Here is a 72089-nt window from a genome sequence, read left to right on the forward strand (position 1 = left end):
GGATCGAACCTATGTCCCAAGCATTGGCAGGCAGATTCTTAACCACTGGACAACCAGGGAAGTAGCCTGTGAGATTTCTTAGATAAGACTAAGATTCCAGACAGTTGTGCCTTTCTCCCTCATTCTCAATCCCTCCCAGCAATAGCAGGGAACACAAATCAAGCTGTTTGGGTCATCGGACTGAAATCTCTAAAACTAGCTTTTGGATTAGGAGATAACATTCCTCTCTCCTTTGGTGGAGCTAGAGAGAATAAATCACAGTTCAGCTATTTTCAAAAAAAAATCTCCTGACAAAGATCTCTCTAGTTTCCCAAATTTTGTGCCCTCAAAGTGGATGAAAACTTTAAAAGTTATCAATTTATTGCTTTTTACCTTTGTAAATTACTTCCTGTGAAATATAGAATGTAGAGTCTGATCATCTTGCAGCTTGAGATGAAACTTAAGTAGCGTTAAACTTAAATCTTAAGTAATGTTGCATTTTAATAGGAAAAACATTCATTTCCTCTCTATTCTAAGTTATAGCTATAGAGGTCAATTTAATATTCACTGACAATATTTTCTCATAGTATTTGTTATTGCTGTTCAACCACTCAGTCGTGTCTAACTCTTTGCAATCCCATGGACTGCAGCACACCAGGCTTCCCTGTCCATCACCAACTCCCGGAGCTTGCTCAAACTCATGTCCATTGAGTTAGTGATGCCATCCAACCATCTCATCCTCTGTCATCCCCTTCTCCTCTTGACTTAAATGTTTCCCAGCATCAGGGTCTTTTCTAATGAGTCAGCTCTTCGCATCAGATGGCCAAAGTATTGGAGGTTCAGCTTCAGCATCAGTCTTTCCAATGAATATTCAGGACTGATTTCCTTTAGGACTGACTGGTTTGATCAATAGTATATCCTTTCTTATTCTCATAGTATATCTTTTCTTATTCCCAATCTTGTGGTTCTTTTTCTTTTTATATTAGGTTTGACAGAGACTTACCCATTTTATTGATTCTCTTCAAATATTAAATTTTGAGAGTTTACTTATATTTTTCAATAATCTTAACCTTTCCTTTTTAAAAATTCATTATTTTCAATTGAAGGATAATTGCTTTACAATATCATATTGGTTTCTGCCGTATATCAACATGAATCAGTCATAGGTATACATATGTCCCCTCCCTCTTGAACTTCCCTCTCACCTTCTACCCCATCTCATCCCTCTATATTGTCACAGATTACTGATTTGAGCTCCTTGAGTCATATAGCAAATTCCCACTGGCTAGCTATTTTACATATGGTAGCATATGTTTCCATACAACTCTCTCCATTAGTCCCACCCTCTCCTTCTCCCCGCTGTGTTCACAAATCTATTCTCTATGTCTGAGTCTCCAGGGCTCCCTTGCTAATAGGTTCATCAGTACCATCTTTCTAGATTCCATACATATGAGTTAATAAACAATATTTGTTTTTCTCTTTCTGATTTACTTCACTCTGTATAATAGGCTGTAGGTTCATCCACCTGGTTAGAACTGACTCCTTTTTATGGCTGAGTAATATACACACACCACAGCTGCTTTATCCATTCATCTGTTGATGGACATCTAGGCTGCTTCTATGTCCTAGCTATCGTAAATAGTGCTGCAGTGAACATTGGGGTACATGTGTCCTTTTCAGTTGTGGCTTTCTGAGGATCCATGCCCGTAGTGGAGTTGTTGGGTCATATGGTAGTTTTTATCCGTGGTTGTTTTTTTTCTTAAGGTATCTCCATTGTTGTTGTTCAGTTGCTTAGTCATGTCTGACTGTTAGCAACACCATGGACTAAAGGCTTCCCTGTCCTTCACTATCTCCTGGAGTTAGCTCAAACTTATGCCCATTGAGTTGGTGATGCCATCCAATCCTCTGTCACCCCCTTCTCCTCCTGCCCTTAATCTTTCCCAGGATCAGAATGTTTTCTAATGAGTCAGCTCTTCATACTGTCCTCCATAGTGGCTGTATCAATTTACATTCCTACCAACAGTACAAGAGGGTTTCCTTTTCTTCACACTCTCTCCAGGATTTATTGTTTGTAGCTTTTTGATGATGGCCATTCTGACCAGCGTGAGGTGATATCTCATTGTAGGTTTGATTTGCATTTCTCTAATAATGAGCAATGTTGAGCATCTGTTCATGTGTTTATAAGCCATCTGTATGTCTTCTTTGGAGAAGTGTCTGTTCAGGTCTTTTTCCTATTTTTTGATTGGGTTGTTTGTTTTTATGGTAATGAGTTGCATGAGATGCTTGTATATTTTTGGAAATTATTCCTTTGTCAGTTGTTTCATTTGCTATTATTTCCTCCAATTATGAGGGTTGTCTTTTCACCTTGTTTATAGTCCCTTTGCAAAAGCTTTTAACTAGGTCCTACTTGTTTATTTTTATTTCCATTACTCTAGGAGATGGGTCGTAGAGTATCTTGCTGTGATATATGTCACAGAGTGTTCTGCCTATGTTTTTCTCTAAGAGTTTTATAATTTTTGGTCTTTATATTTAGGTCTTTAATCCATTTTGAGTTTATCTTTATGTATTGTGTTAGGAAGTGTTCTAATTTCATTCTTTTACACTTAGCTGTCCCATTTCCCCAGCACCACTTATTGAAGAGACTATCTTTTCTCCATTGTATATTCTTGCTACCTTTGTCAAAGATAAGGTACCCGTAGGTGCATGGATTTATCTCTGGGATTTCTATCTTGTTCCATTGGTCTATATTTCTGTTTGTGCCAGTATTATACCATCTTGATGACTATAGCTTTGTAGTATAGTCTGAAATCAAGAACCAACATTTTTTTTATTAATTACTTTTTATTGTTTTCTTTTGGTTTCCTGGTTGTTCTTTTACTACTTTTTAAAAAGTAAATCCATTTATAGAGCTACTTTGTGATCCTAAAACCCCACTCTTAGGCATATACCCAATGAAAAAATGGTCCAAAAGTGTACATGCACCCCAATGTTCATTGCAGTGCTGTTGACAATAGCCAAGACATGAAAGCAACCTAAATGCCCATCAACAGAGGAGTGGATAAAGCAAATGTGGTACATATATACAATGGGATATTACTCAGCCATTAAAATGAATGAAATAATGCCATTTGCAGCAACATGAATAGACCTAGAGATTGTCATGCTGAGTGAAGTAAGTCAGACAGAGAAGGAGGAATATTATATGATATCATTTATATGTGGAATCTAAACAGAAATAATACAAATAAACTTATTTACAAAACAGAAATAGACTCACAGACTTAGACAATGGACATATAGTTGCCGGGGGAAAAATAGGGGAAGAGATAATTACGGAGTTTGGGATTAACATGCACATACTGCTATTATTTAAAATGGATAACCGGTAGGGTCCTCCTGTATAGCACAGGGAACTCTGCTCAATAGTATGTGGCAGCCTGGATGGGAGGGGAGCTTGGGGGAGAATTGTTACTGTTGTTTAGTTGCTAAGTCCTGTTCAACTCTTTGCCATCCCATGGACTGTAGCCCACCAGGCTCTTCTTTCCATGGGATTTCTCAGGCAAGAATACTGGAGTGGGTTGCAATTTCCTCCTCCAGGGGATCTTCCTGACCCAGGAATGCAACCTGCGTCTCCTGCATTGGCAGGCAGATTCATTACTGCTGAGCCCCCAGGGGAGATTGGATACAAGTATATCCAATCTGAGTCCCTTTGCTATCCACCTGAAATTAGCATTGTAAATCAGCTATAGTTCAATATAAAATAGAAAGTTTAAAAAAGTAAATCCATTTATTTTAGTTCCTCAGGCTATATATTTTCCTCAGAGTACAGTTTTAGCTGTGACCCATTGGTTTTCTTATAAAGTAACCTTTTAAAAAATATTTTCTATATAATTTGTAGTTTCAGATTTAATTTCCTCTTTGATCAATAAAATTTTATATAAAATTAATGGAATATGAAATAATAGTCATGGAGACAAGCAAAGACAACAAGAAGTGAATTTGAACCCCCAAATTTTATATCATACCTGAAATAATAATTCCGTAAAAGGAAGAGATAAATTTTGAAGAGAAGAAATAAACTTTTGGATTGTTTATCAATTCAATTAATGAAGATGAGGAAATTAAACAAACATACAGCAAAAGAGTTTATATTACTTTGTGATTTGGCAGAAAATACTGGACAGAAAATAATCACCTAAATCCACATAAGGTTTACAATGATAGTACCGATGACAAATGGGTTAATGATCATCATCAATTCAAATAGAATGTAACGTTAGCCATTGAACAAGAAAACTCAAATGACCTGAAATCTCTATAGAGATTTCCTTAAATTTGACAACAATTTTACAAAATAACATGACAATATTACTAACATATTTAATGCTGATGGAAATTTTTTAAGTCATCATTAATAAAAAACAAGTTTTGATCAACCAGGATAGAAGAAGAACTGAGTTATCTCTCTATTTTCTCTATGGAAAATAATATTATAAAATTATTGTCATACGAAGAGGCAATCAAAGAATATGCAGCTGAATTATTATAGAGAAATGTCAGAACTTAAATATATTATTATAACAATTTTCTGAATTATTTGAAGTTTGTAGACTGTATTCATTTTTAAACATTTCTCCTATTCTAAATAAATATTGATGTTCTATCTAATTTTATATTTATAATGTAAAATTATAATATATTTTAAATATATATATACATTTAAAGAATATCCTTTGCCCTCCCCTCCACAAATTCATATGCTTTAGGACTCCCAAAACTCATTTGCTCAAACTGGACTAATTTCAGTTGTCTGGCTTCTCATTCTGGAGAAGGAAATGGCAACCCAGATCAGTGTTCTTGCCTGGAGAATCGCAGGGACGGGGGAGCCTGGTGGGCTGCAGTCTATGGGGTCACACAGAGTTGGACACGACTGAAGCGACTTAGCAGCAGCAGCAGGCTTCTCATTCAGACACATTCTACTTATGCCAGCTGATTTCTTAAGAGTAATAGTGATTGTGCTGTCCATGTACCATGTAGGGTGGGTTTTCTAAGGAATCTAAGGCTGAAAGTAACACCAATTCCCAGGTTTCTTATTGCGCCCCCAAACATAATTTAGAAAAGATGAAATGCAAAATTGTTTGAGGGCCATTTGGAACACTGCAATCAAATTGAATCACTGCCTTGCTCTTTGCATGAAATACACTCCAGACGGATCAAAGATTGAAATATAAAAAGCAAAGTTATAAAATACGTAGGAGAATTATTATACAATGTCAATGTGGAAGAGACTTTTTAAGTTTGATACAAATCCCAGAGACTGTAGAGGAAAGAACTGATAAATTTTAGTGAATAAAAATGAAAACAAAAACTGCTTGCAAAGAACTAACAAAGTGAAAAAACAATTGACAAATTGAGGAAAAAAGCTGTTTATAACACATATCCCATAGAGTTTATTTTCTTAATATAAAAAGAGTTCCTACACATTAATAAGTAAAAGAATCAATAGGCTAACAGAAAAATAGGCAAAGTGTGTTAACAGATAGTTTATAGAAAAAGAAATATAAATGATTTGTGAACATACAAAAAGTTGTTCAGTCAGCCTTAAATAAGGCTTAAATAAGAGAAACACAAATTAAAACTGGAAAGATTGGCAAAGATCCAAAAGTTTGTAACACATTGTGTAGGTGAAGATATTAGGAAGTAGGAAATTGTTGGTGCAAGAGTAAATCAGTACACCTTCCAGAAAGGACGGATTAAATTAGACAGAGCAGAGACTTCCCTGTGCTCTGGTGGTTAAAAGACTCCACATTTCCACTGTGGAGGAGGCAGGGGATTCCATCCCTGGTCACAGAACTAAGATCCCACATGCCATAGGGTACCACACACAAAAAAGTTAGACACAGAAATGTCATTTCTAAAAATTAATTGCATAGATAGGTCTACATTTGTAAATTGCTACAAGTAGAAAAGTACATATTAGCAAAGTAATGCTCAAAATTCTCCAAGCTGGGCTTTAACAGTACATGAACTGTGAACTTCCAGATGTTCAAACTGGATATAGAAAAGGCAGAGGAACCAGAGATCAAACTGCCAATGTCCATTGGATCATCGAAAAAGCAAGAGAGTTCCAGAAAAACATATACTTCTACTTTAGTGACTATGCCAAAGCTTTTGACTGTGTGGACCACAATAAACTGTGGAAAATTCTTCAAGAGACAGGAATACCAGACCGCTTTACCTGCCTCCTGAGAAATCTTTATGCTCAAAAAGTAATAGTTAGAGCTGGGCATGAAACAATGGACTGGTTCCAAACTGGGAAAGGAGTACATCAAGGCTGTATATTGCCACTCTGCTTATTTAACTTATATGCAGAGTGAAGAATGTGAAAGTGAAAGTCACTCCGTCATGTCTGACTCTTTGTGACCCCATGGACTATACAGTCCATGGAATTCTCCAGGCCAGAATACTGGAGTGGGTAGCATTTCGCTTCTCCAGGGCATCTTCCTAACCCAGGGATAGAACCCAGGTCTCCCACATGGCAGGCAGACTCTTTACCAGCTGAGCCATGAGGGAAACCCTATATGCAGAGTACGTCTTGTGAAATGCGGGGCTGGATGAAGCACAAGCTGGAATCAAGACTGCTGGGAGAAATATCAATGACCTCAGATACGCAGGTGACACCACCCTTATGGCAGAAAGCAAAGAGGAACCGAAGAGCCTCTTGATTAAAATGAAAGGACAGTGAAAAACCTGGCTTAAAACTCAACATTCAGAAAACTAAGATCATGGCTTCCGGTCCCATCACTTCATGGCAAATAAATGGGGAAAAAATGGAAAAAGTGACAGATTTTATTTTCTTGGGCTCCAAAATCACTGCACATGGTGACGCTTGCTCCTTGGAAGAAAAATTATGACAAACCTAGATAGCATATTAAAAAGCAGAGACAATGCTGACAAAGTTTCATCTAGTCAAAGCTATGGTTTTCCCAGTGGTCATGTATGGATGTGAGAGCTGGTCTATAAAGAAAGCTGAGAGCCAAATAATTGATGCTTTTGAACTGTGGTTTTAGGGAAGACTCCTGAGAGTCCCTTGGACTGCAAGGAGATCAAACCAGTCCATCCTAAAGGAAATCAGTCCTGAATATTCATTAGAAGGACTGATGCTGAAGCTGAAGCTCCAATACTTTGGCCACCTAATGTGAAGAACTGACTCATTGGAAAAGACCCTGATGCTGGGAAAGATTGAAGGCGGGATGGGAAGGAGATGGCAGAGGATGAGATGGTTGAATGGCGTCACCGACTCGATGGACACGAGTTTGAGCAGGCTTTGGGAGCTGGTGATGGGCAGGGAAGACTGGCGTGCTGCAGTCCATGGGATCACAAAGAGTCAGACATGACTGAGCGACTGAAGACTGAGTGACTGAACTGAGCTGACAAGTGGAAAGGCATTCATTGTACATTGTTTCTAGTAACAAAATGTTGGAAGCAACCTGTCTATCAAAAGGGATTGGCTAAACACTATGTAGCCATTAACAAGAAGAAAGCAGCTCCAGGTGGATATGAAACCATCTTAAAAACACATCATTAAAAGGGTAATATTCAGGGACGACACTGACTTTTAAATGGATATAGTCAATGCTTGGGCTTCCCTGATGGTTTAGATAGTAAAGAATCTACATATAATGCAGAAGACCCAGGTTTGATCCCTGAGTTGGGAAGATCCCCTGGAGAAGGGAATGGCAGCCCACTCCAGGATTCTTGCCTGGAGATTTCCATGGACAGAGGAGCCTGGCTGGCTACAGTCCACGGGGTCGCAAAGAGTCAGACATGACTGAGCGACTAACACACATCTGTTTAATGCTTATGTTTTCATGGCATATCTCTTAAAGAGTGGTTGCCTTTAAGTAGAGAACTAGAATGTGGGTGGGAAGACTTATTTTTATTACAAATCCTTTTGCCACTTTTGAATATTCTTACCTCTTAAAATTCTACATTTATTTATTAAAAATAAGAGATGTCTTATAGCTAGGCTAGTGAATATTGGAGAATTGGTAGTTCTTTCTCTAAAAGGCATGTTATTGGGTATACGGAGGAAAAGCAAGGTGGTTCAAGGCTTAAATATAAGATTATCCTCTGGTAATAAGATTCTCACTCTAACAGTGATCTATGAATGGTTGCAGAAAAGTTTCCAAACTATTCAAATCCCACTCAGGGTCTAACCTCAGGAGAACACAAAAATCTAAAATCAAAGCCTAGTTAGCTGTATTGCAGTTATCTATCCAAAAGAAGACTAAGCTGATGGATGGTACCCGTGGGACCTGGCCAGCATTAGCTCTCAAAAAGGGAGGCCAAAGAGTAGAATTTGATAAAATTCATCTAGTACTGGTTAAAGAAGATGATGTTCTGTCTTAGTTTTCCTATAAAACTAATAACTGCCATGATCTCCAAGTTGTGGTTAAAAACATGGCTTTTGAATATAAACAGACCTGGGTTCAAATATGGTCCTTTTTTACATCTAGATGATCTTAGGCGAATGCCGATTCTCTGAGCCTCAGTTTACACACTCCCTAGTGGCTCACTAGTAAAAACTCTGCCTGCAGTACAGGAGATCTGGGTTTGATCCCTGAGTTGGGAAGATGTCCTGGAGAAGGGAATGGCTATCCATTCCAGTATTCTTGCCTGGAGAATTCTTTGGACAGAGGAGTCTGGTGGGCTATAGTCCATGGGGTCTCAAAGAGTCAGATACAACTGAGCAACTAACATTAACTACATTAAAATGGTGATAATAATTTTTTACCTAAATGCTGCTGTGGATTAAAGAAAATAACAGAAAAAGCCCAGGATAGAGGCGAGTATATAGTTGGCACTCACTGAATAATAATATTATTTTCATTTACCTGCTTTTATTATCTCTGAAACTTAAGGTCCTAACGATCAATTAACAATGGAAACAAAATTGAGTCGAATGTATAGCATAGTGTTATTAACAAGACCCAGCCTTCTAGGTAGGGTCTCTCAAAAGTTGAGAGAGGCTCCAGACCATTTTCACTCTCTCCTTTATTTATTTATTTTTGAGGTTTTCTCTCTCTCATACACACACACACACACACACACACACACACACACACACACACACACACACATCTCCAAAACTAGGTTTTAGAAAATTGTTTTAAATGCTGTTTATGTCAAGCGTCATGAAGTATGTTTGTGTTATTCACATAAAAATAACATTTGAAAAACTAATGTATGGTGCAACACAGGCAGACCTGTGGTAGATGAAAGTTTTACAGTGAATGTCTTCCTCTTTTAGTCGCTATGCATCTCTGGGACTGTATGGATGACCTCCTGAGATAAGAACATCAAACGTCTATAGCTGAAGCTCTTCATGAATGTGAGAACCAGTCAAATGGCTGTCCTGAATCCCCAGCTCAGTGAAAGGCCCTGTTCTAAAGAGTTAGGCCCAATAAGCAGGCAAACCCCTCTGCGGGGTTGCGAAAGACAGATACATTTCTCTCTTCCAATTGCTCAGCATTTCTAACTTGCCAATGACAAAAGCTAGCATTTGTGTCTTGTGTCTTCATCTCAGTTGGCGTGACAGTCTTTAGTGCTAATCTGGGCAGGCTGCCCCTTGGAGGCCCGGATAATACCCTTGTAACTCAGGGAAAACTCAATTCATCCACATCTCCCTGTATAATGGAGAGTTGTTTCAGTCCAGTTAAAATCAAGAAACGATACAGTTAAAAGACTTTTCAAGAAGCAGGAAATAACTCCTAAGTGGGGTCTTCAGTTGGATACCAAAGAGAAATGGCCCATTTTCTCCCTGGTTGAGTGAGTTTTTGCTGCTGACCTGTAAATTCAACCCTATTTCAAATTTGCTGGCTGAGAAATTAATGGAAACTGAGCTGGGAATTTTTTCTTTCTTACTCTTATGTGTGATGCCTTATTTAAAATAATTCAGACTCAAAGTGAATTTCTAGCAAATGGTGCTCTGGCTGCTATTAAATTTATTGATGGTGAAACCATCATCCCTGCTTTTTATGTATGATGTTGCTGATGTGGTGTTTTTTTTTAAACACTATGGTGAGATTTTCTTAAAATTCACCTCTTCCATCTGCCCCATAGTGCTAAAAGGGACTTCAGGCTAAGATACTATTTAGCAAATTAATTTACCATGGTGAGATTTTATAGCAAAGTTTTGCAAAACCATTAAGTAAAGAACACTTATTTCTAATATACATGGATTTTTTGATGTGCTAAGATTTTATATAAATTTGTTATTTATCTTGATGAAAGCCAGATAAATAAATGCTCCTATGGTGCCTAATAACTCAACTCTTTGCTTTCACAAGGCCAGAGCAAGGCTGAAAGGAAATTCATCTCAAAGCTATTAAGAAAAACCAGATAGAAAAGGAGCATAAAAATAAAATGCACTATGGTGAAAGGGCCAGACCCTCTTCCAGACTGCTCTACATCATCTCAGCTATGTAGAAGGAACAAAGATTTAGAGTTCTAAACAGAAATCAAGAATAGAAAGAAATGATGTGGGATGGCCTGAGAAGGAGATCAATCTATCCTGTGTTCAGAGGAGACACAGGGAGAAAAAGAAATCATTTAGCAAAAAAAGTCTCAACAGCCTAAACCAGAAATAACATATCCTACCCCCAAACTGCCACCATGGTCCCCATTTGAATACACCTCAAAAGCAGCCCTTGTTTCCATTGCTCAGTTTCCTGCCCAGGCTTGCAAGGAACTAAACAAAGGAAGTGAAGAAACCACCTGGGTGCCTAGGGAATTGGTTGGTTCTAACTTTTAAGTTGTCACTGAAGCCCTTGGTGGCCAGACTACAAAGAAATTCTGACCAGTGATTCAGACCTTGAGGGTTTCCTCTAATAACCCACCTTGAGTGACTTTTCTTTTAAAGTTCCTGCAACCGCATAGCCCAGAGCTTGATGTCTCTCTGTTTCCTTGTCTCATCTTTTAGATGCCTGCATGTCTTAACTTTCCATCAAGTTGGAAGACCTTGTGAATTCCTGAAAAACCTAGATTTTTAAATCCTATCTACCTAATGTAATTTCCTCAGCTGCAATGTTTTTCTCATTTTTTCTGGGTCCAAATCCTGTCTATCCCTCAAAGACTGGCTAAAGCTATTTCCAATTTGAGAAACTTTCTGTAGCAACATCCGTCATTCTTAGTGGCCACCTTCTTCCTATGTTTGGAGAATCACCCTGTTAAGGCACTGTCCACTGTCCACCGGGTGCTCACTTTCCTGGCCTCCTTTGTACCTGTGGTATGGCTATGGGACCTAGGCTGTCCCAGTGAAATGCCCCTTACCCCAAACTATCCATGAGGAGAAGCGGCGAGCGTGCAGAATACATTCTGACTGCCAGTGGGGGCTGTAGCAGTGGTAGATAACCTGGATTTCAAAAGCAGGAACGGCTGCGCTTCCTGTAGCTGGATTCTGTGTTGGTCATGACTTCTGGGCAAGCAACACAGTCTGTGCCCAACAGCAATGACCATGATGCATTTGACATTACAGTTGCCTGAATAATTTGGAGCATTTTTTTCCCACCTCTACAAACTTAAGCCTAATTCTTCAATCTCCCAGAGATTCTGTAAGCTACCCACTAGTTTTTTCTTAATTAAAAAAATATTTTTGTGTGTATTTATTTTTGGTGGCACCGTGCAGCCTGCAGGATCTCAGTTCCCCCACCACAGACTGAACTTAGGCCATGGCAGTGAAAGCCCAGAGTCTTAACCATGAGGCCACTAAGGACCACCCCCCGCCAACTACTTTTTTTAAACAGTTTTATTGAGATATAATTCACCCATTTAAAGTGTACAATTCAATGTTTTAAAGTAAAATCACAGGACTGCGCAATGATTACCACAACGCTCATACCCATTATCAGTCACTTTCCATTCCTCCCCCTACTTCGAGAGGTAGGCAACTACTAATCTGTTTTATTTGTTTATAGATTTCCCTATTCTGGGCATTTCATATAGATGGAATGATACACCATGGTTTTTGAGGATTGGCTTTTTTTTACTTGGTATTACATTTTCAAGATTCATCCATGTTGTAGCAGGTATTGGTACTTCATTCCTTTTTACTGTTGAACACATTGTATGGATATCCCACATTTTATTTGTATATTAATGGATACTTAATGGATTAATGGATATTTGGATTGTTTCTACTTTCTGGGTGTTATGAATGATGTCTTTGTAAACATTTATGTGCAAGTTTTTGTGTAGATGTTATATCTTCATTTCTCTTGGGTATAAACCTGGGAGTGGAATTGCAGGTACAGTAACTATGGTAACTATGATTAAGCTTTTGAGGAAATGCTAAACTGTTTTCTAGAGTGCCTGCACCATTTTGCAATACGTGAAAGTTCCAATTGCTCCACATTTTTGTCAAATAATATTTGTTATTATCTGTCTTTTTGATTATAGCCATTCTATTAAATGTAAAATGATACCTCACTGTGGCTTTCTGACCCAGGGATTGAAACTGTGTCTCTTATGTCTCCTTCACTGGTGATCGTGCTCCTTACCACTAGCACCACTCAGAAGCCAGTTTTGCCCACTAGCTATTAACTAAATTCTTTTGCTTAAATCTGGTTTCTTGCAAGTAGAACCCCGAGTGATCCATTTCTTATTCAGCCCATACTGGCCTGTCGTATCTCTGAACTGTACTACACAGTTGAGCATTTGTCCATTTTCTGGACAGATCCTGTTCTTCTCTCCTAGGTTGTAATCTCCTGGGGGTCAGAGTCTATCACCCACTTCTGTGTCTTTCCTGTAGTGACTGTCCTGGAGCTCAGCCCTTGTGATGCTTTAAGCATATACTTGTTAACTGGAAGACTGTCGATTGGTTCATTAAAAGTTCCTTGTTTGGGAGAGAGAACAAGATGGTAGAAGAGTAGGTGGACGTGGAGTACATCTCTCTCCACGGATGCATCAGGAATACACCTTCAGACACAGAAGTGCATGCAGAACACCAGCTGAGAGAGGACAGGAGTACCTGACCAGTGGAAAAGAATATATAGAACCATGCAAGACTCGGTAGGATGGAGGAACTAGGGGAAAGAACAGTAGTGTTAGTAGGATGGGACCTGCCCTTGGCAGGTGGGGGAACTGAAGCAGAGGTCTGATCCCCACACTGGGGCAATTGTCTGAGTCAGAGGAGAAACATTTAAGGCTCAGAGTGAAACAGCTGATCTGTGGAAGCCTAAACAGAATGAGAATCAGACAGTCCTTGCGCAGCCATACATACCCCGGACAGGAGTGCTGGTCCCCTGGAAGGTGCAGTGGCTGGGAGCTGGGGTTTAGGGATTGTGGAGCAATCCCAGGGCGAGGGCTGCTGTTGACTGCAGAGAGACGGATCAAGGTGATGTGAGGGAGGAGACTGTGATGGGAAAGGCCTGTGGAGGAAAGCTGGGCAGCCACGGAAGCAAGGCGATATACTGCTGAGTCACGCGTAGTGGGTGGAGCCATCACCATAGCCTGTCTCTCCCCACATGCCAGCATTGGCAGCTGAAAATAGAGAGGCTGGCCCATCAAATGCCTGACACACTGAATTACAGAGTAGGGCCCCACCCAGGGTGCTCCTTCAAGTGCCTGGCACACTGAACAACAGAGAAAGACCCCAGGCAAGCAAACCCTCTAAGTGCCTGAATGGGCAGAGCTCCTGAGAAAGACTGGCCAAAGAGGCCTTCTGATCGCCAGCTACAAGAGGCTTGAAAAAAGACTCTGATAGGGCCATACCTCCTAGTGGAGGATGTCCCTGCACTTGGCACTGCCAGGGTCCCAGTAAGCCAAGCAGCTTTGCAACCTTCATACTCAAGTCTCACTGGAGCAGAGCTGCTACAGGCAAAAAAAAGTCTTGCATCTATGTGTGGGGGGTTGCTTCGGTCATGTCCATCTCATTGTGACCCTGTAGACTGTGGCCTGCCAGACTTCTCTGTCAGGAAGAGGGTTTCTCCAGACAAGAGTACTGGAGTGTATTGGCTAATACTAGTTGCCATACCCTTCTAGAGCTCTATACTTCCTGCTTTCCTAGCCGCCAACTCCCCTGAGTACCTGGTGCTGCCAGAACCCCTGCAACCCAAGCACCTGCAGCACCTCAACACCTGGCCCTCACAAGGGCAAACCCAAGTCCTCCAGGGCAGCTTCAGGAACAGACCCCAGGAGACAACCCACATGCAGAGGTGGTAATAAAACCATAATTGAAACCCAGGGGCAGTGTGGCTAAGGAAGAAGACCCCAAACCTTCCCACCAGCTGTACAAACTGCAGATTAAATCCACATGATCAACTAGGAGACTCTGTGTCTATGAAATATATAAAAGGTCACTGAGAGCTCCCACAAAAGAAAACACACTAGTTCTGATAGCTGTGGACATTGGAGGCAAGAACACACAGGTGTAGGACTAGATTAGAATCTGAGCTGCCCCCACAGCAGGTCCAGAGATCAGCACAGGGTTGGAGGACATCCTAGGGGGGTAAGGTGGACTGTGACTCCCAGTGATGGAAAGGACTATGACAGCAGTGACTCAAGAAAAACATGTATTATTCTTATTTTTTAGCTGTTCCGTAAAATCTTTTGAATGTTCTCCCCCTCCCTTTTCCCCCGCTCTGTTGTAGTTGTTCATTTTACTGGCACTATGATATCCAATTAAGCTTTTGACCTTTTTTTTTCCCTCAGTCACATTTTTTATTGTTGTTATAAACCTCTGCCTCTACATTGGGGTTTTGCAAGTCTGTGGAGTTTTCTATTTTTTTTCCTATGCTCTTTTTTTAATTTTAATTTTTTAAACCTATTATTATTTTTCTACATGTATTACTTTGTTTGCTTTTCTTGCTGTTCTTTTCCCCTTGCAGTTAATCTTTAATGTATATAAATCTTCTTTATCTGCCTCTATTTAACTTGCATATCTATTCTTTCTTTTCTTTTTCTCCTTTCCTCTCAACATATTTGTTAGTCTTATTTTCACTGCTTTATTCCCCAATTGGCACCTTGCTTTAGTTTTATTTTCCAGTTTTTGCTTTACTTAGGTTTGTTCTGGTATATATAATTTTTGGTTTCCTTTGTTCACCAGGTCACTCTATTGTACTTTATTTTTGTTGGACTGTTTTGATGTTCCTTCTGGGTGTACATGTATATGTGTATATTCAGTCACATTTTTTATTGTTGTTATAAACCTCTGCCTCTACGTTGGGCGTTTACAGTCCTGTGGGGTTTTCCTTTTTTTTTTCTTCTTCCATTTTTTTTTCTTTTTTATAATTTTAATTTTTTAAACCTATTATATTTTTTCTACATTTATTCCTTTGTTTGCCTTTCCTACTGTTATTTTTCCCTTGCAGTTAATCTTTAATGTATATAAATCTTTTTCATCTATCTCTATTTAACTTTGCAAATCTATTCTTTCTTTCTTTTCTTTCCTCTCAACATATTTGTTAGTTTTATTTTCATTGTTCTATTCTGCACTTGGCACCTTGCTTTCATTTTGTTTTCCAGTTTGTGCTTTAGTTAGTTTTGTTCTTAACTGATAAATATAATTTTTGATTTCCTTTGTTCACCAGGTCAGTCTACTGTATTTTTGTTGGACTGTTTTGATTTTGCTTATGGGTGTATTCCATTATTTTAATTATCATTTGTCTGATTTTGTAACTGCCATTTTTCTGGGGTTCATCTTTGGTTTCTCATTTTTGGATATTTGTTTTAATCTCACTTAACGCCATAACAAACTGCTTGTGGAGTCTCTGTTCCTGACCAGAGATCAAGCCCTGAGCTTTGGAGTGGGAGCACTGACTCCAAGACCCTAGACTACCAGAGCACTAACCCTCAGTTCAGTTCAGTTCAGTCACTCAGTCATGTCCCACTCCTTGGGACTCCATGGACTGCAGCACACCAGGCCTCCCTGTCCATCACCAACTCCTGGAGTCTACCCAAATTCATGTCCACTGAGTCAATGATGCCATCCAACCATCTCGTCCTCTGTCATCCCCTTCTCCTCCTGCCCTCAATCTTTCCAAGCATCAGGGTCTTTTCAACCCTAGGGAGTATCAAATAGTGAGAACCCACACAAATGAAACCACTTGAATACAAGACCCACCATCACTGAACCACCAGTAGCACCCTGTGCAGGACACCTCATCTAAACAACAAACAAAACAGAACTATAAACCCAGTTATCATCAGAAAGGATTACCACCTCACTCAGCCTTGCCCATCAGAGGGAAAACAAACAAACAAAAACTCAGCACAAATCTCACCCTATACAAAGCTCACACAATCCACTGGACCAACCTTAGGAGGGCAGAAACCAAAAAGAAGAAAGAATTCAACCTTCTTCAAGGAAAGAATTAAACTTTCCTTGAAGCCTGAGAAAAGGAGACCTCAAACACAATAAGTTAAAAAAAATAATAAAAAGGCATAGAAATACTACATAAATGAAGGAACAAACTAGAAACACAGAAGTCCAAATAAATGAAGAGGAAATAGGCAAACTACCTGAAAAAGAATTCAGAATAATGATAGGAAAGATGATCAAAAACCTTAAAAACAAAATGGAGAAAATGCAAGTATCAATTAACAAAGACCTACAAGAATTAAAGAATAAACATACAGAGACTAACAACACAATTACTGAAATTAAAAGTACTCTGGAAGGAATCAATAGCAGAATATCTGAAGCAGAAGAATGAATCAGTGAGCTGGAAGATAAAATGGTGGAAATAACTTCTGAAGAGCAGAATAAAGTAAAAAGAATGAAAAGAACTGAGGACAGTCTCAGAGACCTCTGGGACAATATCAAATGCACCAACATTCGAATTATAAGGATCCCAGAAGAAGAGGGGAAAAAAGGGTGTGAGAAAATTTTTGAAAAGATTATAGTTGAAAATTTCCCCAACATGGAAAAGGAAATAGTCAATCAGATTCAAGAGGCATAAAGAGTCCCATAAAGGATAAACCCAAGGAGAAACACGCCAACATACATACCAATCAAACTAACAAAGACTAAACGCAAAGAAAGAATATTAAAAGCAGCAAGGGAGAAGCAACAAGTAACATACAAGGGAAACCCCATAGGCTTAACAGCTGATCTTTCAGCAGAAATTCTGAAGGCCAGAAAGGAATGGCAGGATATATTTAAAGTACTGAAAGGGAAAAATCTACAACCAAGATTACTGTACCCAGCAAGGATCTCATTCAAAATTTGGTGGAGAAATAAAAAGCTTTTCAGACAAGCAAAAGTGAAGAGAATTCAGCACCATCAAACCAGCTTTACAACAAACGTTAAAGGGACTTAAATAGTCAAGAAATACAAAAGAAGGAAAAAGATCTACAGAATCAACGCCAAACAATTAAGAAAATGGCAATAAGAACATACATATCAATAATTGCTTTAAATGTAAATGAATTAAATGCTCCAACCAAAAGACACAGACTGGCTGAATGGATACAAAAGCAAAACCAATATATGTGCTGTCTGTGAGAAACCCACTTCAGACCTAAAGACACATATGGACTGAAAGTGAGAGGATGGAAAAACATATTCCATGCAAATGGAAAGCAAAAGAAAGCTGGAGTAGCAACCCTCATATCAGACAAGATAGACCTTAAAATAAAGAAGATTACAAGGGATAAGAAGGACACTACATAATGATCAAGGGATCAATCCAAGAGGAAGACATAACAATTGTAAATATCTACGCACCCAACATAGGAGCACCTCAATACATAAGACAAACACTGACATAAAAGGAGAAATTGACAGTAACACAATAATAGTAGGAAACTTTAACACCCCACTCACACCAATGGCTGCTGCTGCTGCTAAGTCACTGCAGTCATGTCCGACTCTGTGAGACCCTATGGACAGCAGCCCACCAAGCTCCTCTGTCCATGGGATTCTCTAGGCAAGAATACTGGAGTGGGTTGCCATCTCCTTCCCCTCACACCAATGCAGAGATCATCAAAACAGAAAGTTAACAAGGAAACACATCTTAAATGATACATTAGATGAGATGGATCTCATTGATATCTTCAGGACATTCCAAATGCAGAAGAATACATCTTCTTCTTTAGTGCACATGGAACATTCTCTAGGGTAGACCACATCTTGGGTCACAAATCAAACCTCAGCAAATTTAAGAAAATTGAAATCATATCAAGCATCTTCTTCAACCACAATGCTATGAGACTAAATATCAATTATAAGAAAAAACTGTAAGAAACACAAACATATGGAGATTAAGCAACACGTTTCTAAATAACCAACAGGTTACTGAAGAAATCAAAAGGGAAATCAAAAAATTTCTAGAAAAAAATGACAATGAAACATGAAAACTCAAAACTTATAGGATTCAGCAAAAGCAGTTCTAAGAAGGAAGTTTATAGCAAGACAATCCTGCCTTAGAAAACAAGAAAAACATCAAATAGACAACCTAACTATACACCTAAAACAACTGGAAAAAGAAGGGAAAAACCACCAAAATTAATAGAAAGAAAGAAATCATAAAGATCCGAGCAGAAATACATGAAAAAGAAGTAAAGAAACAATAGTAAAGATTAACAAAACTAAAAGCTTGTTTTTTGAAAAGGTGAACAAAATGGACAACCTTTGGCCAGACTCATCAAGAAAAAGAGAGAGAAGAATAAACTCAACAAAATTAGAAATGAAACAGGAGCAGTTACAACAGACAGTGCAAAAATACAAAAGATTATAAGAGACTATTATGAACAACTATATGGCAATAAAATAGATAACCTGGAAGAAATGGACAGATCCTTAGAATAGTTCAATCTTCTAAGACTGAACCAGAAAGAAACGGAAATTACGAACAACCCAACTACAGGCACTGAAATTGAAGCTGTGATCAAAAATCTCCCAAAACACAAAAGCCCAGGACCAGATGGCTTCACAGGAGAATTCTATCAAACATTTAAAGAAGAGCTAATGCCCATCCTTCTAAGACGCTTCCAAAAAATTTCAGAAGAAGGAACTCATTCTACAAGGCCACCATCAATCTGATACCAAAACCAGACAAAGACAACACAAAAAAAGAAAACTACAGACCAATATCACTGATGAACATAGATTCAAAAATCCTCAACAAAATTTTAGTAAACAGAATTCATCAACAGATCAAAAAGCTCATACAGGGAGAGGGAAAGATGGCGGAGGAATAGGACGGGAAGACCACTTTCTCCCTCACAAATTCCTCAAAAGAACATTCCAACGCCGAGCAAACTCCACAAAACAACTTCTGTAGGCTGGCAGAGGACATCAGGCAACCAGAAAAGCAGACCATTGTCTTCAAAAACAGGTAGGAAAAAATATAAAAGACGAAAAAGGAGACAAAGGAGGTGGGGAGGGAGCTCCGTCCCGGGAAGGGAAGCCCGTCCCGGGAAGGGAATTTTAAGAAGAGAGGTTTCCAAACACCAGGAAACACTCTCCCTGCTGAGTCTGTGGCGAGCCTTGGAAACACAGAGGGCAACATAACAGGAAGGAAAAATAGATAAATAATTAAAACCAAGAGATTAAAAGCCCAACAGTAACTCCCCCAGTGGAAAGGCAGCACAGACGCCTGCATCCGCCATTGGGAAGTGGGGGCAGGGCAGGGACGCGCGGGAGGCGCGGGCTGCAGAGCTTTGTAAGAATCGGGCAGGAACGCCCCACGCGCAACCAGAACGATCTAACTTGGGCTAGCAAACCAGACTGTGGGATAGCTACCACGCGAAAAGCTCGAACATAAGACACCGCGAGGACCGAGCACAGAACAAAGGACGGAACGGAAAAAGCCGGCTGCAGACCATCCCCCGCCGGGGACAGGCAGCCAGAGCCCAGCCAGAGCCGTAAGGACTGGAAAGGGGCAATTGCAGACCTGGAGAGACTTTACTTACCTAACTGCAAGCAGGCTCCTTTGCTAAGACTTCTGGGGGTGCTGGACAGTCACAGTCTGCCTCACGGGGTGCACCAGCGGTCCACCCAGAGAGCTGAGCGGCAGCGGCAGAAAAGGTGACAAGCCGCGGTGATTGCGCTCGCCAAACTCCTGAGCTACTCGGACCTGGGAAGGGCACAAAGTGCAGTCCCAGCTGAATCTGTGCCTCTGAGGGCTGCCTGAGCGCCGAACCTGAGTGGCTTGGACCGGGGAAGTGCACGCAGCCTAGGGCCGGCCCCAGACGGTTCCCGGCTGAGCATCGTAGAGCCGGAGCGGTTTGTGCGCCACGAGAAAGGACAGGTCAAGTGGGGCTGAGATGCGGTGTGCACACGACAGTGCTGTTTGTTTGCAGCATCCCCCCCCCCCCCCCCCACAGCGTGACTGAACTAGTGAGCCTAAAAAACCAGCAAACAGAAGAAGTTAAATAGAGGGAACCACCTTGGAAGTGAGCCCACATGGCCCATAACATCAGAGAAGGGCTAGATATATATTTAATATTTTTAAAATCATTCCTGTTTTTTTTTTTTTGCTTTTTGCTTTTTTGTTTTTTTTCTTTTTTTTTCTAGCTTTTTTTTAATTGTTAAGTCTTCTATTTCTCCTCTAATTTTTATTTCTATAACCTATTATTACTATTTATTAATTTTTTTTTAAGGCAAACACCATATATACTCTTTGGATGGTTGTTGGTGTTTTTTTTTTTTTTTCTTTTGTTTGTTTGTTTGATTTTTAATAATTTTTTTTCTTTCTTCCTTTTTCCTTCTGCTTTTCTTTAATATTGTATCTTTGAAAATCCAACCTCTACTCTAGATTTTTAATCTTTGCTCTTAGGTTTTTGTTGTCAATTTTGTACATTTAAAAACCCAAACTTCACTACCCAAGTTTACCCGAGAGCGAGATTACTGGCTTGACCACTCTCTCCTCCTCTGGACTCTCCTTTTTCTCCACCAGGTGGCCTCTGTCTCTTTTCTCCCCCATCTCTTCTCTATCCAACTCTGTGAACCTCTGTGTGTTCCAGACGGTAGAGAACACCTAAGGAACTGGTTACTGGCAGGATTTGTCTCTCTCCTACTCATTCCTCTCTCTTATCCTCCTGGTCACCTCTGTCTACTTCCTCCCTCTCTTCTTCCCCGTATAACTCTGTAAATACCTCTGAGTGGTCCAGACTATAGAGCGCACATAAGGAAGTGACTACTGACTAGCTTGCTCTCTCCTCTCTTGATCTCACCGCATCTCATTCCAGTTACCTCTAACTACCCCCTCCATCTTCTCTTCTCCTTGTAACTCAGTGAACCTCTCTGAGTGTCCCTCAATGTGGAGAAACTTTTCATCTTTAACCTAGATGTTTTATCATCGGTGCTGTATAGATGGAGAAGTCTAGAGGCTACTATAAAAATAAAACTGAAAACCAGAAGCAGGAGGCTTAAATCCAAAGCCTGAAAACATTAGAGAACTCTTGAATTCAGGGAACATTAAGCAATAGGAGCTCATCAAATGCCTTCATACCTACACCAAAACCAAGCTCCACCCAAGGGCCAACAAGTTCCAAAACAAGACATACCACGCAAATTCTCCAGCAACACAGGAACACTCCCCTGAGCTTCAATATACAGGCAGCTCAAAATTATCCCAAAACTTTTGATGTCTCATAACCCATTACGGGCCACTCCACTGCACTCCAGAGAGAAGAAACCCAGCTCCACCCACCAAAACTCCAACACAAGCCTCCCTAACCAGGAAACCTTGACAAGCCACTGATAGAACCTCACCCAAAGTGAGGAAGCTCCATAATAAAGAGAACTCCACAAATTACCAGAATATAAAAAGGCCACCCCAAACGCAGCAATATAACCAAGATGAAGAGACAGAGGAATACTCAGCAGGTAAAGGAACAGGAGAGTTGCCCACCAAACCAAACCAAAGAGGAAGAAGTAGGGAATCTACCGGAGAAGGAATTCCGAATATTGATAGTGAAAATGATCCAAAATCTTGAAATCAAAATGGAAACACAGATAAATAGCCTAGAGACAAGGATTGAGAAGATGCAAGAAAGGTTTAACAAGGACCTAGAAGAAATAAAAAAGAATCAAAATATAATGAATAACGCAATAAATGAGATCAGAAACACTCTGGAGGCAACAAATAGTAGAATAACGGAGGCAGAAGATAGGATTAGTGAAATAGAAGATAGAATGGTAGAAATAAATGAATCAGAGAGGAAACAAGAAAAACGAATTAAAAGAAACGAGGACAATCTCAGAGACCTCCAGGACAATATGAAACGCTCCAACATTTGAATTATAGGAGTCCCAGAAGAAGAAGACAGAAAGAAAGATCATGAGAAAATCCTTGAGGAGATAATAGTTGAAAACTTCCCTAAAATGGGGAAGGAAATAATCACCCAAGTCCAAGAAACACAGAGAGTTCCAAATAGGATAAACCCAAGGTGAAACACCCCAAGACACATATTAATCAAATTAACAAAGATCAAACACAAAGAACAAATATTAAAAGCAGCAAGGGAAAAACAACAAATAACACACAAGGGGATTCCCATAAGGATAACAGCTGATCTTTCAATAGAAACTCTTCAGGCCAGGAGGGAATGGCAAGACATACTTAAAGTGATGAAAGACAATAACCTACAGCCCAGATTACTGTATCCAGCAAGGATCTCATTCAAATACGAAGGAGAAATCAAAAGCTTTACAGACAAGCAAAAGCTGAGAGAATTCAGCACCACCAAACCAGCTCTCCAACAAATTCTAAAGGCTATCCTCTAGACAGGAAACATGAAAAGGGTGTATAAACCCGAACCCAAAACAATAAAGTAAATGGTAACGGGATCATACTTATCAATAATCACCTTAAACGTAAATGGGTTGAACGCCCCAACCAAAAGACAAAGACTGGCCGAATGGATACAAAAACAAGACCCCTCTATATGCTGCTTACAAGAGACCCACCTCAAAACAAGGGACACATACAGACTGAAAGTGAAGGGCTGGAAAAAGATATACCACGCAAACAGAGACCAAAAGAAAGCAGGAGTGGCAATACTCATATCCGATAAAATAGACTTTAAAACAAAGGCTGTGAAAAGAGACAAAGAAGGCCACTACATAATGATCAAAGGAACAATCCAAGAAGAAGATATAACAATTATAAATATATATGCCCCCAATATAGGAGCACCGCAATATGTAAGAGAAATGATAACAAGTATGAAAGGGGAAATCAACAATAACTCAATAATAGTGGGAGACTTTAATACCCCACTCACACCTATGGACAGATCAACTAAACAGAAAATTAACAAAGAAACGCAAACTTTAAATGATACATTAGATCAGTTAGACCTAATTGATATCTATAGGACATTTCACCCCAAAACAATGAATTTCACCTTTTTTTCAAGTGCTCATGGAACCTTCTCCAGGATAGATCACATCCTGGGCCATAAATCTAAACTTGATAAATTCAAAAAAATCGAAATCATTCCAAGCATCTTTTCTGACCATAATGCATTAAGATTAGATCTCAATTACAGGAGAAAAACTATTAAAAATTCCAACATATGGAGGTTGAACAACACACTTCTGAATAACCAACAAATCACAGAAGAAATCAAAAAAGAAATCAAAATATGCATAGAAACTAATGAAAATGAAAACACAACAACCCAAAACCTGTGGGACACTATAAAAGCAGTGCTAAGAGGAAAGTTCATAGCAATACAGGCATACCTCAAGAAACAAGAAAAAAGTCAAATAAATAACCTAACTCTACAACTAAAGCAACTAGAAAAGGAAGAGTTGGAGAACCCCAGAGTTAGTAGAAGGAAAGAAATCTTAAAAATTAGGGCAGAAATAAATGCAAAAGAAACAAAAGAGACCATAGCAAAAATCAACAAAGCCAAAAGCTGGTTCTTTGAAAGGATAAATAAAATTGACAAACCATTAGCCAGACTCATCAAGAAGCAAAGAGAGAAAAATCAAATCAATAAAATTAGAAATGAAAATGGAGAGATCACAACAGACAACACAGAAATACAAAGGATCATAAGAGACTACTATCAGCAATTGTATGCCAATAAAATGGACAACGTGGAAGAAATGGACAAATTCTTAGAAAAGTACAATTTTCCAAAACTGAACCAGGAAGAAATAGAAAATCTTAACAGACCCATCACAAGCACGGAAATTGAAACTGTAATCAGAAATCTTCCAGCAAACAAAAGCCCAGGTCCAGACGGCTTCACAGCTGAATTCTACCAAAAATTTCGAGAGGAGCTAACACCTATCCTCCTCAAACTCTTCCAGAAAATTGCAGAGGAAGGTAAACTTCCAAACTCATTCTATGAGGCCACCATCACCCTAATACCAAAACCTGACAAAGATGTCACAAAAAAAGAAAACTACAGGCCAATATCACTGATGAACATAGATGCAAAAATCCTCAACAAAATTCTAGCAATCAGAATCCAACAACACATTAAAAAGATCATACACCATGACCAAGTGGGCTTTATCCCAGGGATGCAAGGATTCTTCAATATCCGCAAATCAATCAATGTAATTCACCACATTAACAAACTGAAAAATAAAAACCATATGATTATCTCAATAGATGCAGAGAAGGCCTTTGACAAAATTCAACATCCATTTATGATAAAAACTCTCCAGAAAGCAGGAATAGAAGGAACATACCTCAACATAATAAAAGCTATCTATGACAAACCCACAGCAAACATTATCCTCAATGGTGAAAAATTGAAAGCATTTCCGCTAAAGTCAGGAACAAGACAAGGGTGTCCACTTTCACCGCTACTATTCAACATAGTTCTGGAAGTTTTGGCCACAGCAATTAGAGCAGAAAAAGAAATAAAAGGAATCCAAATTGGAAAAGAAGAAGTAAAACTCTCACTGTTTGCAGATGACATGATCCTCTACATGGAAAACCCTGAAGACTCCACCAGAAAATTACTAGAGCTCATCAATGAATATAGTAAAGTTGCAGGATATAAAATCAACACACAGAAATCCCTTGCATTCCTATACACAAATAATGAGAAAGTAGAAAAAGAAATTAAGGAAACAATTCCATTCACCATTGCAACGAAAAGAATAAAATACTTAGGAATATATCTACCTAAAGAAACTAAAGACCTATATATAGAAAACTATAAAACACTGATGAAAGAAATCAAAGAGGACACTAATAGATGGAGAAATATACCATGTTCATGGATTGGAAGAATCAATATAGTGAAAATGAGTATACTACCCAAAGCAATTTACAAATTCAATGCAATCCCTATCAAGCTACCAGCCACATTTTTCACAGAACTAGAACAAATAATTTCAAGATTTGTATGGAAATACAGAAAACCTCGAATAGCCAAAGCAATCTTGAGAAAGAAGAATGGAACTGGAGGAATCAACTTGCCTGACTTCAGGCTCTACTACAAAGCCACAGTCATCAAGACAGTATGGTACTGGCACAAAGACAGACATATAGATCAATGGAACAAAATAGAAAGCCCAGAGATAAATCCACACACATATGGACACCTTATCTTTGACAAAGGAGGCAAGAATATACAATGGAGTAAAGACAATCTCTTTAACAAGTGGTGCTGGGAAAACTGGTCAACCACTTGTAAAAGAATGAAACTAGATCACTTTCTAACACCCCACACAAAAATAAACTCAAAATGGATTAAAGATCTAAATGTAAGATCAGAAACTATAAAACTCCTAGAGGAGAACATAGGCAAAACACTCTCAGACATAAATCACAGCAGGATCCTCTATGATCTACCTGCCAGAATTCTGGAAATAAAAGCAAAAATAAACAAATGGGATCTAATTAAAATTAAAAGCTTCTGCACAACAAAGGAAACTATAAGCAAGGTGAAAAGACAGCCTTCTGAATGGGAGAAAATAATAGCAAATGAAGCAACTGACAAACAACTAATCTCAAAAATATACAAACAACTTCTGCAGCTCAATTCCAGAAAAATAAACGACCCAATCAAAAAATGGGCCAAAGAACTAAATAGACATTTCTCCAAAGAAGACATACGGATGGCTAACAAACACATGAAAAGATGCTCAACATCACTCATTATTAGAGAAATGCAAATCAAAACCGCAATGAGGTACCACTTCACACCAGTCAGAATGGCTGCGATCCAAAAATCTGCAAGCAATAAATGCTGGAGAGGGTGTGAAGAAAAGGGAACCCTCCTACACTGTTGGTGGGAATGCAAACTAGTACAGCCACTATGGAGAACAGTGTGGAGATTCCTTAAAAAATTGCAAATAGAACTACCTTATGACCCAGCAATCCCACTGCTGGGCATACACACCGAGGAAACCAGAATTGAAAGAGACACATGTACCCCAATGTTCATCGCAGCACTGTTTATAATAGCTAGGACATGGAAACAACCTAGATGTCCATCAGCAGATGAATGGATAAGAAAGCTGTGGTACATATACACAATGGAGTATTACTCAGCCGTTAAAAAGAATTCATTTGAATCAGTTCTGATGAGATGGATGAAACTGGAGCCGATTATACAGAGTGAAGTAAGCCAGAAAGAAAAACACCAATACAGTATACTAACACATATATATGGAATTTAGGAAGATGGCAATGACGACCCTGTATGCAAGACAGGGAAAGAGACACAGATGTGTATAATGGACTTTTGGACTCAGAGGGAGAGGGAGAGGGTGGGATGAATTGGGAGAATGACATTCTAACATGTATACTATCATGTAAGAATTGAATCGCCAGTCTATGTCTGATGCAGGATACAGCATGCTTGGAGCTGGTGCATGGGGATGACCCAGAGAGATGTTATGGGGAGGGAGGTGGGAGGGGGGTTCATGTTTGGGAACACATGTAAGAATTAAAGATTTTAAAATTAAAAAATAAAAATAAAAAAACAAAACAAAACAAAAAACAAAAAGCTCATACAGCATGATCAAGTTGGGTTTATTCCAGGAATGCAAGGATTCTTCAATATATGCAAATCAATCAAGGTGATATACCATATTAACAAACTGAAAGATAAAAAACCATATGATAATCTCAATAGATGCATAAAAAGCCTTTGACAAAATTCAGCACCCATTTATGATTAAAACTCTTCAAAAAATGGGCATAGAAGGAACCTACCTCAACATGGTAAAGGCCATATATGATAAACCTACAGCAAACATTATTTGCAATGGTGAAAACCTGAAAGCATTCCCCCTAAGATCAGAAACAAGACAAGGGTTCCTCTTTTGCCACTATTATTCAACATAGTTCTGGAAGTCCTAGCTATAGCAATCAGAGAAGGAAAAGAAATAAAAGGAATCCAGATCAGAAGAGAAGTAAAGCTCTCACTGTTTGCAGATGACATGATACTGTACATCGAAAACCCTAAAGATAGTATCAGAAAATTACTAGAGCTAATCAGTGAATTTAACAAAGTTTCAGGATACAAAATCAATACACAGAAATCACTTGCATTTCTATATACTAACAATGAAAAATCGGAAAGAGAAATTAAGGAATCAATCCCATTCACCATTGCAACAAAAAGATTTAAATATCTAGGAATAAACCTACCTAAGGAGACAAAAGAACTGTACACAGAAAATAATAAGACACTAATGAAAGAAATCAAAGATGACATAAAGATGGAGAGATATTCCAAGTTCCTGGGTAGGAAGAATATTGTACAACTGACTATACTACTGAAGGCAATTACAGATTCAATGCTATCCCTATCAAATTGCCAATGACATTTTTCACAGAACTAGAACAAAAAATTTCAGAATTCATATGGAAACACTAAAGACCCCAAATAGCCAAAGCAGTCCAAAGAAAGAAGAATGGAGCTGGAGGAATCAACCTTCCTGTCTTCAGATTATACTACAAAGCTACAGTCATCAAGGCAGTATGGTACTGGCACAAAAACAGAAATATAGACCAATGGAATAAGATAGAAAGCTCAGAAATAAACCCATGTACGTATGGACACCTTATATTTGACAAAGGAGGCAAGAGTATGCTGCTGCTGCTGCTAAGTCACTTCAGTCATGTCCAACTCTGTGCGACCCCATAGACAGCAGCCCACCAGGCTCCTCCATCCCTGGGTTTCCCCAGGCAAGAACACTGGAGTGTTGCCATTTCCTTCTCCAATGCAGGAAAGTGAAAAGTCAAAGTGAAGTCGCTCAGTCATGTCCGGCTCTCTGCGACCCCATGGACTGCAGCCTACCAGGCTCCTCTGTCCATGGGATTTTCCAGGCAAGAGTACTGGAGTGGGTTGCTATTGCCTTCTCCAGGCAAGAGTATACAATGGAGCAAAGACAGCCTCTTCAATACATGGTACTGGGAAAACTGGACAGCTACATGCAAAAGAATGAAATTAGAACACTTCCTAACACCATACACAAAGATAAACTCAAAATGGATTAAAGACCTAAATGTAAGACCAGAAACTATAAAACTCTTAGAGGAAAACATAGGCAGAACACTCAATGACATAAATCAAAGCAAGACCCTCTATGACACACCTCCTAGAGTAATGGAAATAAAACAAAATAAACAAGTGGGACCTGATTAAACTTAAAGGCTTTTGCACAGCAAAGGAAACTATAAGCAAGGTGAAAAGACATTCCCCCAGACTGGGAGAAAATAGTAGCATATGAAACAACTGACAAAGGATTAATTTCCAAAATATACAAGCAGCTCATACAACTCAATTCCAAAAAACAAACAACCCAATCAAAAAGTGGAAAAAAAGACCTAAACAGACATTTCTCCAAAGAAGACATACCAATGGCTGAAAAACAGGAAAAGATGCTCAACATCACTCATTATTAGAGCTGAGCATTATATCCTCAACATCACTCATTATTGATTCAAATCAAAAGTACAGTGAGATATCACCTCAGACCTGTCAGAATGGCCATCATCAAAAAGTCAACAAACAATAAATGCTGGAGAAGGTGTGGAGAAAAGAGAACGCTGTTGTACTGTTGGTGAGAATGTAAACTGATACAGCCACTATGGAAGACCGTATGAAGATTCCTTTAAAAACTAGGATTAAAGGCACCATATGAACCAGCAATCCCACTCCTAGGCATATACCCTGAGGAAACCAGGGTTGAAAAAGACACATGTATCCCATTGTTTGTTGCAGCACTATTTACAACAGCTAGAACACGGAAGCCACCTAGATGTCCATTGACAGATGAATGGATAAAGAAGTTGTGGTACATATACACAATAGAATATTACTCAGTCATAAAAAGGAGTGTCTTTGAGTCAGTTCTAGTGAGGTGGATGAACCTAGAACCTATTATACAGAGTGAAGTAAGTCAGAAAGAGAAAGAGAAATGTTGTATTCTAACACATATATACGAAATCTAGAAAAATGGTTCTGAAGAATTTACTTACAGGGCAGCAATGGCGAAACGGACATGGATAATAGACTTATGGACACGGGGAGAGGGGAGGAGAGGGTAGGATGTATGGAAAGAGTAACGTGGAAACTTACATTACCATATGTAAAATAGATAGCCAACGGGAATTTGCTGTATGGCTCAGGAAACTCAAACAGGGGAACTGTATCAACCTAGAGGGGTAGGATGGGGAGGGAGATTCAAAAGGGAGGGTATATATGTATACTTATGGCTGATTCATGTTGAGGTTTGACAGAAAACAGCAAAATTCTGTAAAGCAATTATCCTTCAAAAAAAAATTCCCTGTTTGCTATACAGTTCTGGAAATGTGTCTTTCATTCTCTCATTAAGGAGACTCAGTTAAGGAGGTGTGTAGCAGGTGCTGGGGACATGGATTGTGGAGATTGATCAGGCTTGGGTTCTAATTCTATCTTTGCTGAGTATTAGCTCTGGGACCCATGGGTGAGTTAATTAACCTCTCTGAGCTTTGACTTTTCTATTTACAAAGAGAGATGATATCTCAGATATGTTATAAAGGTTAAACTACATCCTGTATACAAAACAATAGGACAGTGGTGCATGGAAATTGTTCAATAAATATTAGTTTCCTCTGTACCCACACATTACCTTCCAGATTCCTCCCCCCAGTAATCTGGCTTCGAGATGCCTCCTAGTTATGTTTGCTGTTTTATAAATGTACCAGGAAGATAGAGCAAGCCTGCTGCTTACCCGGATTAATTCGTGTTCTTGCAAATGAGTATTGTGTTGCAGGGCTAAGACAGTGAAAATCAGGAAAGGAGGGGATGATGTCGCCCATACTCCATTTTGAGAATAAGAGCTGTGGATTTTAGAGAGGTCAGTTATGAAGCTGCCACTGAGAAGGCAGGAACAGGATGCAAGGATGCCTGGGCTCTGCTGTTTACATGTCCTGTTTCCCCAAAGGACTTTTTCTTTTTTCTGGGTTATGACCACATAGGCATAGAATCTTTTTGAAGCAAAGCTGATGTTTATTTCAGATGACCTATTTCTAGGTGCATTCTCGGATCTCACTGGAAGAAGCCATGTGTACACCACTGGCTGAAGAATTAATCATGGGGGAAGCTGGCACGAGTGTTGGTGTGTTATGGGAAGATTGTTGTCTGTGGCAGCTGTCTTTATCCTTAGTGCATTCAAAGAAAGCTTCCAACCTGGAGGGCTTAAAATAAAGCACCTAACTGAGTGAAACATTTTGTGACATGTTTGTGAAGGGCTGAGCTGATATCTGTATAATAAACTAATGCGAGGTGAATCTGGTTTTTATGTGACCCTTACTTGGAGGAGAATATAACTCATCATTTATTTAGTGTTAATTTTTTCTTTAGCTACATGATTTAAATTCCTTTAGCAGAGGTCAAAGTCCTAGTACAGATTCCTTAGTTAGAGCTCAGATGCCAAATAAATCTGGAAACATTAACAGACTGATATTTCTATAAATGTGTAAATTGCTGAGTGCATGAGTGAGGTCTAGCAGTGATCAGAAGGAGGTGATCACAAGGGAACCAGATTCCTAAACAAGACAAGTTATAGAGGAGAAAATGACATGTATAACGGGGAGGCTGCAGACCCAGAAATTAACTTCTTGGTTTTCGCAAAGTGAACCTTATCTGGATTCATTCAGTCTTTCAACAAATATTTAGCGAGCATTTACTGTAAAGTAGGTTCTGTACTGGGAATTTGGATTACAAGGGAGGGCCTTTATTGGAAGATCCTTTATATTGTGTAGAGTTCTGAGCCCAATATACCTCCTATAGCTTAGATCCTGGAGCTCAGAAGCCTGAATTCTAGCCTAGCTAAGTTTTGCTGTAGCCAACCTGTAGACTTGTGAGTATAATAGGGAGTGTTATTGTAAGCCTCTGATTTGGGGGATAGTTTGTTACATGGTATCATTGTGACAATAGCTAACTAATGTGATAAGTTTGGGTTGTCTTTTAAGAACATTAGGGAGCCACTGAAGAATTTTAATCAAGGGAGAGATTGGTAACCCTTGGATATTAGAATGATCTCTCTGGCTATAATAGATTCAAAGGTGGCCATTTCTCCTTCAGCTTTGGCAGCAGAATGAGGCATTCTGAGCAGTAACCAAGGCTTAAGTAGCTACTGGTCTAAAGATAAGGAGAGCCAAGTAGAGTATATCTGAACCAACTATAGCTTGAAGCCTAAAGAATGGATTAAAGGTAGCAAGACTAGACTCAGAGAAATCAACAAGAAGATTGTTGCACTCATGTAGACTTGAACTTGGGAAGTAACAGTAAAGGAGAGAGGGTGACTTAAGTGGTGGAATTGATTGGTTCTGGTGATTGTTTGAACATGAGAATTAGAGGAGAGGAAAGTTAAGGATAATTTGCTTCGTCAATGGGGATAGATGAAACTACCTTTCATTCAGAAGAAAAAACATCTTTTCAGGGTGAGATAGCAGCAGAGGCAGACATGTAGGTTCATATAAAATACATTGAATTTGTGTGTCCAAATCATGTCCAAGAAGATACAAACAGAACTCCAAGAATGGGTGATGGAAGAAGCCTTCAATTAATGAAAATGAACACTGCCCCCTAATCAGATAGACATGAGTTTGAGCAAGCTCCAGGAGATGGTGAAGGACAAGATAAGGCCAAGGCAGTTAAATGTTGCATTTGCATGATCCTTAAGGATGAGCCATTAGGTAGAGAAATTGAGGGTTTAGGTCTAGTTACTTAAGTCTCTGATGGTCAGAGGGACACCCAAAGTTACAGCTCAATTACGTAAGTTTGTTGGATATGGCATTTGGGTGAGGTTGAACAGAGCAGTGATTTTGTTGAGGTTGTTTCCATCTTATAACACAATCACTCACACACACATATTTATATATATGTGTATGTGTGTGGACCTCCCTGGTGGCTCAGCAGTAAAGTATCTTCTGCCAATGCAGAAGATGCAGGTTTGATTCTTGATCTGAGAAGATCCCCTGGAGAAGGAAATGGAGACCCACTCCTGGGAACTCCCATGTTCAGAGGTCCATGGGGTCACAAAGAGTCAGACATGAATTAGTGACCGAGCATGGTGCACGTGTATGTATGTATATATATATTCCCAGCTAAGTAGGATGCAAAGTCATTCACTATGAGTTTGGGGGTGGTGGTGGAAGCACTGAGGGTTTGAGGAGACCAATGATGGTGAGATCCATGGGGCTGTGTGATTGATCATCTTCAGAGAAGCTCCATATTTAAGGTGCAGGGGCCTTGGAGGCCGAGAGTTGGCTTACCCCATTTGGAGTTTCACCAGGTGGGTTTAGCAGAGAATAAGCAAGAATGTTGCTACTGCTAAGTCACTTCAGTCGTGTCCGACTCTGTGTGACCCCATAGACGGCAGCCTACCAGGCTCCCCTGTCCCTGGGATTCTCCAGGCAAGAACACTGGAGTGGGTTGCCATTTCCTTCTCCAATGCATGAAACTGAAAATTTAAAGTGAAGTCGCTCAGTCATGTCCGACTCTTAGCGACCCCATGGACTGCAGCCTACCAGGCTCCTCTGTCCATGGGATTTTCCAGGCAAGAGTACTGGAGTGGGGTGCCATTGCCTTTTCCAAGCAAGAATGGGGATGGTGCAAATCAGAAAAAGAAGGATTTAATTTATGGATCACTGATGGACATTTTCCATATTGTTGGGGGATTGTGCAGGGGAAAATCTGGATTTATAAATATATAAATTAGGGTAGGGTCCTTATTTCAAGTCACATTTATCTAAGTGTGTTTTAAGTCCGTGTGTGTGTGTGTTTGTGTGTGTGTTTAGCTGCTCAGTCATATCTGAATCTCTTCAACCCCAAGGATTGTAGCCCGCCAGGCTCCTCTGTCCATGGGATTCTCCAGGCAAGAAAACTAGAGTGGGTAGCCTTTCCCTTCTCCAGGGGATCTTCCCAACCCAGGGATCGAACCCAGGTCTCCTGCATTACAGGAGGATTCTAAACTGTCTGAGCCACCAGGGAATCCCTTTTAAGTCTCTGCTACATATTTAATTTCACAACTGACAAACTCATATCAAACTTTAAATGATGAATTCAAACCGTAAGTCAGTAAAATCTCATTTTCGTCTAGTTTTTCATAGCTATGTGATTTGTGCAAAGTGAGGGACATCTGTGCCCAGACTTCACAGAAAGCTGGTAAAGACGTGTCACCAAATTAAAAAAAAAAAAAAAAATGCAATAGCAACCCCCTTGTGGCTCAGCTGGTAAAGAATCTGCCTGCAATGCAGGAGACCTGGTTTCAATCCCTGGGCTGGGAAGATTCCCCGGAGAAGGGAAAAGCTACCCACTCTATTATTCTGGCCTGGAGAATTTCATGGACTGTATAGTCCACGGGGTTGCAAAGAGTCGGACACAACTGAGTGACTTTCACTTTCACTTTCATCTACCAGTGAAGTGGAGATCAGCAAGCATTGTCATCTCCATATTGCTTGTGGGAAACTGAAGCAGATTAAGACTGCACCATTTCTTCAAGGGTCCTTTGTATTCCAGAGCATGCCAGTTTCTGAATATGTGGTATATCATATAAACTTACAAACAAGAGCAGTGAATAAATAAGCAATTGTTTATTAATATTTATGGAACCCCTGTGTCATGCTATAGCCTATGGTGAGTGCTATAAATTATTGAAATGAAGATGTGTGATGTACATTCCTGGACTTAAAACTCCTATAATCTGGTTAGAGAGACTGAAACTCAACATGCTAAAAGTTTGCAAAGAATATTGCAGTAAATAACAATTTGAGACAATGACAGAAAAAGTCCCGAGGCACGTGTGAGGCGACCAGTGAGTGAGATAGACAATAAATCGAAAGGAAGGGAAAAGGAGAGGTCAGAACGAGCTAGAGTTGGCAGAGAATACTTGGGGTAAGGGTGGGAATTTAACTGGACCTTGAGAGTCGTCATTATCACCTTGCTTATAAAAAAGCAGTTGTATAAATATGAACCATCGCAAGTCTCCTCTTGAAAGGACACTTTCAGACAGAAGTCTGAAAAGAGTTCCTTTTGAGTAAGTGGCAAGGGGAGGAGACAATGGAAGAGAAGGCACTGAAGACTAGTTTTATTAAAATCTCGTTTCCCTTGCCTGTCCTGCTAGGTTACTTTGGGCTCCCTCAGGATTCTTACTACCTCATATCTGACCTGTGCCTGAAATCTCTGCACCTGTGACATACATGGGTGAACTCTGCAAGCCCCTTAGTTTTGGATGTTCTATTATGCTTTGCTCCTTCATGAAGAAAAAGTAAGAGAACTCTTCCTTGGGTTGGCAAAACACTGTGGCCCTGGATAGAATCACAGCAGGGCAAGGTGCTACTCCTCTTCACCTCTCAGTCAGAAAGCTGCTGGTTAAGTATTCTGAGGATACAGTTGAGTTCCCACTCATCTGAAGACTGGCTGGTCAACTGATAGAGATAGAAAGGTCACTGAATAGTGGCCACCACTAGAGTCCTCTGAACTCTTACAGGGTACCTTCCAGGGAGCAGACTCACATTGGAACAATTCTTTAAGAATGGGTCCTTATGGCATAAGGAACTATATTCAATACCATGTAGTGACCTATAACGATGTGAAGAACTGACTCACTGGAAAAGACCCCGATGCTGGGAAGGATTGAAGGCAAGAGAAGAAGGGGATGACAGAGGATGAGATGGTTGGATGGCATCACCGACTGGTGGACATGAGTTTGAGCAAGCTCCAGGAGTTGGTGATGGACAGGGAAGCCTGGCGTGGTGCAGTTCATGAGGTCACAAAGAATCAGACATGACTGAGTGACTGAACTGACTGAACCAATAATGGAAAAGAACATGAAAAACATCTATCTCTGAATCACTTTGTTATACACCTGAAACTGATACACTATTGTAAATCAACTATACTTCAATAAATTTTTTAAATAAAATGAGTCCTTGGCATCTGTGACCTGAACCTAGCAAGTTCTGAGCTTGTCCATTCCCTTACAGGTTTGCAAATACACACTCACACTGTCTTTATTCCTCTGCACAAAAACCTCAGTCTCTTATTATCTTCTATAATGAAGCTAGAAGATCCATAAAGATGAGCTTATTTGCTCATTGAATGGAAGCATTTAGCAATCTAAAGCTCTATATTTAGAAACACAGTTGACTTGTGATCAAAAAGAGGACCAAGGAAACACAGGAAATCCCCTTTCCACTCCTAACATAAAATCTCTAGGTATGAAAAATATTTTTCTGAGTCCATAGCTGACCTTGTAAGAAATAGAAATTTCTAGGTGTCAGAAATTAAGAGCGAATTCACAGAGGTGAGTGCTACTTATGTCTTATGAGCAATCCCAATACCTTAGAGTATGGATTTTAACAGTTGGAAAGAGTGGCAGTCAACTGTTTAAGTCTGCACATAGCGTAAGCTATAGCTGGGCTCCTTAAAGAGCATGGACCAGGCTCCCATCTTGGCCATGAATATCAAGAGTCAGCTAAGAGAAATAAAGATCCTTATTCTGTGCTACATATGCAGGCTCAAATTCTCACAATAACCTCATTGTGTAGAAGCCCTGTGCCAAGAATTTAAACTAAATATTTATGTGGAATCAGTGAATCCCATTGACACCCTAGCAAACTAGCCATGGAAAAGCTTGATGGAGTCTTAACCACAATCCAGGACACAATGCAAAAGAGACTTTAATATTCTTTCAGATGTTTAGAAAAAGAGAGGAAGGACAAAACTTGTAGGTAGGAACAGGATATCATTTTTTAAAAAGAAGGGATTTGAAAAAAAGTCATGCAGTACAGTAGATTGTATCTTTCAAAATCATTGCTTATAGATGGCGTCAACAATATTTTCCATCCCATGTGCTGTTCTCTTACAACATGTCTTTTATACTCCTTCCATGGAGAGGTGGGGTCTGTGCCTCTTTCCTTGAGCGATATGGTTGTGATTCATTTGTAATTAATAGAATCTGGTATTAGTAGTGCCGTGTGACTTCTTGAGACTACGTCAGAAATGTGATGCAGTTTTTGTTTTGTCGACTGGATCACTTGTGCTCAAGTCCTGAGCTGCCATGCAAGGAGTTCAACTGTCCAGGAGTTGTCAGCCCATGCAAAATGCCTATATGCAGAGGTTCTGAGGCTACATAAATAAGGAGAGCTATCTGGCTATCCATCGCTTCTCTAGTCCTCAGCTCTTCCAGCTTTAACCACTGTCTGAATGCAATTGCATAAGAGACCCTAAGCCAAAACCTCTAACTGAGCTCTATCTGAATTCCTAACCTACAAAATCATGAGCAAAATAAGTGATTGGTTTATGATGCTATGTTTAGAGATAATTTATGTAGCAATATATAATTGGAACATAACAGAAACTGGATTAAATAGATTAGCTGAAGAGAAAATTACAGAATTAGAAGGTTTATATGAAGAAATCATACAGAATGCACAGGACAGAGAGAAAAATAGAAAGAAAAATTATGAGACATGGATACTGAAATAAGAGTTTGAATCAAACATCTATTAGGGATTGCAGAGAAAGAAAATAGAAAAAGAAGGGGATCAAATATATGAAGAGATAATGGTTGAAAAATTTCCAGAATTGAAGAAAGACCTGAGTCCTCAGGTAGAAATTGTAGGAATGCACTAAATACAATAAACAAAAACAAATCTAAATCTAGACATGGTGTGGAATAACAGAAAGTCACCTATGATTTCTGGAAGAGAGGAGACATGGAAGCATGGAGGGGAATCAAAATCCAATTATTTCACTTGTCACTTAAGCCTTTAGTTGCCACTAAACTGACATGGTTTCAGTAGACATGGCTTGCCTTGGCTTGAAAATAGTCCTCCCTGAGTGAAGTCCAGTGATATACTTTAATACTTAATACTTTAAATAACAGTAGCATGAATGTTATATTGTGTTTAGCAGTGTGTGTGTATAACTTAAAAAAAGAGAAACATGCTACTACCAGCCCTGGTCTAAATTTAGAAGGTGATAAAGTTCAATTTCTGTATCTGGCTTCCTTCTTGTCCTTTAAACCTCGAGTGCATGTCCACCTTCTTTTCACAGGCACCCAGGGTCATCCTGTTCTCCCTGAAGGATCCTCTAAATAAAACGTTTTTTCACACTAACATCTGAAAGACAGCCAAATGTGGTTTCTCCCAGGGTAGTTGAGGTGATTGTGGATTCCTTTACAGATGTAAGAAACAAAACAGAAATCCCATGCATCATTTACCTAGTTTCTCCTAATGACAACATAGTGCAAAATTAGAGTACAAGAGCAAAACAAGGTCATTAAAAGTGATATTCAAGATACAGAAGATTTCTGTCACCACAGATATTCCTTACGTTGCCTCATGATAGTCCTATCTACTTTTCTCCCACTCCCACCACTTCCTTAACTCCTGGAAACTACGAATCTATTCTCCATTTCTAAACTTTGCGTCATTTCAGGAATGTCATATAAAGAAAGTCATACAGCATGTAACCTTTAGGGACTGGCTTTCTTTCATTCAGCGTGCCTCTGTAGGGATTTATGCAAGTTGCTTCGTATATCAATAGTTCATTGCTTTTCACTGCTGAATAATATCCCATGGGGTGAATGTGCCAGTTTGCTTAGCCATTTAAACATCGAAGGACATTTGTTCTCCCAGGTTTTGGCTGTCATTAATAGAAACATTCATGTGCAAGTTTTTGTGTGAATGTAAATTTTCATATTTTGAGATAAATGCCCAAGAGTTCAACTGCTTGGTGGTATGGTAGTTGCATAGTTTTTTTTTTTTTTTAAAGAAATCGCAAAATTATTTTCGAGTGCAAAATCATTTTACATTCTTACCAGCAATGTGTGATGAATCCGATTTCTCCATATCCTCACCAGCATTTGGTGGTGTCATTATTTTCTGTTTTAGCCATTCTGATAGGTGTGTAATGATACCTCCCTGTGGTTTTAATTTGTATCTCCCTAATGGCTAATGAAATGGCAACCCACTCCAGTACTCTTGCCTGGAAAATCCCGTGGATGGAGGAGCATGGTAGGCTACAGTCCAAGGGATCACAAAGAGTTGGACATGACTGAGTGACTTCACTTTCACTTCCAATGGTTAATGAAGTAGAACATTTTTTTTCGTGTTTTATATGCTATCTGTATATTCTTTTCAGTAAAATGTCTGTTTATGTCTTTTGCTTATTTTCTAACTGGATGTTTGTTTTTTACCATTGCATTTTGAGAATTCTATACATATTTATAAACACGAAAAAAATGTTCTTTGTATATTTTAGATACTAGTCCTTTTTGGATATGTGTTTTGCAAATAATTTCTCCCACACTATAGTTTGTCTTTTCATCCTCTTAACAGGGTCTTTGAACAAAAGTTACACATTTTTGTGAAGCCCTACTTAACAACTTTTTTTTATGGATTGTACTTTTGAGGGTCCTAGGGTAGGGCTTTTTTTTTTCCTATTGTATTTGGCTAGAGTAGAGCAACATTGTCTAGAAGTTCTTTATTTCCTTGGTCTTTGGAGAGAGCAAGCTTTTGTTGGATTTTTTTTTTTCTTATGTCCGTACTTATTGGCACTTCCATGTTGCCTTCTTCTTTAGCTCCCAGTCTGGAGTATATGAGGCACAAAGAAAAAGTCAGAGAACTCACCACCTTGTCATTCCTTGAGCCCTGGAGTCCCTAACCAGTCTGCTTTCTTATTCCTACTATTCAGATTTCTTATGTTTTTATTTTATTTATATCTATTTATTTTATGTATATTACATGTTATATATTTTAATATATGATTTATATGTATTTATTTTATATATAGTGTTCAAAATTTTTAGTTGCACTTAGTAGGAAGAATAGAGAAAAGTATATATATTCTATCTTCCTCAAAACAGGGGTACTAGATTTACTCTTTTAAGGGATTTAGGCATAAAGTCTGGAGAAGGCAATGGCACCCCACTCCAGTACTCTTGCCTGGAAAATCCCATGGACAGAGGAGCCTGGTAGGTTGCAGTCCATGGGGTCGCTAAGAGTCGGACATGACTGAGTGACTTCGCTTTCACTTTTCACTCTCATGCATTGGAGAAGGCGATGGCAGCCCACTCCAGTGTTCTTGCCTGGAGAATCCCAGGGACGGGGGAGCCTCGTGGGCTGCTGTCTCTGGGGTCGCACAGAGTCGGACACGACTGAAGCGACTTAGCAGCAGTGGCAGGCATAAAGTCTGAAAAAGTAATTCAGGGCATCAGGCTTTTATTTAGATTTATCTTTTTGATAGTAAGTCTAGTCCTTTCTATGAGACTACAGTCCCTTTAAGTTCAAAGATAGATTCGCTGACATTGATACACATATAGAAGCTTCAAAGAACAATTTAGCCTATTAAGTCAAGTCACTAAACAGGAAAACATGCTTGTTAATACAGATTGAGGATGATTGCCTTTTAGGAGAGGTTGAACCAAGTTAAACATGCACTGGAAGAAGTAGCTGTAGGAGTGTCATAAGTGGATCTCTTTCTGGGAATCAATCTGGGAAGTCTGCCTAAAGGAAATGATGTTTCAGGAGTTGCTTTACAATATGGGAAAGGGTTTGCCAACTGGATGATGAAAAAACTACAAGGTGTAGTATTTTCCAGTGCATTTTGCTTTTCATCTCTAGACTTTTCCTGCATGTGTTTTTATATTTTCCACTCTTCTTCTTATTTTTTAAATTTTTTCCCCTTCCTTCTTAGGTAAACGGAGCATATTTAAAACAACTGTCCTCTGTGGAAAAGGTACAGAGTGGAAAATGGATCGTGGAACAGCTCTGAGGTGAGTCAAGGGAGGTGATTGAGATGTAAAAGAAGAGAACTAAGGTAAAATCAAAGCCTTAGAGTTTTTTGAGATACAAGAAATTCAGAGATCATCTAGACCTATCGCTTCATTGCAAATGGTAAATTGCAAAGTGCTGAGGGGTGCACGCACAGAGGGCCATTTGATTTATTGAGTGTATGCACACAGCTCTTATACTTGCAATTCGTTTGTATTTACTGGGCATTTACCATATGCCAAGATGTGCTCTAGGAATTTTTATACATAATCTTGTTTATTTTTGTCATAAGTGTATAAATAGATACTATTATTATTCCCATTTTACAGAAAAGCAAACTGAGACACAGAGGATTTCCTTTAGTATTTCTTAAATGACAGGTTGACTAGTAACACATTCTCTGAATTGTTGATCATTGGAAATGTCCTTATTTTTACTTTTGATTGATATAGAATTCTTAATTAGAAAGCTTTTCTTGCAGCATTTTGAATATATCACTCTACTGCTTTCTGGCCTCTGTTATTTCTGATACAAAATCAGCTATTTTTCACATTTTTTGTTCCTTTGTATGAATCATTTTTCTCTTACCAATTTTAAGAATTTCTTTTTCTCTTTGGCTTTCGACTATGATGTGTCCAGGAATAGATTTCCTTAAGTTTATCACTCTTGGGGTTTGTTGAATTTCTTGGATTTGAAGATTAATATTTGTCATCAAATTTGGAAAATTTTTAGCTATTATTTCTTCAAGTGTTTTTCCTCTTTCTCCTCTTAACCTTTGGGAGCTCCTATTATGGGTATGTGGGTATACTTGATGCTGTCCCACAGGTCTTTGCAGCTCTGATTATTTTTATTTTTCTTCATTTTTTCCTATTATTAAGATCAGAAATTTTCTAATAATCTATTATCTAGTTCACTAATTAGGTCTTTTGCCAACTCAAATCTGATGCTGAGCCCATTAAGGGAATATTTTATTTTATTATTGTACTTTAAAACTCTAGAATTTCCATATGGGTCTTTAAAAAATACTTTCTACTTCTTTGCTGAAATTTCTTATTTATTAGCTATGTTCATATTGTCTTTTAATTTTGACCATAGTTTCTTTAGTTATTTAAATATATTTATAGTAGCTGCTTTGAAGTCTTGTCTGCTCATTGTTAGGTTCTATTACTGATTTTTTCCTGAATGTGAATCATATTTTACTGTTTCTTTGCATTTTTCATAATATTTGGTTGACAGTCAGGCATTTTCAGTAATATGTTAGCAAGTCTGTAGTCTGATTTTTAAAAAACTTTGTCTGGACTTAAATGGTGGAATCTTTCTCCCCCAAGGGTTGCAGGCCACTGCTAAAGTCTCTGCCAGATTCTTATTCTTGTTTTTATTTTTCATCCTAGCTTACTAGAGGTCAATCTCTGTATCAGCATAGCCTAGTCATCAGTCAATAATTTGGGGAGAGATTTTGCTCAGACACCTTGGGCTTTGACCCATCCCTCTGTTGGCCTATCCAAGTATAGACTGAGGAGTGAGTTCATTCAAAGTTTAGCTGATTCTCAAGTATGCCTAGGATTTTACTTTTTTCTTAAGTTGGCACATATTATTTTTTATTTACTTATTTTTGGCTGTGCTGGGACTTTGTTGCTCCCCAGGCTCGCCTCTGGTTGTGGAGAAGGGAGGTTACTCTCCAGCTGTGGTGTGCAGGCTTCTCAGTGGAGTGGCGTCTCTCGTGGAGCACAGGCTCCAGGACACCCAGGCTTCAGCAGCTGCAGCTTGTGGGCTCCAGAGCACAAGCTCAGGAACTGTGGTGCAAGGGCATAATTGCTTCCCGGCATGCGGGACCTTCCCGGATCGGGGACTGAACCCATGTCTCCTGCGCTGGCAGGCAGATTCTTTACCACGAGCCACCAGGGAAGCCCCCGAGAATTTTACCTTCCACTGAGCTCTTTGGATTCTCCTGTGAATGTGCATCGTTCGCCAGTCAGCTGGGGATAGATGAAGAGCTAACCTGGCTCATCTGTGGCTCTGTTATTTTCAAGACCCCCTTGTTAAATTTCTGCCTGGGCTGGCTGTTTGTCTCAGCTGTGATCACAAACTCAGCAAAGCAAAGTTGTGAGTTTTATTTTCCACCATTTTCACTTTTTTTAACTGACAAGATTGTCATGGTTTTTTGATTCCTGTCCCAGGTTTAGTCTTCTCCTTGGCAGCAAACTGCTGGTTTTTACAACTAGCTTCACCTTTTTAAAACTGCTGATCTCAGTAACTAACCTTGGGGAAGATGAGGGGAATGGATCCAGGCAAGAAGGCCCCAAACTCCTGCTGATCTTGCCTGAAGATTCAATTTTTTAAAAATTAATAATTGCTGCTCAGTGTGGTGTGTGCTTTTGGTAATTTTTCCTGGGGCCTGAAATGGTTATATTTGACAATTTTATCCAGTTTATACTTGTTTTTTGAAAAGAGGATTCACATACCTCTCCACCCTGTCATAACCCTAAGTCCTAGCTGTACACTTATTAATTTTTTATTGGATGCCATACATTGTGAATTTTATATTGTTTTGCTGGATTTTCTTCTATTTCCTTAACTAATGTTGGATTTTGTTCTGATGTCCAGTTAAGTGACCTGAGGTCATTTGGCTCATTTGGGGGCTTATTTTTAAGCTTTATCAGAGTGGGTCCAGAGTAGCCTTCAACCTAGAGCTAATTCAGAGCTATTATTAAGACTTAAAAAAAAGGAATCCACCCAGTGCCCCAGTGTGTTATGATATGAGGTCTTTCTACACTGGCTGGTAGGAATACAATCTATCTCCAGATCTGTGAACTGTTCTGCCTACTCCATTCAGGTGTTTCCTTCCCAGGCCTGTGGTAGAGCCCTCTTATGCATGCACAGATTAGTACTCAGCCAGAGACTTCATGGAATCCCTCTAGTCTTCTGAATATCCACCCCTCCTCCCATCTCCATCTCTATCTCTGTGATTTTCACTCTTTTCTAGTACTCTACTCCAGAAATTCTAGCCATCCTAACCACCCTGGGCTTCCCTGATAGCTCAGTTGGTAAAGAATCCACCTGCAATGCAGGGGACCCTGGTTCGATTCCTGAGTCAGAAAGATCCACTGGAGAAGGGATAGGCTACCCACTCCAGTATTCTTGGGCTTCCCTGGCGGCTCAGCTGGTAAAGAATCCACCTGCAATGCAGGAGACCTGGGTTTGATACCAGCGTTGAAAGATCCCCTGGAGAAGGGAAAGGCTACCCATTCCAGTATTCTGGCCTGATTAATTCCTTGGACTGATTAGTCCATGGGGTCACAAAGAGTTGGACAAGACTGAGCAACTTTCACTTTCACTTTCTAACCTGCTCTAGCTAGATCTTTCTCTGCAACTCATGTGATCTGTTTGGTTAACACTTCCCAGTGATGTGGACTAAAAACGACCTCTAGACAGTAAGTTCATATAAGTAGCAAAGCTGCTGGTTTTTACAACTAGCCTTACCTTTTAAAGGGGCTTCAGTAGTGATTCAGTTGATAAAGAATCTGCCTACAATGCAGGAGACCTGGGTTTGATCCCTGGGTCAGGAAGATTGCCTGAAGAAGGGAATGGCTATCCACTCCAGTATTTTTGCCTGGAAAATTCTGTGGGTAGAATTCTATAGGAGGCTACAATCCATATTGTTGCAAACAACTGGACATGACTGAGCAACTAATTTTGGGGGTCACCAAAATCACTGCAGATGGTGATTGCAGCCATGAAATTAAAAGACGCTTACTCCTTGGAAGGAAAGTTATGACCAACCTAGATAGCATATTCAAAAGCAGAGACATTACTTTGCCGACTAAGGTCCGTCTAGTCAAGGCTACGGTTTCTCCAGTGGTCATGTATGGATGTGAGAGTTGGACTGTGAAGAAGGCTGAGCACCGAAGAATTGATGCTTTTGAACTGTGGTGTTGGAGAAGACTCTTGAGAGTCCCTTGGACTGCAAGGAGATCCAACCAGTCCATTCTGAAGGAGATCAACCCTGGGATTTCTTTGGAAGGAATGATGCTAAAGCTGAAACTCCAGTACTTTGGCCATCTCATGAGAAGAGTTGACTCATTGGGAAAGACTCTGATGCTGGAAGGGATTGGGGGCAGGAGGAGAAGGGGATGACAGAGGATGAGATGGCTGGATGGCATCACTGACTCGATGGACATGAGTCTGAGTGAACTCCGAGAGTTGGTGGTGGACAGGGAGGTCTGGCGTGCTGCGATTCATGGGGTTGCAAAGAGTCGGACATGACTGAGTGACTGAACTAAACTGAACTGAGCAACTAACATTTTCACTTTCACTTTATCTTTTAAAAACTACCATTCTCAGTAACTAACCTGGAGGCAGTAAGATGGCAATGGACCTAGGGAAGAAACCCACAGACTCTCCCTGTTCTTATTTGTATGAAAATAGTCCATTTTTCTAATTGCTTAGGGAAAGAGGATAGATGTAATCTCTTATTTCATCTTGGCTGAAAGTGGAAGCTGAAAGATTTTAACCAGAAGACATGGTTTTATTAATGATTTAAGATTATTATGGTTGCTTTGTATTATGAGAATAGGATTAGGAAAAAAGAGATCAGTTAAGAGGTTTAGCAGTTGTCTAGGACACAGATGATGTTTTTCTGGTGTAAATAACTTGTGGTTGTTGAAATCTGAAAGAACGGATCTGAGATATATTTTGGACATAGAATGGATAAAACCTGCTGATTACTTGGATGTGGGAGACAAGAGAAAGTGAAGAAACAAGGGTGACTCCTGACTTGCAAGCCCAGCCAGTTTTCATTTCCTTTGTCCTTTTCTTTCTTTTTTAATTTTTTTCTTCTTTAGTTTCAAGCAGCATGTTTATATTTTAGTCTGTAGATATCTAGTTAATCTCACATCTCCAGAAACATTTGTAGATATTTAAGTAATTAAGGAAACTGAAGAAATAGTTCTCTGAAACAAATCATAGTATATTTTTCATACAGTCAATATTCAGTTTATTATTCTTTATAGCATAACAAACATCCATTTTTAAAAAATATATCCCTTGTCTAACAATTATTGGGATGCTTCAGTTATCCTTTGGTCCTTTTCTCCCTACCCCCCCAGTTTTGTTTACTTTGTTTAATAGTAAACAAAAATCTTTCTCTTCATCAGATGTTTGATGTCCTTGCAAAGCTTTGGGTTTTTGAGCTTGAACAAGGAGCTTTACTCCATCAATAACATGAATTTCCTGTTATAGTGCATTGTGAAGTTCTTTTGAAGAAAGCTGAATCCAACCCCTACCTCTGTGAAAGCCAGTCTGTTTGTCAAAAGGAACAGTGCACTTTTGTACATGGCCAAATTGTGCAAAGTGTTCTCTCAGCTCACTCAAGGTCACAGTCCAGGGAATTTTTCTGACAAACATGACCAGCAGACCATTATTCACCCGCAGTGCCATAGTGTCCCTCACTGCCAAAGCTGCCATGTTTAGATTGAGCCCTTGGTCCTTTTCTAAATCCATAATTTGGGTTCTCATTTTGCCCTTACCACTTTGTCCTTTAAGACCAATCTCTTTCCACACTTCTTACTCCCTTCCCTGAAAACAGAAAATTGTAACAGTCAATCCTGTGGCTATGGAAAAGAGAATTTCTTATACCCCTGATGGCCACGGAAGCCCCAGTAGAGACAACTTATTTAGTGGGCCATATCGAAGAGGTCCTGCAAGTAGAGGAGAACTTGGCAGAACAAAATCAGGCAGGTTGTGTAGGAACCACTGCTATTATCCAATCCTTAAGATTTCAGGCAAAGAAATGAAGATCCAAAACAGGTCTCCTAAGACAGAATTCTCCTGTTGGTTGAGGCTCTGGTTGGCGGAAGCTCAGAGGCACATGGCAGTCACAGCAAGCATAACTTTCCTAGATGTGAGGACTTGTCTTATTGATCTTTGGAGTCTATGACATTTGTGTTCAGAAGAAGCATCTCTTCCTCTGTGAAGACTGACCTTTAGCTGGAGGCTTTCTTTTATAGGATCTTGAAGCATGGGACCCAGAAGGCCAAGGAGAGGTAAACCTCTCGGTGTTAGTGTTGTTAATGAAGTAACACAGTGGCCCCTGAGGACTCCTTTCGCAGTTCTCCTCAGTGCCACACAGTTCAACACTGCATTATTCTTAACCTCTTTGTGATATCTCGGTTTCGGAATCTTTAATTGGCTACTGCGTTCATTTCCCAGTGCTGCTGTTACAAAGTATGACAAACTGGGTGATTTAACAATGGACATTTATTTTCCCATAATTTTGGAGGCCAAATTCAAAATCAAGGTGCTGACAGGGCTATGCTCCATGTTTCATCAAATGAGGAAAGACTATTCAGGGACTGGCATGTCTACCTTTAGAGAACCAACTATGAGACATCCTCAAATATAAGGCCATGTTTTCTCATGAAATCTGTAGAGAAGAATCCTTCTTTGCCTCTTGTAACTTCTGGTGTTTGCTGGCAATCCTGCGTGTTCCTTGGCTTGCTGTTAACTAGACCATCTTCTGTTTGTCCCAATCTTTGTATCTTTTCTCTTCTTATAAGAAGATCAGTATGTCCTATTCTTAACTAACTGCATTGCCAACAATCCATTTCCAAATAAAATCATCATTCTGAAGGGCTGGGAGTTAGGACTTCAACATATATTTGCAGGGCACTGGGGGGTAGGGGGGCACAATTCAACCCTTTAAGGAAATCAACCCTGAATACTCATTGGAAGGACTGATGCTGAAGCTGAAGCTCTAGTAATTTGGTCACCTGACGTGAACAGCCAACTCACTGGAAAAGTCCCTGATGCTGGGAAAGATGGAGGGCAGAAGGAGAAGAGGGCATCAGAGGATGAGATGGTGAGGGACAAGGAAGCCTGGCATGCTGCTTTCCCTGGGATCACAAAGAGTCAGACACGAATGGGTGACTGGATAACAACAACAACAACAATTCAACCCATAACAACCACTCTTAAAGAAAGGGACTTTGTCTTCTTTTTTTTTCACTCTAAGGACACTTAACTCACACAGTGAGTTTTCTGCTTTGGGTAGATGTGAAAGAAAATAAAAGACTATGATTTTAAAAGAAAGGACACAGATATTTCAAGGCAGGAAAATGTGTTTAGTTGTAGTGAAATAATATTTTGGCATTAATTGATACGTATTCTCTCATAATTCTTGGCTTTCCCTATGGCTTTCCCCCTATTCTGGAGGTAGGAATTATCTTCTGGAAAGTTGTGCAGGAAAACTAGAGAACAAGAGTGAAATAGTTCCTTTTCAGTTTAAAATTTTTAGGTCTAGGAAGAAGACAAAAGGGCTTAGAATTATATTTGGTTCAGTTCACTTCAGTCACTCAGTTGTGTCCCACTCTTTGCAACCTTATGGACTGCACCACGCCAGGCCTCCCTGTCCATCACCAACTCCCAGAGCTTGCTCAAACTCATGTCCATCAAGTTGGTGATGCCATCCAACCATCTCATCCTCTGTTGTCCCCTTTTCCTCCCACCTTCAATCTTTCACAGCATCAGGGTCTTTTCCAATGAGTTAGTTCTTCACATCAAGTGGCCAAAGTAGTGGAGATTCAGCTTCAAGATCAGTTCTTCCGATGAATATTCAGGACTGATTTCCTTTAGTATGGACTGGTTGGATCTCCTTGCAGTCCAAGGGACTCTCAAGAGTCTTCTCCAGTACCACAGTTCAAAAGCATCAATTCTTCAGCACTCAGCTTTCTCTATAGTCCAACTCTCACATCCATACATGACTACTGGAAAAACCATAGCTTTGACCAGATGGACATTTGTTGACAAAGTAATGTCTCTGCTTTATAGTATGCTGTCTAGATTGGTCATATCTTTTCTTCCAAGGAGCAAGTGTCTTTCAATTTCATGGCTGCAATCACCATCTGCAGTGATTTTGGAGCCCAAGAAAATAAAGTCTGTCACTGTTTTCATTGTTTCCCCACCTATTTGCCATAAAGTGATAAGACCAGATGACATGATCTTAGTTTTTTTGAAAGTTGAGTTTTAAGCCACCTTTTTCAATCTCCTCTTTCACTTTCATCAAGAGGCTCTTCAGTTCTTCACTTTCTGCCATAAGGGTGGTGTCATCTGCATATCTGAGGTTATTGATATTTCTCCCAGCAATCTTGATTCCAGATTGTGCTTCATCCAGTCCAGCATTTCGCATGATGTACTCTGCATATAAGTTAAATAAGCAGGGTGACAATATACAGCCTTGATGTACTCCTTTCTTAATTTGGAAACAGTCTGTTGTTCAAAGTCTGGTTCTAACCATTGCTTCTTGACCTGCATACAAGTTTCTCAGGAGACAGGTCAAGTGGTCTGGTATTCCCATCTCTTGAAGAATTTTCCAAAGCCAATTTGTCCCCCTACTTTCTTTACACCTGATATTAGTCTACAGAAGTGGAAAAGGAAAAAGAAGAGTGCCTAAGAGGAAGCAAGATATTATTTGTGTCTGAGCAGGAGTCCTGTGGCTCACCCCTAACCCTTGGGCCAATTCTGGGGGGCAGTGAAGGAAGTAGAACCTTCCGCAGATAGGTATAGGCACTTAGAAGATGAAGGCTGTCTTTTTTCTAGGGAGGTCACAAGACTTGTAGGATTCTCCTATCCAGATGAGATAGAAGTACAGTTGGATGTTTTTGTACCTCTGAGACGGGCCCAGTGGTACCTTAGAGAAAGCTAGCCTGGAGGAGCCTGTGGTCAGAAACAAGGGACCGAGAATGGCTTTAAGACTAGAGACCAACCAAATGATAGACATCTCAACAGGTACAGATATAGACAGATGACAGCTGAAGGCCAGAGTCCCTTCCCCTGTCTTCTCCACTCATCCTCCCCTCAACCCACACGGCACCTCAAATCAACTCTAAGGATGGGTTTCTGAATGATGCACTAGGCTTCTACTTCTATGTGAAATGAAGTTGATAAAATAAATGGTTTGATTATTAAACAAGTAAACAGTCTTTCAGCTTTTAGTTTGTGATCTGAGACTTTTTTCAGCTACATGAAGAAAATGATCATTCTAAGCATGCAAGTTGCTTTTTACTTGTAAGCAGGCAGAGGGAACTGAAACAGTCCTTTGGGCAGCCCAGTATTCCCTAGTGTGACCTTGGCATTTTCCTGGACTACAGAAATTATTGCTGAAATCTCATTGGTTGTGCTTCCAGGAAGGAGGAAAAGGAAAGTGGAAGGAGTAGGTGGGGATGGGGGTGTATGCTTATACCCTTCAAGTTATATTTTAAACTTTGGATTCACTGTTCTGAGAGTGACTCTGGCCCTTTTGGAGGGGAATTTCTGAACAGCTCTGAAACTTGAGGTACTTGCAAAGACAATTCAGCTGTTGTTGCTAAGGAACAAGTATGCTGAATTTGTGGTATCAGTATCACCAGCTCTTGTTTAGAAGGCAAAAAGTACAGGAAAGATGTAAAATCATCAGAGGGGAAGAGAGTTCAGTGTGAGAATGCCTTGGATTATCATTTAAAATGGTCACTTTTCTGAAAAAAACATGACCTCACATTTGAGGTTGCCTCAGTAGGTCCAATAAGGTATTGAGTAAATATGCAAGTCTCTGAGTCATCTTTTTTCTAGAAGTGGAGAAAAAAGTAGGAAGAAAGAGAAGAGAAGGAAAAGAGGAGAAGCCATTTGGAGTAAATGACCTCATTAAAGGAGGAGAGTTCAGAGTCAGAATGAGCCTTTGGAACTGGACTGAGATTTGAGCGTCAGTTTTGCCACTGACTAAATTATCTTGGATACATATTTTTAACCACTCTATGCCTTGAATTTCAAATCTGTAAGATGGGATGTGTTGTGTGAAGATCTGAGGAATTTTTCTATTTGGTCTCTTCATGTTTATTTTTAAATCAATTGTTTGTCAATTTCATTTTTATTTCAATAATCCAATGTGGTTGGCAGCCTCTAATATGGTGCCTGATGATCCCCATTTCCTGGTATTCACACACTTGTGTATGTGTTGGGCCTAGTGATTTATTTCTCATGAATAGAATATGGAAGAAATAATAGGATAACACTTCCTATATTGGGCATAAAATGACTATGGCTTCTGTCTTTGGTTCATTCTCTTTCTCTCAGATTGTTTGCACTGTGGGATGCATACTGTCCTATTGTAAGCAACTCTATGGACACGTCTGTGTGACATGGTGAGGAACTAAGGCCCCCAGTGCAACAACAGAGAGAAACTGAAGCCTGTCAACAACCAGATAAGTGATCTTGGGAATGAGTCCCTCATGCCCAATCAACTTTTGAGATGACTGCAGCCCCAGGCAACAGCTTGACTGCAGTCTCCTGAGAGACCTTGCACTAGAGGCATCCAGCTAAGCTGCTCCCAGGTTCCTGAGCCATGGAGACTGTGAGATAATAAATGTTTGTTTTCAGCCTCTAAGTTTTGAAGTGATTTGTTAGGCAGCAATGTATAACTAATATGTGACTCAGGTCCATCTTAAAGTGGGCCCAGTGTGTACCCAAACAGACTCTATGGTCATTTTTAGAGTTGCAGAATGTATAATCAGAATAGACACACCCATAAACAGGCAGAGTCTCCACAGTGGTTCTCTGACACATGGAATGAGAGCTATTATGGTAGGAAAGTAGAAGCCAGTTGGTCTCTACTTACAAAAACAGTAAACCACAGTAAACCAAATACAATACCGGATTCATGGAGGAATTGCAGAGATTAGTGCCACTTGAAAGAACTTGAAGGATGAAGGGGTTGTGATTCAACTAGAATGACAATGAACTATCATAAACTTAATTGGTGGTGATGCCAAATGTAGTTGTGTTTCCAGATGTGGTTTTGTTCTTAGAGCAAATCAACACATCTCTGGCATGCAGCTACTGATCTGGAAAATGCTTTTACTGTTGTACCTGTTGGTAAAGACCATCATAGGCAGTTGGCTTTCATCTGACAAAGCAGCAATATACCCTTATTGTCTTACCACAGGGCTATATCAACTCTCCAGCCCTATGTCACAATCTGGTCTGCAAGGACCTTGATTGCCCTTCCCTTCCATAGAGCATCACCCTGTTTCATTACACAGATGATAGTAAGCCTATGGGGACATGGTGAGCAGAAAGTAGCAACTATTCTAGACATACTGATAAGATATTTGTGTGCTAGAGGGTGGGAGATAAATCCCAAAGAAATTCAAGGACCTGCCGCTTTAGTGAAAGTTCTAGGGGTCCAATTATCTGAGATTTGAAGAGATTTCTCTTCCAAGATGAAAGGGCAAGTTGCTGCATTTGGTTTCTCTTACCATTAGGAAAGAGGCACAATGCCTACTGGGCTTCTTTGGAGTTTAGAGGCAACATATATCTCATTTGGGTGTGCTACTCTGACCCATTTACTGAGTGACCTGAAAAGCTGCCTGTTTTGAATGAATCCCAGAATAAGAGTAGGCTCTGCAACAGGTCAAGCTGCTATGCAAGCTGTTCTGCTAACTGGGCCATATGACTCAGAAGATATGATAGTACTTGAAGTATTGGTGGTACCCAGGATGCTGTTTGGAGCCGTTGGCAGGCCCCATCCTATAGGTGAATCAAAACACAAACACTTAGAATTTTTTAGCAAAGCCATATTTTCCCCTTTTGAGAGACAACTTGCAGCTACTGTTACGGGGCCTTAGTAGAGGCTAAACGCTTGCCCATGAGCTACCAACGTACCATATGACCTGAGATGCTCATCATGACCTGGGTATGTCTGACCCACCAAACCATAAAGTTGGGCATGCACCACATCACTCCCTCATCGAAAGGAAGAGCTGTCTGTGCTATTGGATTTAAGGAGGTCCTGAAGGCACAGACAAACTGCAAGATGAAGTAGCCCAGATATCAGTGACCCCTCTTCCAGCTCCATTTCCTTCTTTCTTTAACAGCATCTATGGCTTCACAGGGAGTTCCCTATCATTAGCTGACTGAAGAGAAAAAAAACTTGAAGCCTGTTTACAGGTAATTCTTCATGATGGGTGGAGACCAGCAATAAGTGGATGGGTGCAGCGCTGCAACCCCCCTTTGGGACATGGTGAAGGGAAATGTGCACAGGACTTTGAGCAGAGCATGTAGGTATCTACTTTTCCTGGAATGATAAATGGCCATACAAATGGTTCCACGTCAATGCACAGGCTGGAGCCAGGGATTTGGCTGGATGGCCAAGGATTTAGAAGGAACAAAATTGGAAAATCAGGGAGAAGGGAGACTGAAGAAGAGGTATGTAGATAAGGCTTTCTAACTGGGCACAGAATGTAAAGACATCGTGTCACATACGAGTGTTCACCAAAGGAGGACTTTAAAAACCAGGTGAATAGAATGACCTGTTGTGTGGCTGTCAGCTTTCCCTTCCAGTAACTCCTGTTATTGCCCGAGAGTTCATAAACCAATGGCCATGGAGTCAAGATGGAGGTTATGCTGGGATCAGCAACATGAGCTTTAATTATTAGGGCCTATTTGGGTATAGCCACTGTTGAGTGCCCAGTCTGCTAATAGCAGAGATAACACTAAATCCCCAATATGATACTGTTACCTGGGTGAATCAGCCAATTACCTGATGACAGGTTGATTACATTGGTCAGCTTCCATCATGGAAGGGATAGATTTGTCTTTATTGGATATGGACTTGTCTTTTTTGCTTGTCTATTTGCAATGCTTATACCAAAACTACTATTTGTGAGCTAACCAATTACTTTATCCAAAAATGTGGTATTCTACACAGCATCACTTTTGACCAAGGAACTTACTTCATAAAAAATGAAGTGAGGCAAAGGGCTCATCCTTATAGAATTCACTGGTCTTACTTACCATGTTACCTGCAATTCTGAAGCAACACGACAGAATGATGTAATCACCTCGTGAAGGCTCAACTATGGGACCAGATAGGTGGCAGCACCTTGTGGGTATAGATCAAGGTCCTCCAGATTACGTTAACTGCTCTAAAGCAATACTCATTATGTTGCTATTTTTTCCTGTAGTAGGATTCACAAGTCTGGAAATTGAGAGGGTTGAAATGGAAGTTGTTGCTCTTACTATTACTCCTAGTGATCCACTAGTATAATTCATGTTTCCCATCCCTGCAATCTTAGGCTCTGTTGCTTTAGAAGTCTTAGTTCCACAGGGAGGAATGGTCTTCCTTGGGACACAACAATGATTCTGTTGAATTGGATATAGAGACAGCCACCTAACTGTCTAGCTTTGGTCTCCCAAAGAAGGGATTTAATACACTGGCTGTGGTGATTATGCTTAACTATCAAGAGGAAATTGAGCTGTTGTTACACAATGAGTATTTCTGGAATTCAGAACCTCTAAGGCAACTTTTAATCCACCTGTGTTTTGTGATTATTAAGTCAGTGGAAAACTACAACTACGTCCAATTCAGGTAGAACTGCTTATGGCCTCAACTCCTCAAAAATAAGATTGGGACCCAGACAAGGAACCTCAATCAGTTGCATAAAGGAGTTCTGTAATAGTTGTAAGTATCCTCCCTTATTTTGGTACAGATAACGCTTTATATATAGTCACCAAACATTTTTGTTTTCTTCCTTCTCTATCTCCTTATCTAATATAAGATGTACTAAGTGCAGTTAACATTATATCTCAATATTTAAGCTATGGGATATCAAAAGGTTACATGTGAATTAAATAGGAGGAAAATAAAGATCATTTAAATCCAAAAAAGGACTTTTAATTCTCCCTTGGTGAAAGGATTATAGCCCAAGGGCTGGCCATCTGTTTTTGTAAATAATGTTTTATTGGAACACAGCCACATTCATTTGGTTTCACATTTGTGGCTGGTTTCATGCTATAAGGCAAACATTGAATAGTTACAACGAAAACCATGTGGCCTGCAAAACCTAAAATATTTACTATTTAACCCTTAAGAAAAATGTTTTCTGACCCCTGTGTTAGCATGTCTGAGGATAATTGTATTATGTCAGGCAGAAGCATGACTTTGTTGTTATCTTTATTTGGAGATTAAGTATGGAGATATGCTTGGGTGCCAAGTTGGCAAGAGATAGATTGCGGTGGTTTTGTAAAGTATCAGCTTAGCTAGGCTGAACTACATTTCCCAGAAACCTCCTTCCTATATATTTCCTTTCAGAGGGGACCACAAGAGAGATTTTCAAAGGCAATTTGGAGAGTCTAAGTGAAGTCATAGCCATCGTATAGTTAACATACATGGTCTGCTGGCTCTCTTGGTTGGTATGGGACAGCAGTTAAGATTGGAACTGCTTCATCTTCTGGATCCTCCTTCAGGTTCTCTGACTCCTCATTTGGAAGAGTTATTAAGACATCCTCATTCCTGTTGTGATGTTCACTATTGATTGCTAACATGCACTGTGTGTGTGTGTGTTTAGCTCTGTGACGAAGGGCCCAGACTTCTGCATGACCAAGGTCAGAGGCAGGAACTCTCCTCATGTGTTCCAGCTTGTGCTTATGAGTTCCAGACTGTTCTTTCACTTATTTTATTTGTTTGTATTGGGTCTTTGTTGCTGCATGGCTTTCCTCGAGTTAAGGTGAGTGGATGCTTCTCATTGCAGTGGCTTCTCTTGTTGCTGAGCACAGGCTCTAGGGCTCGAGGCCTTTAGTAGTTGCAGTTTCCAGGCTGTAGAGCACACCATAGTTGTGATGAACAGGCTTAGTTGCAGCATATGGGATCTTCTAGGTCACGGATCAAACCCATGTCTCCTGCAATAGCAGGTGGATCTTTACCACTGAGCCACCAGGCAAGTCTTCCAGCCTCTTCTTGCTTTTCCCACTTTACATTCTGACTGCCTGCCCTTGAGGACTTCAGTCCCCAATATTAGATGCCATTATAACAAGCTTACAGAGACTGTTTAAACAGCCCCCACGACTGCATAAAATCAGACTAAGATATTTCTTAGGGGATCAGTCCTTTGCTAAACCCTAAAAGACACACCCAATAATCTATTATAAAGGAATTTACATTTTTCGAGTGGGTCAGTCAGCTGAGTTGCTCAATCATGTCCGACTCTTTGCAACCCCATGGACTGCAGCATGCCAGGCTTCCCTGCCCATCACTATTTCCCGAAACTGCTCAAACTCATGTCCATTGAGTCGGTGATGCCATCCATCCAACCATCTCATCCTCTGTCATCACCTTCTCCTCCTGCCTTCAATCTTCCCCAGCATCACACTCTTTTCCAATGAGTCAGTTCTTTGCATCAGGTGGCCAAAGTAGTGGAGGTTCAGCTTCAGCATCAGTTCTTTCAAAAAATATTCAGGATTGATTTCCTTTAGGATGGACTGGTTGGATCTCCTTGCAGTCCAAGGGACTCTCAAGAGTCTTCTCCAACACCACAGTTCAAAAGCATCGATTCTTCACCTTATAGTCCAACTCTCACATCCATACATGACTACTGGAAAAACCATAGCATTGACTAGACAGACCTTTGTTGGCAAAGTAATTTCTCTGCTCTTTAATATGCTGTCTAGGTGGTCATAGATTTCCTTTCAAGGAGCAAGCGTCTTTTACTTTCATGGCTGCTTTCACCATCTGCAGTGATTTTGGAACACTAGAAAATAAAGTCTGTCACTCTTTCCATTTTTTTCCCCACCTATTTGCCATAAAGTGATGGGATTGGATGCCATGATCTTAGTTTTCTGAATGTTGAGCTTTAAGCCAACTTTTTCACCCTCTGCTTTCACTTTCATCAAGAGACTCTTCAGTTCTTCTTCACTTTCTGCCATAATAATGGTGTCATTTGCATATCTGAGGTTATTGATATTTCTCCCAGCAATCTTGATTCTAGCTTGTACTTCATCCAGCTTGGCATTTTGCATGATGTACTCTGCATAGAAGTTAAATAAGAAGGGTGATAATATGCAGCCTTGATATGCTCCTTTCCCAATTTGGAACCAGTCCATTGTTTCATGCCCAGTTCTACCTGTTGCTTCCTGACCTGCATACAGATTTCTCAGGAGGCAGGTCAGGTGGTCTGGTATTCCCATCTCTTTAAGAATTTTCCACAGTTTATTGTGATCCACACAGTCAAAGGCTTTGGCATAGTCAATTAAGCAGAAATAGATGTTTTTCTGGAACTCTCTTGCTTTTTCAATGATCCAGCAGATGTTGGCAATTTGATCTCTGGTTCCTCTGCCTTTTCTAAATCCACCTTGAACAGCTGGAAGTTCATGGTTCACATGCTGTTGAAGCCTGGCTTGGAGAATTTTGAGAATTACTTTACTAGCGTGTGAGATGAGTGCAATTGTGCGGTAGTTTGAGCTTTCTTTGGCATTGCCTTTCTTTGGGATTGGAATGAAAACTGACCTTTTCCAGTCCTGTGGCCACTGCTGAGTTTTCCAAATTTCCTGGCATATTGAGTGCAGCACTTTCACAGCATCATCTTTTAGGATTTGAAATAGCTCAACTGGAATTCCATCACCTCCACTAGCTTTGTTCATAGTGATGCTTCCTAAGGCCCACTTGACTTCGCATTCCAGGGTGTCTGGCTCTAAATGAGTGATCACACCATTGTTGTTATCGGGTCATGAAGTTTTTTTTTTTTTTGGTATAGTTCTTCTGTGTATTCTTGCCACCTCTTCTTAATATCTTCTGTTTCTGTTAGGTCTATACCATTTCTGTCCTTTATTGTGCCCATCTTTGCATGAAATGATACCTCTAATTGTACCTCTAGAGGTACTCTTGGTACCTCTAATTTTCTTGAAAAGATTGCCAGTCTTTCCCATTCTATTGTTTTTCTCTCTCTCTCTCTTTTTTTTTTTTTTTTTTTGCATTGATTACAGACTGCATTCTTAAGAAAGTCCTAGGACCCACAACAAATTTCTCAAACTGGGGATCTGGCAAAGGGACTGAGAACCCCCAGGAAATTTTACTTTGGAGGTCAGTGGGATTTGATTATAGAGCTTACACAGGATTGGGGAAACAGATTCTTGAAGGACACAAAAAAAGCCTTGTGCACACCAGGACCCAGGAGAAAGGAACAGTGACTCCACAAGAGACTGACCCAGATTTGCCTGTGAGTGTCCTAAAGTCTCTGGCAGAGGCGTGGGTCAGCCGCGGCCTGCTGCAGCATCAGGGGCACTGAGTATGGCAGTGAGTGCATGGGACCTTTTGAAGGAGGTTGCCATTATCTTCATTACCTCCACCATAGTTTGGTCTCAGGTTAAACAACAGTCTTCCCTGGTGGCTCAGAGGTTAAAGTGTCTGCCTCCAATGTGGGAGACCTGGGTTCGATCCCTGGGTCAGGAAGATCCCCTGGAGAAGGAAATGGTAACCCACTCCAGTATTCTTGCCTGGAGAATCCCACAGATGGAGAAGCCTGGTAGGCTACAGTCCACGGGGTCGCAAAGAGTCGCACACAGAACTGAGCGACTTCACTTTCACTTTAAACAACAGGGCAGAAACATAGCCCTGACCATCAACAGAAAATTGGATTAAAGATTTACTGAGCATGGCCCCACCCATCAGAACAAGACTCAGTTTCCCTCACAGTCAATCTCTCCCATCAGGAAGCCTCCATAAACTTCTTATCCTTATCTGTCAGACAGAATGAAAACCACAATCACAGGAAACTAATCAAACTGATCACATGGACCACAGCCTTGTCTAACTCAATCAAACTATGAGTTAGTTCAGTTCAGTTCAGTCACTGAGTCGTGTCTGACTCTTTGCAACCACATGAATCACAGCACGCCAGGCCTCCCTGTCCCTCACCAACTCCCAGAGTTCACTCAGACTCACGGCCATCGAGTCAGTGATGCCATCCAGCCATCTCATCCTCTGTCGTCCCCTTATCCTCCTGCCCCCAATCCCTCCCAGCATCACAGTCTTTTCCAATGAGTCAGCTCTTCACATGAGGTGGCCAAAGTACTGGAGTTTCAGCTTTAGCATCATTCCTTCCAAAGAAATCCCAGACTGGTTGGATCTCCTTGCAGTCCAAGGGACTCTCAAGAGTCTTCTCCAACACCACAGTTCAAACGCATCAATTCTTCAGCGCTCAGCTTTCTTCACAGTCCAACTCTCACATCCATACATGATCAGTGGAAAAACCATAGCCTTGACTAGCCGGACCTTTGTTGGCAAAATAATGTCTCTGCTTTTCAACATGCTACCTAGGTTGGTCATAACTTTTCTTCCAAGGAGTACGCGTCTTTTAATTTCATGGCTGCATTCACCATCTGCAGTGATTTTGGAGCCCCCAAAAATAAAGTCTGACACTGTTTCCACTGTTTCCCCATCTATTTGCCATGAAGTGATGGGACCAGATGCCATGATCTTCCTTTTCTGAATGTTGAGCTTTAAGCCAATTTTTTCACTCTCCACTTTCACTTTCATCAAGAGGCTTTTTGTGTTGGGCCACCCAAGATGGACTAGTCATGGTGGAGAGTTCTGACATAATGTGGTCCACTGGAGAAGGGAATGGCAAACCACTTCAGTATTCTTGCCTCGAGAACCCCATGAACAATATGAAAAGGCAAAATGATATAACACTGAAAGATGATCTCCCTGGGTTTATAGGTGCCCAATATGCTACTGGAGAAGAGTGGAGAAATAACTCCAGAAAGAATGAAGAGATGGAGCCAAAGGGAAAACAATGCCCAGTTGTGGATGTGACTGGTGATGGAAGTAAAGTCTGATGCAGTAAAGAACAATATTGCATAGGAACCTGGAATGTTATGTCCATGAAGCAAGGTAAATTGGAAGTGGTCAAACGAGATGGCAAGAGTGAACATTGACATTTTAGGAATCAGTGAACTAAAATGGACTGCAATGGGTAAATTTATTTCAGAGAACCATTTTATCTACTACTGTGGGCAATAATCCCTTAGAAGAAATGGAGTAGCCTTCATAGTCAACAAGAGAGTCTGAATTGCAGTACTTGGGTGCAGTCTCAAAAATGACAGAATGATCTCTGTTCGTTTCCAAGGCAATCCATTCAAATATCACAGTAATCCAAGTCTATGCCCCAATCATAATGCTGAAGAAGCTGAAGTTGAATGGTTCTGTGAAGAGCTACAAGACCTTCTAGAACTAACACCCCAAAAGGATGTCCTTTTCATCATAGGGGACTGGAATGCAAAAGTGGGAAGTCAAGAAATACCTAGAGTAACAGGCAAATTTGGCCTTGGAGTACAGAAAAAAGCAGGGCAAAGGCTAACAGAGTTTTGCCAAGAGAATGCGCTGATCATAGCAAACACCCTCTTCCATCAACACAAGAGACAACTCTACACATGGACATCACCAGATGGTCAATACTGAAATCAGATTGATTATATTTTTAGTAGCCAAAGATGGAGATGCTCTATACAGTTAGCCAAAACAAGACCAGGAGCTGACTGCGGCTTAGATCATGAGCTCCTTATTGCCAAATTCAGACTTAAATTGAAGAAAGTAGGAAAAACCAATAGACCATTCAGGTATGACCTAAATCAAATCCCTTATGATTGTACAGTGGAAGTGACAAATAGATTCAAGGGATTAGATCTGAGATCTGATAGACAGAGTTCCTGAAGAACTGTGGACAGAGGTTGGTGACACTGTACAGGAGGCAGTGATCAAGACCATCCCCAAGAAAAAGAAATGCAAAGAGACAAAATGGTTGTCTGAGGAGGCCTTACAAATAGCTGAGAAAAGAAAAAATACAATTTCAAGTGGGTAGATTTTTACTTTTGCTATCCTTCTGCTGTTAATTTTTAAGTCTTATTGTATTTTAATTCATGAGTATGCTTGTGTGAATACTGCCTCTTGGAGTTTGTGAAGATTTTCTTCATGATCTAATACATGTTCAATTATTGTAACTGCTTCCATATATGTTTCAGAACAATGTGCAATTTCCCTATAATTTGTTACTATGCTATATACTATGCCATATGAATTCTTGATATACTTAATTTTGCCTATTTAATCTCTTTGAGAGGGAAGTATATATTAACATCTTCTAATATACAAGGTTCTATCAATTTCTTCTTGTATTCTAGCATTTTTGCTTCATACATTTTTGAAACTATACTGTTAGGTGTGTAAAAAGTTCATGGCTGGTATAGCTTCCTAGAGGATGTACTTTTTGTCAATATGAAATACCCATTTCTCTCACTTTTAAAGTTTTTATACTATACTAATATTTGCAACCCTACCAAATTAGTTATTGGGATAATATATATATATAAAGTGCTTAGTCTCATACCTGAGTAATAGTAAACAGTCAAAAATAGTAGTCCCTACTATTATTATTTCATTATAATTATTATTATTCTGTGTTCTTCTGTGTGCAGGTTGTCTGGACTTTTTGGGGGACAAAGAAAGGACTGAAAGAAAAGAAAGCACTGCCTTTTAGGTACTGCATAGTGATGCTTAGAGCTTCTTCTGCCTTGAACAAGGTGATGGAAACTCCAGGGAAGAGAGGCCCCAGGCTTGGACAAATCACCAGAAAGCCTGCCAAGAGAGATCTTCTAAGCTGCCAAGAGAATATAACAGAAACAGATTTTCTAGCTGGATTTTGGCTTTTCTGTTTTTGAGGCCCAGCTGAAACTAGGGAGGGAAAAAGGCAAAACAAGGTCAGACCTAGTAGTAGATGTGTTCCTGTGTTTGGAAGGTCAGAATGGTCCCTGCAGAGATCCCCTCAAATTTCGACTCATCTCGGCCTACGAATGGAATGCCCAGAGCAGAGGTGATTTTCCACCCTCAGTGAAATTCTCAGCTCGGCCGAACGTGGAAGTGTTTAAGGATGAGGTCTCACTGTCCTACTCCCTACACCTGTGTCCTTCAGGTCTGCTCTGTAGTTGAGTCCATCTCTGTTTTACTAGATCCCCTCATTACTGTTGTAACATTCACTATCGATTGCTAACAGATCCTCGGTGTGTGTGTGTGTGTGTGTGCTTGTACATGTCTCTGTGTGCACACGTATGTGTTTGTGTTTGTGTGTCTGTCTTTGGAATCCTCAAATCAAGGTAGCTTTGCTAACTGGCCACTCTTTTCTTAAAGTCCTTCAACCCAAGATCTCTTCCTCCATGTGAAATTCTTCATGTCTTTTTGCTTCACTGTTTGAAATTCATAGAATCATAAAAGTTAAAGCTTGAAGGTGCCTTAGAGATTAATTACTCCAAGCATCTCATTTCACTAAAGAGGGAAGTGGAGTCCAGAGAGGTGAAGTACTTTGTTCCAAATCACAAAATTAGTGGAAGGCAAAGTGAAACTAGAGAGAGCCAAGTTCAGAGTGACTGTGCTAGGGAATGAGATTTGATGGAAAGCGTTGCAAAGGGGAAGTTATATGGGAATCCAAGATGCTAGATGTCAGGATGAGCTTGTGTAGAATATTCAGGAAGAGGTTACTTTGGGCAGCATGAGGGTGGGAAAGAATGAGTTCTAGGAGGAGGGAATGAATGAATGAAATAGAGGTTGGCAGGCACCAAAGACACACAGTCTCTGTTCCTCCAGCCTGCTACTCACAGTACAGCATACTTTGGAGAGTAAATCTCAGCTACGATTGCAGCACAGCAACAATAATTACAGCTTCATTTGTATGGTATTAGAAATTCTTCCATATTCATCCCGTCATGTAAGCAGCTATTAGTATTATTCCTAGTGTAGGAAAGATAAAATCAGGGTACAGAAAAGTAGGAAAGTGCATGGAAATAGATAATGTACCCTATATGTTGGTTGTCTGTCCATCACAACTCCTATCCTTTCTCCTTCCTAAGAGGACTTCAATTTTTTTCTGGTTTCTCTGTTACCCTCACATCCATGTTTCTTGGGGAGGAGGACCACATCCCCAAGTTTTAGGGATGAGCTTGACTGGCTTAAGAGTAATTCCATTTTCATATCTAGTGACTGGCTTGGGAACGCACATGAGATGCTAACTGGCCACTGAGATGTGAGGAGAGTTTATGTGTGGGGCTGGGGAGTGGGTTGTAGTATTCAGGAATAGAGTAGGAAATAGCAACCCACTCTAGTATTCTTGCCTGGAAAATCCCATGGACAGAGGAGCCTGGTGGGCTACAGTCCATGGGGTCGCAAAGAGTCAGACATAACTAAGCACAGCACACAGTGTTCAGGAAAGCCTTTCTTCACTCTTCTGGGAGAGCCATGTAACTTCTTTTCTTTTCCCACTAGATGGGAATGCAGAATCATGCAGTTCCAATTGCTACAGGTCTAGGAGGCAAGCAGGCTTCAGGTTGGAGTGGACAGAAGACAGCAAGCCACAAAAGTAAAAATAATCTGAGTCTTTTAAGATCTCGTTGAATTGCTAGAGCAACCAACCTGGGAGCTTACCTTACCTTTGGTCTGGTGGTTAAGTGAACCAATATGCTCCTTTAGAGATCAACTTGGGGAATTTTCTATTACCTGTAGCCAAAAGTTTCCTCCATCAGGGATAAGGAGAGGATGAACCCCAGGGCTGAAAATAAATTGAGTTTTCTTCTGTAGAGAGTGACTCTGCTGGTCTTTTTAGTTCATCTAAACAACCCCCTCTTCAATAAATATAAAGTACAATATGAAAAGCCAAGAAAAGTATGGTATGTTTTTCTTATGGATCTTTTAAATCTACCGTTTGAGCCAGCATTCCTATATGGTCTCTAAAGGGTGCCAGTTTTGAGCCAGACTGTATTCACCTCCCAGTATGTGACCTTAGGTAAGTTAATTAGTCTCTTGTGCCTCTATGTCCTCAATTGCAGTACAGGGTAGTTGTTGAGAGGATTAAATAATATATGTAAAGAGTTTAGAAATGTGTCTATATGGCAGAGAGTCAAACATTTTAAAATTTTTATTGTGAAGAGTAGAATGAGTAATTCAAAGAGACCTAATCATTATTAATAATATATACTAATGTGGTTCTGGGATATTTATTAGTATATTAACTGTCATGTGCCAAGTATATGAGTACATTCTTTACATATATTTTCTCCATGGACTCTAGCCCACCAGGCTCCTCTGTCCATGGGGTTCTCCAGGCAAGAATACTGGAGTTCGGATGCCATTTCTTTCTTCAGATCTTCCCAACCCCAGGGATTGAGCCCAGGGATCCAACATTGGTCTCCTGCGTTGTAAGCAGATTCTTTACCACTGAGCCACCAGGGAAGCCCATATTTTCTCTAATTCTGATAATAACCCCCTGAATTAGGGTCACTTCTTTTCATTTCCAGATGAGGAAACTGGTGTTCACAGAGTCTACGTGATGTGGCCAAAGTTATACATCCTGTAACTGCAGAGCTTGGATTTAAGCCCAGGTCTAACTCCAGAACATACCATCTTTCCATTCCACCATGCAGCTTCCAAGAGCATCTTCTAGTGAATCATCTTGGTAGGGGGCAGCAAATACAGCATCAGAAGCAACCTTAAATAAGAGCAAAAGGAAAAGTGTTCAAAAGACAAAGTGTGCCATATACACTGGGTGATTGGATCTGGCATATACACATTACTATATACAAAATAGATAGTTAATAAGGACCTACTGTATAGAAAAGGGAGCTCTTCTCAAATACTCTAATGAACTACATAAAAGAATTTTAAAGAGTGGATATACGTATATGTATAACTGATCCACTTTGCTGTACAGCAGAAACTAACACAACATTTTAAATCAACTATACTCCAATAAAAAAGTGTGCCACAAAAGAAATAGAAGTGTTTGGAAATGTTGGAGAAGGATTCAGACCCACACTGAAGCTGTGCCCTGAACTCCATGCTCTTTTCCAAATGGATAGAATTATAATAGGAGGCTGAGGGTTATTTCCTCTGAGTATTAGCTTTACAGGTCTGAGAAGATGGAATACACAAAGGATTCTTTTAGCCCTACCATTTGAGAATGAAGCAGGAAGAGGAGAAGAGGTGGAATTAGAAATTCAAATGGCATCTGATGAAATCACTTTTGACTCCATAGTTATTAACCCCAACTTGGCTCATTCCTTTAAATCTTGAGCTCCCTCTCAAACGTGCTATACATTAAGTGCCAGAAATTATTGATTTCTCCTTTCATACGGCCAGTACCTCTCTCTACCACTGAAATGGGAAGAAGCAGTAAATGCTGAGTAAGATGTTTCTCAGGGAAGACCAATACCGAGCACATTGTAAGATGAGGCAGAGTGATGAATATCTTTCTGAAAAATGTACTCCTACTGTAGAAAAACTGGCTCTGGAGGATCAACTAAGGGATTTTATTTATTAGGGGAGTTTGCCTCAGGCACATTCACTCAAATAATAAAATGAGAATGGTGTTTGCAGAAACTTAGGTCTCAAAAACTCCTTCCTAGTCCAAATAGAGTGTTACAAAATGTTCCAGACTGCTCTTTAGAGCTTCATTTGAAGATGTTGACTTAAGTCCAAAGCAAATCTCTGGTTTAATAGTTGCATTGGAAGAATGTTAAAGATTTATGTGGTGTTCTTTCTCTGTCTGACTTACTTCGTTCAGTATGACAATCTCTAGATCATCCATGTTGTTACAAATGGCATGATTTCATTCTTTTTAATGGCTGAGTAATATTCCATTCCTCTGCTGATGGACATTTAGGCTGTTTCCATGCCTTGGCTGTTGTAAGCAGTGCTGTCATTGGGGTGCATATATCCTTTTGGATCATGTTTATTCTCAGGATATATGCCCATGAGTGGGATTGCAGGGTCATATGGTACCTTTATTTTTAGTTTCTGAGGAACCTTCTTACTGTTCTCCATAGTGGCTGTACCAATTTACTTTCCCACCAGTGGTGTAGGAGGGTTCTCTTTTTTTCACACCCTCTCCAGCATTTATTGTTTGTGGATTTTTTGATGATAGCCATTTTAACTGGTGTGAAGTGTTATCTCATTGTAGTTTTGATTTGCATATGCGGCAGCCTGGATGGGAGGGGAGTTTGAGGGAGAATGGATACATGTATACGTATTGTTGATTAGCTTTGCTGTGCACCTAAAAGTATCACATCTTTGTTAATTGGCTATACTTCAATATAACAGAAAAAGAAAAAAAAGTTATGTGGTGCACTTTGCAGAGAGGTATTCATTTGATGAGGAATTGGGGGAAAGCTTTTCGTAACAGTATTATGATAGCTTTTTGTAAGGACTTGAGAAAATTTTTCCTTCTGTCCTGAATCAGGTTAACCATCCCTAGTAAATTAGTAGTATAAGAGATAACGGTTGAGGCTGATCAAATGTTAATAAGGTATTTGGGAGGTTAAATGTCCCAGTCATTCTATGATCATTCTATCTATGACGATGGTTCAGAGCCAGAGATACATTGACTCCCTTTGAAATGATTATCCCTGCCCTAGATTGCCTTCACCTGGCAGACAAAGCTTCCAACTCTACTGCCACCATCTTAGCCCAACCGACTATCCCTCTCTTGGCTAGACAACTGCAGTATCCTACCAGTTGGTCCCCTACTTCCACTCTTAACCTCCCTGCAACTCATTTTTCACATTGCAACCATTCTAGCACAATGAAACTGAAAATCTAACTGTGTTATTCTCCTAAATGACTGTGTTAAAAGAGTAAGTAGCATGCTACAAATATTGAACATATCTCTGAGACTGTACTGTTCCTACTGAAACACAGCACCAACAAAATCGATCTGATATGCATTTAATGAAATATATGCTTGTTACTGTGCAGTTTGCAATTAAATATAATCAGTGTGTGAGTGTGGTACAGTGGTACTGCCTGCCAATACAGGAGACACAAGAGATGTGGGTTCAATCCCTGGTTCAGGAAGTTCCCTTGGAATAGGAAATAGCAACCTACTCCAGTATTCTTGCCTGGAAAATTACATGGATGGAGGATCCTGGTGAGCTATAGTGCATGAGGTTGCAAAGAGTTGGACACAACTGAGCACTCACTCACTCACGAGTGTATCAGGATATCAGGACTCAGTCAGGAAAGCAGACCACCTTGAGTGTTATGGAATAAATAATGTATTCTAGGAATACGAGCTTTTATGATTATGGGAAAACTTGGGGAACTAAAACTGAAGAAGGGGAGTTGAAAGATGAAAGAAAATAACTAATCAACCCTCCTGATACCTTGGCATGACTGGACAAATTACAGCCTGCTAGGGAACTTTGGAAGCCAGCTTCTGGAGTGGGACTGGAGAGAGCTGAAGGAGGAGTCCGTGGTAAGTTATGACTTGGCATCTAATAGTGAGCCTGGCACTGTTGGTGGCCAGTAAGGTCAGCAGCTGGAAAGAAGAGCTAGAGGTTGGAAGAGGTAGACTAATCTAGAATGCATCAGCACCTCTATATTGCTCATTGCATCCAACCACAACAACTTCCAGAGAGCACTGCTGCTTTATTTCTGCCTTCTAAATCTTGCTTAAGTAAAAATTTGGGGTGAGGGGAAACTTTAGCACAGAACCATCAGGGAAGGAGATTGTGGAAACAGCTGTTCCAGTTTTGCTAGGTTTAGACAGTGCAAACTCATCACACTTAATAAACATTTAGATAAATCACTAAATTATATTTCTTTTAAATGATTTAACCCAATTGCTAGGCTTTATACTCTCCATCTGTTGATTCATGGACAATTTAAGCAGGAAACTTTTTATTGTTTTCTCTTATTTAAAATATTTCTTCATCGTCACCACACTCACACATACTTGGCTCAAAATATCCTAATCTAGGTGGCTTAAGGGCTTCCCTGGTGGGTCCAGGTGGTAAAAGAATCTGCCTGCACTGCAAGAGACCTAGGTTTGATCCCTGGGTCTGGAAAATCCTCCAGAGAAGGGAATGACTACCCACTCCAATATTCTTGCCTGGAGAATTCTATGGACAGAGGAGCCTGGCAGGCACAGTCTATGGGACTGCGAAGAGTTGGACACAACTGAGCCACTAACACTTTCTTTTGCTTTCAGGAGGCTTAAACAACAAACATTTACATCACACAGTCTGGAGGCTGGGAAGTGTTGCCAGATTGGTGTCAGATGAGAGCTCTCTTCTTGGTTTGCAGATATCCACCTTTTTGCTCTATCCTACACAGTGGAAAGAGGGAGGACTCTGATCTCTTTCTCTTTTTATACGGAATCCTATCATGAGGGGCTCTACCCTCATTGAACCTAATTACCTCTCAAAGTCTCCAATTCCAGATATCATCACACTGGGGATCAGGGTTTCAGTATGAATTTTAGGTGTACACAAATATTCAGTCCACAGTGCAGTGGCCACAGGACTGGAAAAGGTCAGTTTTCATTCCAAGCCCAAAGAAAGGCAATGCTAAATAATGTTCAAACTACCACACAATTGCACTTATCTCACACACTAGTAAAGTAATGCTCAAAATTTTCCAAGCCAGGCTTCAGGAATACATGAACCGTGAACTTCCAGATATTTAAGCTGGATTTAGAAAAGTCAGAGAAAACAGAGATCAAATTGCCAACATCCGCTGGATCATCAAAAATACAAGAGAGTTCCAGAAAAACATCTATTTCTGCTTTATTGACTATGCCAAAGCCTCTGACTGTGTGGATTACAATAAACTGTGGAAAATTCTGAAAGAGATGGGAATACCAGACCACCTGACCTATCTCTTGAGAAACCTATATGCAGGTCAGGAAGCAACAGTTAGAACTGGACATGGAACAACAGACTGGTTCCAAATAGGAAAAGGAGTACGTCAAGGCTGTATACGGTCAGCCTGCTTATTTAACTTCTATGCAGAGTACATCATGAGAAACGGTGGGCTGGATGAAACACAAGCTAGAATCAAGATTGCTGGGAGAAATATCAATAACCTCAGATATGCAGAAGACATCACCCTTATGCCATAAAGTGAAGAAGAACTAAAGAGCCCCTTGATGAAAATGAAAGTGAAAACATTCAGAAAACTAAGATCATGGCATCTGGTCCCATCACTTCATGGCAAATAGATGGGGAAACAGTGGAAACAGTTGCTGACTTTATTTTGGGGGGCTCCCAAATCACTGCAGATGGTGATTACAGCCATGAAATTAAAAGACACTTACTCCTTGGAAGGAAAGTTATGACCAATCTAGACAACATGTTAAAAAGCAGAGACATTACTTTGCCAACAAAGGTCTGCCTAGTCAAGGCTATGGTTTTTCCAGTGGTCATGTATGGATGTGAGAGTTGGACTATAAAGAAAGCTGAGCACCAAAGAATTGATGCTTTTGAACTGTGGTGCTGAAGAAGACTCTTGAGAGTCCCTTGGACTGCAAGCATATCCAACCAGTCCATCCTAAAGGAGATCAGTCCTGGGTGTTCATTGGAGGGACTTCTGTTGAAGTTGAAACTCCAATAATTTGGCCACCTGATGCAAAGAGCTGACTCATTGGAAAAGACTCTGATGCTGGGAAAGATTGAGGGCAGGAGGAGAAGAGGACAATAGAGGATGAGATAGTTGGATGGCATAACCGACACAATGGACATGGGTTTGGGTTGACTCCAGGAGCTGGTGATGGACAGGGAGGCATGGCGTGCTGCTGTTCATGGGGTCACAAAGAGTCGGACACAACTGAGCTACTGAGCTGAACTGAACTGAGTACATGGGCATGTACACCACACACACACACACACACACTTTTTGAAATACTAAATCCTTTAAGGTGTGTTATAGGTTGGATTCCCTAGAAGCAGATCCTACTTCTTATTCAAGTGATTTATGTAGGAGTAATCTCAGGAAAGGAGAGTGAGTGAGGCAGAATAGGTAGGAAAATAATGCTGTCTCAACTGGATGTTACCTTATGTCTGATCTCATGGAGAAGCTCTGGAGCATAAATTGCACCAGAGAGTTTGTCTCATTTCAGAACAAGGGCTCCGACTTTTTGAACCCCATGACATTTAGGCATTGGTTGAGAGTTGGGATGGAGGGGGATGGGAACAAAGCATTTGGCTGAGGGCAATTTTCCAGAGAGGAGGCTGCTGTGAGTATTATCAGCCAACACTTAGTTGGCAAAGCAAATGCGGTGGGGCCCAACAGCATTTACTCCAAGGTACTTTAGAAGCAGAAACTTCTATATATGGAGTATGTGGGGACTCAGAAGCAGGAGCAGAGGTTACGTGGCAGACTTGTCTGTTTCCCCCACCTGTCTTTGTTGTGACCTCAGAGATGTCACTGATTCTGAGCAGTTTGGTGTCCTGGCTCCCGTGTCTAGCTATCCCTCCGTGGCTCAGGGCTTGGTTGTAGATGTCACCGTTGCCCCATTTTGCTTCATAGTTCCTAGCTCCTTTCTTGTGTCCCTGGCTCTAGGTTGTCTGGGGCTCTGTTTAGATGCCCACTTCTATTTCGCTGCCCAGCAGGGTTCTCAGATTCCCTTCTGCTCTAGCACCTCACTTCCCACCTCAGCATTGTTGTGTGTGACAAAACATAATTATATCCATTCTAGACAAAGGGTTTCCACACAGTCCCTGTTCTTTTCTCATTCCCAAGAACTGCCTCTATGGTTGGCTTATTTTGCTTGGATTCCAATCTCTCTCTTTCTAACTTTGTGTTAGTTATTTATTGCTGCATAACTAGTGATCCCCAAGTGAAACATCTGAAAATAACAAACATTACCTCACAGTTTCTATGGGTTGGGAATCTGGGAGCAGCCTAGCTTGGTGGCTGTGGTTCAGAGGGTCTCAAAAGGTAGTCAAGATATTAACCATGACTGAAGTCAGCTGAAGGCTTGACTCAGCTAGAAGAGCTCATTCCAAGAAGACTCAAGCAGACAGTTCAGTTGGCAGAAGGGTTTGGCTCCTTGCTGGCTGTTGGTGGGAGGCCTTAATTTCTCACCATATGGACTTCTCCATAGGGCTACTCAGGTGTCCTCATGACACCGCCACTGACTCCCCCAAGCAAGTGATCCAAAAGAATACAAAATAGAAGCTGCAGTGTCTTTTATGATCTAGTTTCAGAGGTTGTAGATGATCGCTTTTGCCAAAAGTATTGTTTGACCTGAATTGCTAAGTACAGTCCACAATCAAAGGGGAAGGAATTGAGCTCTATTTCTTAAAAGAAAAAATATTAAAGAATTTGTAGACATATTTAAAATCAACACATATCTCATCACACTAGTGGGTTTCCTGAGCAGCTGCTTTGTGGTCCTCACCTACCTGGGATACTTGCAGGACTGGGATAGAAGATTCTGAACCAAGGGACTGAGATTTACCTCCCTTAAAGGAAAGTGAAGTCACTCAGTCGTGTCCAACTCTTTGCAATCCCATGGCCTGTAGCCTACCAGGCTCCTCTGTCCCTGGGATTTTCCAGGAAATAGTACTGGAGTGGATTGCCATTTCCTTCTCCAGCAGATATTCCCGACCCAGGGATGGAACCCAGGTCTCCCGCACTGTAGACGGACGCTTTACCGTCTGTGCCACCAGGGAAGTCCCTTCCTCCCTTAAGGGATGGTCATATGATCACCATTCCCAGGCCTCTAAGAATGTGGTGGGAGGAGAGGGATACACAGTGAAGCAAGAAGATAAGAGAAAATGGGCTCTGGGATCAGATGGATTGGGGTTTGTACCTTCACTTTGACACTTCTATCTGGCTTAGGCAAGTCACATAATTCAAGCCAATAAATGTGTTTTGTTTTATTTTATTTTATTGAGTATTAGTTGCATGTTAAACACTGTGTTCTCTGTTTGTTTCCAAGGCAAACCATTCAATATCATGGTTATCCAAGCCTATGACCCAACCAGTAATGCTGAAGAAGCTGAAGTTGAATGGCTCTATGAAGACCTAAAAGACATTTTAGAACTAACACCTAAAAAAGATGTCCTTTTCATTATAGGGGACTGGAATGCAATAGTAAGAAGTCAAGAAACACTTGGAGTAATAGGCAAATTTGGCCTTGGAGTACAGAATGAAGCAGGACAAATGCTAATAGAGTTTTGCCAAGAGAACGCACTGGTGATAGCAAACACCCTCTTCCAACAACACAAGAAAAGACTCTACACGTGGACATCACCAGATGGTCAACACCAAAATCAGATTGATTATATTCTTTGCAGCCAAAGATGGAGAAGCTCTATACAGTCAGCAAAAACAAGACCAGGAGCTGACTGTGGCTCAGATCATGAACTCCTTATTGCCAAATTCAGACTTAAATTGAAGAAAACCACTAGACCATTCAGGTATGACCTAAATCAAATCCCTTATGATTATACAGTGGAAGTGAGAAATAGATTTCAGGGACTAGATCTGATAGACAGAGTACCTGATGAACTATGGAATGAGGTTCATGACATTGTACAGGAGACAGGGATCAAGACCATCCCCATGGAAAAGAAATGCAAAAAAGCAAAATGGCTGTCTGAGGAGGCCTTACAAATAGCTATGAAAGAAGAGAAGTGAAAGAGAAGTGAAAAGCAAAGGAGAAAAAGAAAGATATTCCCATTTGAATGCAGAGTTCCAAAGAATAGCAAGGAGAGATAAGAAAGCCTTCCTCAGAAATCAATGCAAAGGAATAGAGGAAAACAACAGAATGGGAAAGACTAGAGTTCTCTTCAAGAAAATTAGAGATACCAAGGGAAAATTTCATGCAAAGGTGGGCTTGATAAAGAATAGAAATGGTATGAAACCTAACAGAAGCAGAAGATATTAAGAAGAGGTGGCAAGAATACACAGAAGAACTGTACAGAAAAGATCTTCACGACCCAGATTATCACAATGGTGTGATCACTCACCTAGAGCCAGACATCCTGGAATGTGAAGTCAAGTGGGCCTTAAAAGTATCACTATGAACAAACCTAGTGGAGGTGATGGAATTCCAGTTGAGCTGTTTCAAATCCTGAAAGATGATGCTGTGAAAGTGCTGCACTCAATATGCCAGCAAATTGGGAAAACTCAGCAGTGGCCACAGGACTGGAAAAGGTCAGTTTTCATTCCAATCCCAAAGAAAGGCAATGCCAAAGAATGTTCAAACTACCACACAATAGCACTCATCTCACACGCTAGTAAAGTCATGCTCAAAATTCTCCAAGCTAGGCTTCAGCAAT

Source organism: Capra hircus, chromosome 11 (genome assembly GCF_001704415.2).
Source record: "Capra hircus breed San Clemente chromosome 11, ASM170441v1, whole genome shotgun sequence".
NCBI classification, from domain to species: Eukaryota; Metazoa; Chordata; class Mammalia; order Artiodactyla; family Bovidae; genus Capra; species Capra hircus.